This window comes from Lactuca virosa, chromosome 6, assembly GCF_052849685.1.
Source record: "Lactuca virosa cultivar CGN04683 chromosome 6, Lactuca_virosa_CGN04683_v6, whole genome shotgun sequence".
Classification (NCBI taxonomy): domain Eukaryota; kingdom Viridiplantae; phylum Streptophyta; class Magnoliopsida; order Asterales; family Asteraceae; genus Lactuca; species Lactuca virosa.
The window spans coordinates 264,567,444-264,639,532 of record NC_136431.1 but is presented as its reverse complement, the minus strand read 5'-3'; the positions used below and the strand labels follow the sequence as shown (position 1 = coordinate 264,639,532).

General features: G+C 37.1%; 1 protein-coding gene across 1 annotated transcript; it reads right to left on the bottom strand.

Annotated features, from left to right (window-relative positions):
* Positions 1-18,795: 18,795 nt before the first annotated feature.
* On the bottom strand, positions 18,796-29,903 carry LOC145122504 (patatin-like protein 2). The gene is made up of 8 exons (XM_079058100.1): positions 29,861-29,903; positions 26,513-26,616; positions 26,179-26,360; positions 25,887-26,073; positions 25,581-25,745; positions 25,184-25,486; positions 24,898-25,073; positions 18,796-18,907 (listed from the first exon to the last, which is right to left on the bottom strand). Exons 1-8 carry the CDS (start codon positions 29,901-29,903, stop codon positions 18,796-18,798), a joined length of 1,272 nt encoding a protein of 423 aa, XP_078914226.1.
* Positions 29,904-72,089: the final 42,186 nt, after the last annotated feature.

Sequence of the window (72,089 nt, the reverse complement as noted above, 5' to 3'; positions counted from 1 at the left end):
GAAATGATTTTATTTACTCTTGGTGTTCTTGATGTTTGTATGATTCACTAGATCTTTTCAATTCCGCATATGTCATCATAATCAGGGTCACTACACATACTACAATTTGCATTCCTCTCACATACTCACAACCATTCCTGGTACGGCCTCACTCATCCCATAGAATGCTACGGGCCAAGTCGTAGACTTACCATACTTCCATGCCTGTCTACCACCTAGTGAACGCTACGGTTATCCCACGGTCTCACTGCACTTCCACAACTGCCATGAGCCCTACCCATGGTTTCGCCAACCATCTACAAGAATACCTAATCGAAGATCAATATGAGTCGGAACCCCGACTGAGATAACCCAAATCCTCAATCTTTGATTCCCTTATTATGATCAAAACCAACTATTATCTTGCCCTAGATACGAATTTCAAGTTAATCCGTATTTTGAAGTTATTACCCATATTTCAAAGCGGTTCTCCCCTACTTGGAATCAACCCCTCCCTAACGGCTTCAAGACTTTTACTATACATTCACAATCCATAGCGTCCAGAACCTAAGCTTTCTAGCTTGATCACCATCCATATCAATAAACTTCCCATAAAACCCTCTCAACCACCAAACCAAAACTCGAACAAAAGTGCACCCATTACACCCTGAAGTATATTCATAACTCAACAATAGCTCTACCCCTACTAATGATAGCGATCGAGTCGACGAGCCAACCCCACCTTCAATTGATAATCAACCTGAGCAATATGCACTCCTCTTAACTCTATTTCGTTGTCCCAGAAGGGACAACCGGCTATAACGAGATTTTGTCTAAAAGATTCCGATGCAAGGACTGCGTGAACAACCCCGAGAGCAAGAATCTAACGACAACTCACTCTGCACTCGCCTCGGATCAATTCTCAATCTTCTCCACCATAAAAGATCCCAACTGTATCGAACACCAGAAGTCCAACAAACTTGCACTGCAACTTCCTTTGGCCTATCAAATGGAAACCATCAAAATCAATCTGGCTGATGATCCTTCAAGAAAAACGCTTAATCCTCACCCACTCAGGTATTTCTCCTCATTGGCCGATGTATTCCATTTCGAAGCTTAAAACTGGTTCATCCAGATATTCTCTAACACAACTCTCGGTATGCAAAATGGCATATAACAATTCTAAAATAATAACCAACAATCGCAAGGAAATCCCAATCCCTATATACAGATGTTAGAAGCTTTCCTAACATTACAACTTCCAAACCTTTACGAACGATCCTCTTACTCTTATGATTTACGAAGCACCCCGAAAGCCGAAACCTTGACCCGTTAAAAATTACAGATGCTAACATAATAGTTCTAACAAGCTAACTATACGAATGGCTAACTATTCAAGATTAAACCGATGATGAAAATTCATACCTACGATTTATTGCGTTTCAAACTTGACCTCCTGCCGGACGGTGGGTATCTGTGCTTGCACTACCTACGCTACCAATGAAGGATACCAAGTTTGAGATGACCCAGCTGGTGATAGTGGAAACACATCCGATCCTTCTTGCAGTCGCAAACGACATGCACTTTCTCTCCATACTTGTAGCATTTGAACTTATGCCAAGCAAACCTGTGGGTTCCACCACACTTCCGCAGATATCAAAGCCCCGTTGACTTCCGGTACCTAGGTTAGCAGTCTCGAAGTCTTCGTCCGTCGCTGAATGAGCCCCCTTTCTCTTTCCAAGTCGTGTGTCCACATCAAGATCTCCCCCAGTAGTCACCACAACAGTCCCTCTCACAGTCTACAAGGATGCAATACACTCCTCGATCTTGGTAATTAGTCTGCCAATGATCTGATCCATGTTGTCAGGCAACTCTTCTTGCAATATATGTGAAACCTCAGTGGCAATCATCTCCTGTATCAGATCATCAGTCAACCCCGACTTATCCTGGCAACTAAATCCAGATCCTAAACCAGATGCCCTCGTGAACCCCATACTGAAAATGAACCAAAATATATCAGAAAGGCCACAATTCATACCATTTCAACCAAAACAGAGAGACTAAACCCTCGGGGTTTGTGACTTCCTTGCTACACGTACGGGTCCTATGCTTTCAGTAGTACGGACCCATACTACCTTCCACACCTACACATATTTGTCTCAATGGATCATCACAAATTACCTGAAAACAATCCCAGAACTATGATTTGCATACATGATATCATCACTCTCTCGAGAGTGGCTAAACATTCCTTAGCTGGCCTGCTACACACACTCACCCAATATGACACTCCCAAAACCCGCTAAATAGTGCACCATAAGTACTACACACTCCCTAGGCTATCCTAGGATCCCCACCTCACCCTACCATTAGCTGCCGAAAGACCCCCATTGGTGACAGTTAACTACTTCATGAATACAATCACATGCAACATAACGTAAATAATCTTATATTAAAAGATTCAACCTTACAACAGCTGGACTCAAACAAGAGCTGCGCAATAGGAAAAAAATCCTTCACTCTAAGGTTATTTAACCCATAAAAAATGTGACTTAACATATTCAATTAGTAGTTAATTCACACCCGAAAGAGTCCTACATGCAACAAGCAAGCAACAATCGAGCAGAAAAACTCTATAGGCATAAGGCATCATAATTCAACAAATTCTATCATGCAATTCCTGAAGATCCCTGCCCTACAACTAGCATGCAGTTCTGTCATAAGCAAATAATAGTGTGGGTATCTTGGGGTATACTTCCTTGCTCCGACTGATCGTACACATCTCATCCTTCTTTGGTTACCCTTGAAAACCATATTTGAAAAACAATTTTGAAAACAATTTTTAAAATTATTTTGAAAACTTTTACAAATCCTTAGTTTGATTCTGGATTCGCACGAATGCTCATCCAATTCTCTCAAACCAGCGCTCTGATACCAACTTGTAACATCCCAAAACTTAGAGTAAAATTTTCAATTTTTCAAAACCAATCTAAAGACCATAATTATTTACAACTCAATGTTTACAAGAGTAATAATCAAATCAGAGTATCCCAGAAATACAAAATCATAAAAATCAAGAGGATGTGCACGATCACGCCTTTACTTTCCCACGATCGTCTAAAGTACCTGAAACAATAAACTGAAACTGTAAGCCAAAGCTTAGTGAGTTCCCCCAAAATACCACACACAACATATAACATATACAATCATGCATGCTAGGTCCAATCCGTCATCGGACTGGAATACCTTCGGGTCTACAACCATCGGGTTGGATTAACCCGACCCAATCAGTCATCAGACTGGAATGCTAACATATGACAGACCCATTCAGTCATCGGACTGGAATACCCTTGGTTCCATAGCTAACAGACTGGATTACCCATGAGTCCACAACATGAGTCTGGCTTGCCTTCCGGCCTACAGCTCATGTCTCGTTTACTCCCGAGCCCATAACATAAGTCTAGGTAACCTCTCAGGCCCACAGCTTATGTCTGGCTTACTCCCAGGTTTGTTAGCTTACGCACAAGCAACGTCGCCTCAACCCAACCATCCTATGTCGACCTATACATAACATATAACATGTATCCGGTAACAGATAATCGTATAATCAGTCAACATACTAACAGGATAGGAAGTGCTCAATACTAAAAACCCTAATTTCTTAACTCATTAAGACATTATAACCCATTCATGGAATGAAACTAATGACCCATCTTGCATGTTTATGACTTTAGACACTACAAAACGTTTGAAAAGGCAATCCATTTGGTTTGAGCATGCCATACTCAAGAACATCACTGTTTGGGAAAAAAGCACATAATAACATCATACAAGCTAGATCTAACCAAATAAGCATCAAAGTATAAACTTTATACCTTCTGGAGATAGAGGAGGGTGCAAAACATCCAGATCTAAGGTTGTTCCAAGCTTCCAAGATGTTCTCCTTTCCTTCTCCTTCCTCTATGAACAAAAAAAACACACACTAATGGCTCAAGGATGCTAAAAAATGGATTAGGGTTAGCTAGGGCCGAATATGGAGGTGGAGGCTGAAGTAAGAAGAGGTATGAATGAGTTATGGATGTTTAAATAGGGTCCAAACCCTAAAAGGGTTTTCCCCTAACCACGTACGCCCAACATACTCATGAAACCCCCACTTATCATTTAAAATCCATCTATGACGAATTTGGAAGCAATTCTCATACCAAGGGTCAAATTGTAAATACTTGGAATTCGAGAAGTTACACAAATAAGCTAGCCTTGAGAAAAATGAAGTAATTGGTCTTTATTTTGAAGACATCTATATATTAGAGTGTGTTATGAGTTCTTTTTATGAATGAAAATATATGCTATTTGGAACGTGTTCTAAATTCCTTGTATGCATTGAAATATCTGCAATTTTGCAACATGTTGTAAAAGGGTTGTTGCATGCATGGGAACTATTTATGTTAAGATTTTCAAAACTTATATTGTTATAATAACTTTAGACTTATTATAGTATTCTTAATTGTAACATCTTGACATTGAGGTATTTTCATTTGAAACCCTAAGTATGAGAATTTATTTCATTTTAGACCTTAGATGTGAATTAATTGCTAAATTGGACCCAAATGGTATCTTCGTAATTTATGGGAGTTGGGCACGAACGCTGGGCATTCTTTGGGAACGGGCATAGGCTGACAGAGTACAAACCCTAATTTTTAGGGTTTGGACCCTATTTAAGCATCCTTAAGTCCCAAACTTAATTTCTTTCATTAAACTCCAACCCACCTTCGTCCCCAAGCAAACCCTAATCCACTTTTAGACCCTTCTTGAGCATTTTGTGTGTGTTTTGGTGAGAGGAAGAAGAAAATATCATCTTGGAGGAGTGGGACTCTTTGGATCCAGAATAGCAACACCATTTGACATGATTTGGAGGTAAAATGCTTTGAACTTGATGAAGCTATGCTTAGATCTAGTTTAGCCATGAAGTTTGTGTTATTTTGGTCCTATTAGTTTGGTATTTTGAGTATGAACTACTCCAATCCATTTAAGCAATCCAACTGGGAGGTTGTAGGCCAGGGCATTCGAACCGGGAGGTTGTGGGCCAGGGTAATCCAACCGGGAGGTTGTGAACCCAATACGTGATATACAGGGCAATCCGACCGGGAGGTTGTGGGCCAAGGTAATCTAACTGGGAGGTTGTGGACCCAACATGTTGAATTGTATATGTTATGTGTTATGTGGTGGTACTTTGGGGGAACTCACTAAGCTTTGAGCTTATAGTTTTATTTTATTGTTTCAGGTACTTCAGATGATCGCGGGAAAGCAAATGCATGATCGTGCACATCTTCCTATTTTTATGACATTGGATCTTGGGATACTCTGATTTTGAATAATACGTTTGAAACAATGGTTTTGTAAACACTTTATGGATGAAATGGGTTGTTTTTGAAAATTTTAAATTTCTATGATTTTTGGAATGTTACATTATTACAAGGCTACAAATAAAGCTTTTATATAGGTCATGATTTTATCCATTCCATCATTTCTCTTCTTTATCTATTGGTAAAAAGTAAACTAGTAATCCTCTCCTAATTATCAAAATTTAATATATACCAAGTAGTGCATTATGATTTTTCCTCTATGGGTTTCTGTCACACCCTGGCTGGTGGCGGAAATGCTGGGTTTATAATGCCATCGTTGGACACAGTCAACAAACATATAAACATTACAAGACTTAAAATAATATATTACAATCTTCCACAAGTTTGGATACAAAACTACATCATTCAGAATTGAACTAGTTCAGAGAAACGTAAATATAATAACAAAAAGGTCTGAGTATAAAGACCACTACAAAAGCGAGGAAATAGATTTTCCAAAGAATGGATACCATACCTCTACCTTCTAATTCCTTAAGGATACATACGTTTAAAAATACGTCAAAAATTGGTGAGTTCCACAAGTTTAGACACAAGTTTATATAACGATTTTGTGTCATGAAATTTTATATATGTGTATATTGCAATTATTTGCGAAACAATTTACATGTAGATATGTATAATCATTTTTTTGCATACTAATATATGTAATAACTCATTTTATTACATAGTATATTTATATCATATATAACGATTTTCATAAATAATAAAATGTCATGATAGTTACGTAAATATTACTAGATATTTAAATAACATAAATATAACATAAATAAACACAACTTAACTGTAAATAACATAAATTAAACTGTAACATCTGTTTCCTGGTATGGTTCTTCTAGATTTAACTTCATTAAATATAAGTTTTAGGATTTGGTCTTGACCACAACGTGGTGATGGAATGACTACTACATGGCAGCCCGATTCAGAAAAACGCGCATCCTTGAACCGCTACGACGCGATAAGGCTTTGGCCATGACATGGCGGTGGCTGGGACTCAAAACCTTATATTCCAAGATTATTTCCCTATTTAAAGGCACTAACTCCTAAGACTGCCTCATTTGGAAGCCACCATCCTCTGAAATCAATACCCACCCGAGCCTTAGCCTATTTGTGTGTATTTTAAGTGTATGAAGCCATCTTTGTGAAGCTTGAAGGAAGAAGGATTCCATCTTGTTGTTTGTAAACTTGGTTCCGGATTAGATCCAACATCTTCATCTTATTTCAGACCTTGTAGAGGTATAAAGTCTAAACCTTGCTCATTACATCTCTAGATCTTATTCTAGGTCATTTTATGAGCTTTTTGGTTCCAATCTTCTTGTCCTAAGAGTTTGAGTGAACTCTAGAGCATGTCAGTGCATTATTTAGCTTCTAGACTATGGTGTTTGGTTGGAAAGTGGTTTTACATGTCTTAGTTTGGTGTCCATGCATTTGGTGCAACTATTAAGAGCTTAGGATTTAAGATCTTGGCTTATTGGAATGTCTTAATGGATAAAGTTGGAAACTTTATCCATTAAGACCTTAAGGAGATTTAGATATGAGATTTGGAGCTCTTGGGGTAAAGGGATAAGAGCTTAATCCATTAAGTTGTTTCTGTTTAGTTTCCACGACATGGTGGCTGGTCTGGTTGCGGCTGTTTTGTCGTGAAGCTGCCACGATGCGGCCAATAGGTGGCCACGACGTGGAGCTTGTCTGGGGTGATTTTGACTGTTGACTTTGACCATTGACATGGTTGACTTTTGGTCAAATAGCAAGTTTAGAGTATGAACTACTGCTTAACCTTGAATAATTCGATAGGTGGGTTGTAGCACCAGTTTCTTGTCAGTTCGAGTTGTGGTTGATCCGATTCAAGTGTGAGGTGAGTTTTCTCACTACACTATGTAGGGTGCTAGATTAACTTTTTTACTCTTGCATGTACGTTGGTTGGGCCTGTTATGCTGGTCGGGGCCTGTTACGTGGGCGAGGCCCGATATGTTGGGCAGGGCCTGTTAGTTGTATGGGCGGGCCCCGATGTTATGTATGGTATGTAGTATTTTTGGGAGCTCATTAAGTTTTGTGCTTACGGTTTTATGTTAAAAATATTTCAGCTACTTCTGGTTCAAAAGTGAAGGGCCCGACTTCATCGCACTGCATCCCCGAAGATTTATTCCACACTTTCTATTGATTTACTTTGATGTTTGAGAAACCTTTATACATTGATTAACTTTGAATAAACGATTGTATGGTTTTTGGTGGTTCAAAAATGAAATTTTTTACTTATTATTCTTGGGTCATTACATAAATGTGAATAACGTAAAAGTAAGATTTGCATGTAAACTCCCTCGAAAGCTTTAAAAAGTGAAAAAGGGCCGTAGAACTCACCCTTGTTGCGTGTGGTAGGTTCGTTTCGGTTTTCAAAACTTGACTAGGGTTTTTTCTTGTTTTTCATCCGGTAATCTTTTTGAACGAAACAAGGCTTGCGAATTGTTCAACAACACACAAGGGACTTGGAAAACATGTTTTTAGGCTCAACGAAAATTTTGATAGGGTCGCCGGAAGGTACACGTATCGTCGGCCACGGTGGCGCGTGGCTGGCGGTTTGGCCCGTTTTTAGGTTATTTTGCGAAGAAAAGAAGAAGGGAAAGAGGGACTAACTTTACTAGGATCTTTTGAAGGTTCAAGGGGGTGTCGAGGGGAGCTTGGAACAACTAGAAGTGATCACGAAAGGGGGTGGTAGCCAGTTCTTTTCCGGTTTTCTTTTTCCTCGGCAGAAAAGCCTGGGGCTATTTTTGGTTCGGTAAGGCAGCAACAACAAATCAAGACAGGTGGGGGGGGGGCTGTTTGGGGTTGTAATCATCAAAGAAAGAAGGGGGAGAAGGGATGGAAAGGGGTTGCGAAAGGGAGGGTGGCATCCTCTTTGGCTCGTCGGTGCTTGATATCGAGAGAGAGAGAGAGAGAGAGAGAGAGCAAGAGAAAAGAGACAGAGAAAGAAAGATGAACGAGATTAAAGAAAGAAATGGGTGAAAGATTTCTTAAGTGATCTTTGATTGATCTAGTTGTACCATTTTGATCTTTCATGTACTAGTTAGATTTGAAGAAGATATTGCATGTGCATGAATATGATTAGAGAGATAGGAGTGTGAGAGAGATAGAGATCATGAATAAGTGATAGAGTGAATAAGAGAAAGATTGTTATGAACTTGGAATGAATTGTTTGTATAAGAATGAGATTGTTTGAGATTTGATTTGTAAAACAAAAATCTAGACATATATTCATCCATGTGAAAGAAAGTTTGTGAGTGATTTGTGAAGGAAGGAAATAGAAATAAAAAATGAGGGAGAAGAGGGAAGGAAATTGAGTACTTGCATGATCTAGTCTTACAATGCACACAATATGCAAGTGTACTTTCAAAAATCTAGCAACTATTCTTGCATGTGCTTGTATTTTGCTCATTATAATACATAATATACATGTATCTAGGTTTTTATAAAAATGCATATATATATATATATATATATATATATATATATATATATATATATATATATATGGACATTTATTAAAATACAAAACATATATATACTTGGGTATTTATAAAAATACATAACATATATACACATACGTTCATGCACGTTTTCTTATAACGGTGTTATTCTTTGTGTCGTCTGAATTTATTTATAACAAATTTGGTTCCTTAAAAATATTCATACGTGTTTGTTAATTGTGTCGAATGTGATGAGTTCAAAAGCTCAAACGAAATTCAATTCCGCTACACAGAATTTTGTAAAGTTCCACGTTTAAACGGTTTAGATTCGACGATTTCCATGCATTTGATTTCGCTTTATGTTAAAAATATTATGAAAAGGAAATCAAATATTAGGTCTATTCCTGAGTTCAAAATGGATTAATTCGCAAGTAATTAAGGATAATACAACTTCAACTGCTTATAATAATATAAATCGACGTACAACAGGTGATATTTTTACCAATTGTTATGGTTTCAATCCAGTATTTTCATGTGTTCCTTGCTCTATTTTGCTTCTTGTGTTAATCATAATCATAACAAATTATATTAGATCCATTCATCTTTCTAAAACCATGATACCTAAATTGATTTTCTCCAACCACGATAATGCACGCTCTTTGAACCAAATTTCTAGCACTCTTATCATATATCCACCTACCATATTATCGATTTATCCTTGAACCTCCCGTATCCAAATTGATTTCACCCATTAAACCGCTAAATATAAAATGATTGCTATGGTAATCCTACAACAAGTTATTATTGACTTTAATATATGGTTTCCAATATATAACTATGATCCTCCGCTATTAGATCACAATATAAGGATTTCCCTTTGACAATTAAAGATGAGAGCTCTATTGTTTTAAGTTGACTATGATGATACACTTGATTCATATGGAGATAAGATGCAAACTACTTGGATTAAATACATGTCCGACCCTAACGGTAGGTAACTTGGGTGACCGTTCTGTGCCCATGTCTCAAAGGGGACCAAAATTTATGGGCTATACAATATATATATATATATATATATATATATATATATATATATATATATATATATATATATATATATATATATATATATATATGTAAGGGTTATATGGAAAACAAAAAAATCCTTTAAAAACTCTAAAAATCATAAAAATGCATAAAAAAAGTACTTAGACATCACAAATCTTTTTTTTTTTGAATTTATATACCAAAAAACCGCAGGTTTTTTTAGAAATCCGCTGAAAAAAAAAATTTCAAAATTTTTTTCAGCGAAAATACATAAAAAGCTGCGAAAATTCATAATATAAAATAAAAAAAAAAGATTTGTGAGTCTAAGTATTTTTTTAATGCATTTTTATGATTTTTAGGGTTTTTTTTAAGGTTTCTTGTTTACCATAGAACCTAAACCTATATATATATATATATATATATATATATATATATATATATATATATATATATATATATATATATATATATATATATATATATATATATATATAGGCTTATGTTATTATATTCAAAGTAATTATTGTGTTATTGTATGCATAAATGTGGGCCAATCATTTTACTTATTTTAAGAAAGTGATTAATACATATTATTGAATTAAATATAATTGAAAAATACCATCCAATTTAACTAGAAGGGTATTTTAGTCAATTAATATAGATTTAATAAATGAAATTTACATATTTTAAGGGATCATAGATTCTATTAATTTTAAAAATCCGATTTTTACTAATTATAAGGTTTTTAATTCGGACATTCTGACAGAATATGTTTGAGTATGTTCAAAAATAAAAATATTCTAGAACAATAAAATAATAAAAATATTCTTGAACATATTTCTTGATCATGACTTTAAAAATTTCTTGTAGAATAACAAATTCTCAAACCAGCAATTGAATAATTAAAACAAAAATTACATTAGTTATTACAGAATACATGTAACAATTGTTAAGAATTACATTTATTGTTAAAGAATAAAACTAAAAAACTTTCAAATCGGAAAAAAAAACATCAAAATCTAACAAATACACTAACTCATTCTAAAATAATAATGTTGCTAAGAAACACTTTTAATTTTGTTGTCCGTTCTTCAAGCATCAACTTCTTCAAGCATCAACTTCTGTGAAAACAAATCCAATTGTAGTTTAGAATCCAATAACGCATTAGCAAAAGATAAATAAAAAACTATATTCCTTTGGAAAAATATGCGGACTTGTTAACTGCACCAAAACCAATAACCAAAAATTGTAGAACATGTATAATCAATGAGAAAATATCCATATTCCATTCCAACATAATTAAAATTCGTGTTTCCATTCCGATAGAATTTGAATTCGTGATTCCATTCCGATAGAATTGGAATGGTATAAAATACACAAACCGATTTAATGCTTCTAGAACATCAGAAGGGGCGAGATTAAGTTCATCAAGAACTATCCAATGACCATTTCTAGTCTGTTTCAGAAATCAGAACAGAAATCAAAAGCATAATCTATTTGAAAAGAAATAAGAGCGAACGCCACATCAAAAATTAAATCACAGTAATATAATAACAATTTAGCAAACATATGAAATCAGAAATTCAGAATAGCATAGAATCGGAAAATAATCAACATCAAAAAATTATCAAAATCACAACAACATCAAAACTTAAATCACAGCAACATCAAAAAATTCATATCAATTACCGAACATCAGATTTGAGTTCTTTTTGGAGTTGCCAACATATATTGAGAAACAAGAACAAAGATTATGCGATGAATATGGAGATGTTTCTGAACTGAAAGAGGTTGTTGATTTGGAACTGAATTGGAGGCAGGTTCTCAAGGAATTTAAGAGTGAATGGTCCTTTGGGGATAAAACCAATAGGTATATCACCTGAAAGCCAGTTGTTGGAAAGGTATAAAGATGAAAGGTACTTGCAAGAAGCGAGAGTGCTCGGAAGGTTTCCGGCGAACTTATTACCAGAGAAATTAAGCATGACAGAAACAACGACTGAACATCTACAGTTGCCGAGAAGTTATTCGCCGATAAATCAATCGTTTGAAGCGAACAAGAAGAAGAAGAGAAAGAAAGGTTCCCGGAGAAATAAATATCAGTAAGAGTGGAAATCGACATGAGATCAGAGAGGTTGAGTGTACCGGAGAGATACCCACCGATGAGATTGACGGCGGTGACGCGGCTGTCTTTCGAACAATCCACCCCCCGCCATGAACACGCCGACGACGTCGATGTAGACGTCCAATCTGATAAAACACCGTTTGTATCAAAATCAACCGACGATTTTTTGAATGACAATAATCTCTGAACATCGTCTTCTTGACTCATAACCAAAGCAGAACAACTGCAAAAAAATCAAGGGCGTGAGGCCGATTTATGAAGGGGATAAATTTAGGGTTAGAGAAAGTCAATTATATATAAACCTGGAGAAATCAGGTTAAAAGTCAATACCATGATTATAGGGATTATTTTTGGAAGTTATTAATCATATTACTAAATTACCCTTATTTATTTATTTAATTATTTAATTATTTATTTAATTTTGATTGGCCCACATTTATGTATACAATAACACAATAATTACTTTAAATACCTGAACCTAACTCTCTCTCTCTCTCTCTCTATGTATATTTTTTTTGAACAACAAGTCTTGGAACGGTGGAACAATATTATTTGTATATGAACGAAAAACAAGAAAGCAACATGAATTAGGGCACCATCACATGGAAATACAATCGACTCTTCATGAATGACGCCTCGTAAATCTCGACATCATCATATCTGTCATATCGCTTCTCCTTCTTACATACTCAATCTCGACATTGGAATTTTTGTTTCTGACTTCTCTCTTGATCAGTTTATCGATTTTTTATTTCTTATACCGAGTTAGAGTCTGATTTCTTTCGTGTTGAACTGTTGATTTCACCCCCTTATGTGTTGAAATGATGATTTTTGTGACAACCCGAAATTTCTATCTTGTAAAGCCAATCAATTCAATCAAAATTCAGACTTGTTTCTGCTATCTTTTAGCATTGTTAAGGGTCTGTTTGAGTGTTCTAAGCCTAGTACCTTCAAGGATAGTGTGTTAGGATGTGTTAACTAAAGTTCATCGTGTTGCATTCGAGCCGGAAACTCCATCACAAGGAGTTTACGGCCGCAAACTAGAGTTTACGACCGTAAACTCTTGGCAGCCGTGAACCCTTCCCTACATCATATACTTCCTTCATTATTTCTTCATTTATCACATCTTCAAGTCGAGAAAACTCATTCTTTCTCAAGTATCATCAAGAACACTTCCATTTCTCTTCAATATTGTAAGTGATTCTTCCATTGTTTCTTGATATCTTTCTTGATTTTGTTAAACCCTTTGATTTCATCCATGAATTCAACTCTTTTGGGTTAGATATTCAAATCATCATCCTTTTCATCAAGAACACCAAGAACACATACTAGTTTCTTGGGCCGTAAACACCCTAAGGACCTCCAAAGTGTGAGTATCTCTTCTATCATCTAGTTATCTATAAGAAACATTTGATTCCTAGCCATGAAACAAACAATAAGTGCATGATCTTCAAGAGTTTACGGCCGTAAACTCTTCCGTTAGCCGTAAACCCTTCATAAGATCATAGTTTGGCCGTAAACACATCCTTGTGTGGCCGTAAACTCTTCCTTTGGCCGTAAACTCCCTTTCACACAATCACATGTGATTGTAACACTTCATTACAAGTGTTTCCTAGTCCCTAAGATTGTTTCCTTGCATGTTAGTTGTTTTAAACACTAATTACATGCCTATATATGCCATTATATGTCATTTAGGACTCGTTTGTGTCTCGGGAATTCATTCGTGGAACTTTTCATCCTTACACGAATCTTCAATTGAATCACCCACATAAGGTGAGTTCATACCCCTAACGTATCTTTTAATGATTTTAAATGCTTTTATGGGGGGAGGGGGGGGGGAATACAAGTAGAAAACAATATAGTTATAACATCAATCACATGTGATTTATAACTATCAAACAAGAGGATTTCTTATACTTCAAAACTGTATTATAAAAAAAAACCTGTTTCAAATCATTTTATAAACTGACATCAAGTCATCAATAACCATTCAAATGGTTAAAACTCTTTTATATAATAAACTCTTTATCGTTTTACAAAACTCTTTTAAACTTATATATTGTCAAAATCATGTCTATATAGATATAGTTATATAAATAAGATTGAAAGGGCTTAGGACTGATAACTCGCTTTATTTCATGTTCCTTGTTTGGTTGTGGACTTAGGGTATCAGTTGTTTGTCTGAAGGTCGTTTGAATCTTAATTATATATTATGTATATGTATATAGATATAAAAGTACTTACTATCAGTTCAACACCTTTGGGTAGCAAAGGTGTAAAAACATGAACGATCATTCAATTACAGAGCTTACTAGTAAACTATAATAGGTATAGTTTAGGAGAATAATACTTCCTATTACTAGAACAATGAAACTTACAAGAGTCAGTACATACATGAGTCAGTTCAAACATACAAATAACTAGAAAAGAAAGGAACATACAATAACTAGAACATAAAGGAACATACAATAACAATAACAGAAAGGAACATACGATAATAAGAACAGAAAGGAACATACAATAACAAGAAACAGAAAGGAACATACATCCTTTTACAAGAACAAGATAACATTAATGTGAAACTACTTCACAACTTAGCAATATACTTGTTAGGTCGCGTTTTGTAACCAGAGTCTCCTGGAGGGAGAGCAGGAATTGTGTGTATAGATCTATACGGGACTGATAATCCCGCATCCCGACTGTTCGCTACAGTTTGGCCGGCAGGCCAAGGGGTGACAAATGTCACATCAGTTTCGACGCCAGCAGGTCGTCGTGTTAAACATTCGTCAATCAGTATGGTTATAACCACATCACATTTTAACCTTAATTAAACAAATTAGTTTTAAGGTAGTTAGTGCTTCAGTAGTTACTTATTACAACATTACTGTACACTTTCATTTTCCCCTTTTACATTCATATAGTGATCTTCTCACATAAACGGTAATGTAAACTATTTTCTGGTAATAATAGTCATTTACTTGGGAAAACACTCACTTTTACAAAAGAACAAACATACAGAACAGTCGGGTCTTGGTAGAAGACTACTTTCCATTTTAGTAGAAAATATAGGATTTTCTAGGAAGTATACAAACATTTACATCAAAACACTTACAAACAATTTCTTTAAACTTATACAAACATTTGACACTAAAATACTTATGAACTCACCAGCTTAAATGCTGATCTACGCTTTCAAAATAACTTGTATTCTCAGGTCACCAGTAGACAGGTACACTGGACCAGGTTTTGAGAAGACGGAGCATGTTCAAGACTCGTCTTTTATTTTGATATATTTATATTTTTGGTGTCTTACAAATACATTCAGAACACACTTGTATTAACTATATTATTAATGCAATGGATGATGTTGCTTGTTTTACTATTGTGCATTGTTATGATACTGAACATGACGTCCTCCAACGTTTCCGCCGTTCTGGTTTGGGGGTATGACAATTTTATCTTCCTCTTTGTGCTTAACTCTGAAATCTGAAGTGAATAGAAAATAGGGTTATTGTCATTATAGCCCAACAAACTTACGTGTTTTGGTTTAAAAGGTCTCTCATGTCTTTTTCTGCATTCTAAGGGTATGAATTCATGTTTTCAAGTTTTAAAAGATCCCTTTGAGAAAAGTGAAGGGGTCACCCGGTGAACCCCTTCCTAATCAACAGATTTAATATGCCATGTCAGTTTTTTCTCTTCCAAGCACTCTAAAGATCTGATTCTTCAAAAGCTTCATCTCTTTCTATCTATGGTTTTCTTTCAACACAAAAAAAATCATTTCAAAAAAGTCGTCATAGATCTTCACGGATCTGCCTTGAAAGACACTCAAATCTCCAATAAAAATGGAAATAGTCGGTGGTGGTTACGAAGATTGAAATAAGTGGATTCATTCGGCTCTATAAGTACAGAAGTAGAAACCCAGATAAGCAAATTCCGACCAAGCCCCGGTGGTCAACAACCGACCCCGAAGGTCCAACAACCACACACATTCCAATTCGTCAATTTTGACATCCATCTTTGACTTTCTTTCATTCAATCCATTGATCTTCAGCAAGATCCGAACAACATCAGTTCATTTCTTGAATAAATTGGAACTGCAAAGAAACGCCTGGTACTTTAACGCCTCATCATTTAGGATATTTGATTCCAGACCCATATGAATTTCACAATCCACTTCGTTGTCATAATCAAAAGAACATAATTTTGACCAATAATGTTTGACTTTCATTTAAATTAATTATCAACAATACTAAAACTGACTTTTAAATCGTTTCGATCTCACTGGCCCATTTGTAATCACACAAACATATCGAAACAGTAAAATCCAAATCAGAATTAATCCTTTTCAATTCTTCAACAAACATCACAATTTTCATATCCAAAACCTTTTAAGATCAAATCGACATTATTCAACCAAAAATTCATATTGTTCTTTATCAATCAAATAAATCAAGAATTCATGATAAGAACCAATCGAGCAACCAACACCAATCACCAAAGTATGATGAGTTGAAGAAATAAAACCAAACTGATTTTTGATTGAATGATGTCACAATATAGGAACTCGACAAACCTGCTCATGTTGATCTTCTTGTTGTTGCTTCTTAGGGTGTTTCCTTTTCTTCTCATAGCTGATACCCTTCGACTTTTCCTGAAATTCACGAATCTCAATTGAAAACCGCCCCACTTCCGCTACAACTGTTGGGTCTGGTTCTCTCCATGGGCCAGTGACGTCGGCGATTAACCCAATAGCAGTCACCACAATCGCAAATTGGGTGGAGGGAGATAGTGAAATTTGGAGCATGAGATGTGGAGAAAGGAACAAAAGTACCAATTTGCTCCAATTAATAGTGCCCTAATCCTATGTGGCAGCCATGTCATTTAATGAAATAGCGCCCTAATCTTATGTGGCAACCATGTCACTTAATGAAAAAGACTTTTTCTATTAGTCGGGAACAAAAACCGGCTACAATGGGTCAAAATGACTAAATAAACAGGTTAATATCAATTTTATGCCCTTGAATTCAGGAAAAAACACGAGGGACCTTTTAAACCAAAACACGTAAGTTGGTTGGGCTACAGTGACAATAACCCTAGTAGATATTAGATCCTGATTCTTAATTCTGCTTTTTAGTTTCTGTATTTTTTTGTTTTGTTTCTCATCCTCTGTATTTATTTGTTTTTTCTAATTTTTGTTTCTCAAATCTTTTAATTTCTCATTTTATGTTTGTTTTGGAATCATATCTTTGAAGCAATTTCAGACTGAAACATTGAAACTCAAATCTCCAAGTTTCATATTTTTCTTTGAATCAGGTAAATTACGTTTGTAGATATTTGTATCATTATTTGGAAAAAATTTCTGATGTTTGTGATTGAGTTGATTTTTTAGAGTTTCATCTTCAACCTAGCAGATTTCTCAGACTTGATAAGTTATTATGTGAATTAGAACTGTTATTTAACAGATTTTTATATTATTTTCTTTTACAAATTTATGACTTGTTACTGATTTTATTTTGCAGCCTCCTGTGATAATGGGCATCCAAAAAGGCACAAAATTTATACATGTTAGATTGAATTGATGGGGGGCGTTTTTTATCTTCTTGTCCCTGGCCCAAAATATGTTTGGACAGACCTTAATTAAATATGAAATGAAGAAGGTTCTCAAAGCTTTAGCATAAATCCAGATCTATCCACACAACAACATCCTTTAAGACAGTATCCTATACAAAGCTACTATTTAGATCCCAAAGACACTATCCTTTGACGAGGAGGATATGCATTTGATTGGTTTATGCTTGTTTTTAAGTTACTATTTAAATCTCAAAGACACTATCCTATGTGTCGTGATACTTTTGCACTTAATGAAGTTGGTTAAATCTTGTACTTTAAGGAAATAAGAAAAACACACACACATATTATATATATATATATATATATATATATATATATATATATATATATATATATATATATATATATATATATATATATATATAAGAGAGAGAGAAAGAGATAGAGAGAGAGAGAGTGATAGAGAGGGAGGGAGGGAGAGAGAGAGAGAAAGCTAAGTTAAAATGTGGATGACATCTATTTTGCGGACTTGATTGGATAGTGCTACTTTATGTCTAATATAAAAAGTTGTTTGATATTGTGAATACGTTCAACCCCACATAAATATCGTAATTATCATGCATTCTTACTAATTTTTATTCATTTTTGTTCTCACACATCGTTTTTCAATCATTCTCATTCTCATTCTTACAGAATACGATTATCAAGAACACATTTTGACATAATGAGAATCATAAAAAAAGTTCATAATACCCTTATAAATGATTTAATTAGAGAAAATGCGTGATAATGATAATAGTTATTTGATGTTGAACACGTTCACATTACCAAATAACAAATTCTCTTAGTCATTCTCACAAAATAGCATTGTCCACATATTTGCACAATAGATGTTCATCCATATATGAACCTAACTCTCTCTCTTTCTCTCCTTGTGTGTGTGTATATACATATTTGCGCACATATATATATATATATATATATATATATATATATATATATATATATATATATATATATATATAAGAATACAGGTAATATAACATAATTAATTAATAACAAATGTTTATTATACAAAAACTAAATTTATAATTAGTCATAAACTATGCAATAATTTTTAGTGTCTGTTAATGAATAATATAACATTATATATTGTGTTTGACTATTCATGGACATCATTACAAATGGTATTAGTTTAGTGAATTGGTGAACCAAGATCAGGGCAATAAATACGATTTGATGTTGCATTAGAGATGGCCTTGGTTGACTCTCGCAACTTCTTTTCCTCATAAAGCAATTTTGCAAATCTACAAGCATATGAGAATTGCATTAGGGAGGTTTGTAGTTGAAAACTAAGGGTGTCAAATATATACCATAGAAAACCAATCAACCAAACTAACTTGTTATAAAATATTTTGTAGTCAACTTGTTTGGTTGGTAGTATCGTACCAAATGAGTAATTTTGATACGGTAATGGTTTTGAATTTTGAATAAAAGGTAGTACCATAGCAACCAATTCATTATATATATATATATATATATATATATATATATATATATATATATATATATATATATATATATATATATATATAGTTTAGGTTCTAAGGAAAAAACCCTAAAAACCACAAAAATAAAAATACTTAGAGATCTCAAAACTTTTTTTTAGTTTATATTCTTAAAAATCGCAGGTTTTATTATAAATTCGCTGAAAAGTTTTTCGAAAAAAAAAACAAAAAAAAAATCGATTTTTTAATTTTTTTTTTTCAACGAATTTATAATAAAACCTGCGATTTTTAAGAATATAATGTGATCTCTAAGTATTTTTTATGCATTTTTATGATTTTTAGGGTTTTTTTGTTTTCCATATAACCATTTTCCAAATGAGTTTTGGGTTAAAGTTTAAGGGCTTGGCCGATTATTCACGATCATTTACGATTACTTAGTAGTCACAACTAGGCATGTAAACTGGATTGAAACCGAAAAAACCAAAAACTGAATAAGAACCTAAGAACTGAAAACCGGACCAAATACTATTATTCGGTTCCAAGTTGTTCGGTTCTGGTTTCGATTCGGTTCTACTAAGAAATATATTGTCTAAGAAGGTGTTTGGAATCAAACCGTACCGAATCGAACCGAAACCGAAAAGACCGAAAACTGAATAAGGCATAAACTAAAAACCAAATACCACTATTCGGTTCCAAACGGTTCGGTTCCGATTCCGGTTCCGATTCTACTTTTTGGTTAACAAACTCATCCCTATTCGCAATCATTTAGGCATTTACCATGCTTAAATAAAAAATTAGAAAGTTAATTAATAAATTTAGAATAATAACAAATAAAATCTTTTGTATAAGACAAAATAACTTATGTTCTTGTTCTCAATGTTGAGATAAATATCTTCAATTATAGTTAATAAATTCAAAAAACTTTCAAACAACTAGTGATGATTAAATTTAAAAACTTGTACATATTATCAAATCAAACGATGCAAATTTTTTAAGCAACTCTAGTTGCATGGTACACTATACGGTTTGAAGGAAGCATATTTGGTAGCATATCATCTTCATCATATTCAAAACTGACAAGGTAAACTAGTAGTAGGCTTTTCGTGATCGACCTAGAGTTTTTGACCAAAATAATGTTATTGAAAAAAATATTTACCAATCTAATATAGTTTCAAAAATATTTACCAAACTAGTGTTTTTTTTATTTTCTTGTATTTTTTGAGTTTTTCATATTGTTTTTATTTTATTTAAATATCAGTTTTTTTTTTCTTTAATTTCAGTTTTTACTGATTTTTTTAAATATCAGTTTTTTATTTTCTTTATTTCATTTTACTTTTTTTTAAATATATGTTTAACATAATATGGGAAAAAAAACACATAATTTCATGCATTATATCGTCAATTAAAAAAAAAGTAAAACAGTTATGGACTTCAGTAAGAAAAAAAGAACACCTTCTTACTTTCTCGCTACAAGAAATATCGGTATTAGCGGCAACCCTTTTAGCGGCGACACCGGCTATTAGCGGCGACATGTAATTGACGCGTTACATGTCGCCGCTAAAGGTGTCGCCGCTAATGATGCTACATTGTCGATCCGCGTCAAATCAACCATGTCCGTTCGATCTGCTTTTCATCCAACGGTGGGAAATGAGGAAAAAGGGCGCTGTGTTTTCCCTCCAGGGGTGTCGCTGCTAAAACCCTAGCGTCGCCGCTAATACTCGTCGCAGATAACCCCCCCACTGCGTCACTTTTCTTTTCGTTCTGCTTCCTTTCACTCCTCCAACGATTACCGACGACTGCACCTCCGACGACGACCTCGTTTGCGCCACAGGACTCGTCTCCGGCAGCCATTACCGCCGGCCACCAGTGGAGCTCCATTATTACCGGCGACCACACTCATTTCCGGCGACAAAAGTTCGATTTAAGGTCCGATTTCTTCCCTATTTTCTATTCAACTTATGTTTTGGAGTTTTCTTTACTGGTTTTAAGTGTTTAATTTAATGTTTTTTGAACCCTTGTCGGAAAATCTACTTCTGCCGAATCTGTTGCCGGAAAACTGGATTTCTTACCGGAAAATCGCTAAATTACACTAGCACAGGTTCCTTTTCATGACTTTTGAAATTATATATTTGATTTGTATGTTATTTGTATGGTTATTATTTGGAATTTGGAATGAATTGTCGCCGGAATTGTGTTTGTGTGTTATTTGTATGTTTTTGTGTGTTATTTGTATGGTTATTATTTGGAATTAGGTTGCTATAATAGAAAAATAAGTATGATGCTATAATGAATATGTGTAGGAAAATGTTTATATGTATTTGTATGTATAGTGTGTGTATTTATGTATGTAATGTGTGAAAAACAAAGTGTGTATATTACAAAGAGTAATTTTCAAATCAAATTTAATATTTATGTGGTATTTTAGTTTTAAAATTATTCATAATCATAAATTGTTTTGTAAAACTATTAAATTAAATTTTCTATTATTAATTTAGATATTAAATATAGTTATAAAAAATATAGTTATTCATAATCATAAATTGTTTTGTAACTAACTTTTATTCATATTGTATTTCTATATTGTACATCTTTTAATTTTACAGGCTACAAATGAGGTTTACGTGGACGATATTCTTTGTTATGATGGCTGATATTATGGGCCTTGGTCACGGAGGTGATGGAGCTGGGGATCCACCATCTCCAGGAGGCTTTGGTCGCGGGCAACATGAACAGGATGGTAAGTTTTATTATGATATATTTATTAGCTATTTTAATTAATTTATTATAAGTTATCGTGACTAATATTTTTAATTGTATTTTTTCAGTCGAGCTTCCAAAGAAAAGAAGGGGCTTGTCAAAGAATATAGAGCTAGGAAAGTGGATAAGGGCAAACAAGGGAAAGACTGTGGATTTGAATTTTGACAGGGAGATCACATATTCCCCTGTCGGGAAGCCTGCCAATTGGTTCACACATGAAATTGGGAGGTATTTGTGGAACAACGTCCCTTTAAACGTATCTGGTTGGGACAATGTTTCCCCCGCGTTAAGGAATGCGACAGTTGTGCATCTAAAGGTAACTTGAATAATATTTTAAGTTTCGTTGTGATTGTTATTTAATTAACTAACTTTTTTGTATTTGTAGAATAAGTTTGATTTGGATAAGGTTAACTTGGATCCGGAGCGTGCACAATTGTTGCGGAGCATTGATTCTAGTCTTGCAAAAGTTTACAGAGGCCGAAAAAGTAAAGCCCATTCTTATTTTAAGGATATCGGGGGGCCTGCAAATATCCCAATGGCACTAAACAACCCCCCCAACGGTATGTCACCAGAAAATTGGGCGAAGGCAGTCGAACATTTTCAATCGCCCGAATTTTTAAGTCGTTCGGCGTCAAACAAAGAAGTCCGTGCAAAACAACTAGTTGTAAACAGAGGGGGGTCGAGCTCGTACAGTAATGCATGCTTCAAAGAAGTAAGTTATGATATATTTAAATGTTTATTTAAAGTATAATTAATCTATTTTTTTTGTTAAATAGGATATCACTCGAATCGAAGTATTCCGCAAGGCTAATTCCAATCGCCAAGGGGTGTTTTATAGTCCTGCAGTCGAGCAACAATACGTAAGTGGTTAATTTGTATTTTCATATAAGTGTTTATATCGTCAAGGGTATTTAGTAATCTATTTTTATGATGTTTATCATTTTTTGAAAATACAGAATGCTTTACTTCAGGAGATCAATCAACAAACCCAAGCTTCTTCTTCAGCAAGCGGTCTAACGCCAAGTGATACAAGAAAATGTTTTGAAAAAATATTGGGTGTTCGACGCGGACATATTAGAGGCATTGGGCGTAAACCCCCTACCGTTGTGTTTATGTACGATCAAGAACAACCGATGACACAAGAACCACCACAATCACAGGTAATTGTTTGTTTAAGTTGAAAAATATAATGCTATAATGCTATAATGATATGTTGGTAGTTTTTGAAAAATATAATACTATTATGATATATTGGTAATATATTTTGATTTCTTTGTAGATGGAAATGCTGCAAACGATACTGAAGGACCCGACATGTTCTGCGACATTAGAAGAGTGGTTTCGTTCATTGCCACCACCAAATAATGAACGAAATGATGAGAGTGATGGCGAGGAGTAGGAATTTTAGGATTTTATGAAATGTTTGTTTAGAATAATACTTTAATTAGGTTGTATAGACTAATATTTTTGATTGTGGATTAATATTTTATCATTGTTATATTGTTTTTGGTTGTGTATGGGTTAAATATAACTGATTTTATAAAATTGTAGATTTATATTTCATAAAATTGTAACAAAAAAAAATAAAATTAAAAGAGTCTTTTGCAGCGACGCTTTTAGCAGCGACATATAAGTATTAGCAGCGACACGTTTTTAGCAGCGACATATAAGTATTAGTAGCGACGCGTTTTTAGCAGCGACCGTTAAGTATTAGCGGCGACAAGAAGGGCATTAGCGACGAAGCATTAGCGACGACGTATTTGCGGCGACGTGTCGCCGCTAATACTTTTAGCGGCGACAACCTACTCTTTTGCGGCGACGGCTGTCGCCGCTAATACCAGTATTTCTTATAGTGTCTCTTTTGTAAATATAAATCAAAATAATAAATAGAACAAATCATCTTTGTGTACATGAAAATCATCCTCCTTAGTCCTTACTTAAATTACCTACGAGGTAGGTACAGTGAAGAAAAGGGAAAAACATTTTTAAATAGTTTTACTTGTGTATGTTTTTTTTAATACTTATATGAATATTATGTCTAATATGGATTTGTTTATTTTTCCTATTTCAAAAGAAATTGGAAAGGGTAGTTTAGTAATATATTATATTATTTTGATTTTCAGATTTTTGATCAGTTTTTAATACTAAACTGATTTAGTCTTAACCAAAATATAAAGTTCAACATATATGTAAATTTTATAATTTTAGAACGATATATATATATATATATATATATATATATATATATATATATATATATATATATATATATATATATATATATATATATATATATATATATATATATATATATAATTTTAAAATTTATAAAGATATTAATATAATATTGAAAGTTTGTAAAATATAAATGAAATTCACCCAAAATCATAAATCGACTAACATAACTTATTAAAAGGTCATCTTATCATTTTTAATATACGCTTAATAAAGATGTTTTGATATTATTTAAAAATGAAACATTGTGTCACTATTAAAAAAGATTTCTAGTGGAACGAGAAAAATCTATTTTTGATGATATTTTTTATATATATATATATATATATATATATATATTTTTTGCGACGTGTGCCAGTAATCAATTATACTAGCACAATTCATTAAAGTATCTTATTTTTGATTGATGATAATGCATGAAATTATGTGTTTTTTATATTATGTTAAACAAATATTAAAAAATAAAAAACTGATATTTTTAAAAAATAAAAGATAGTAAAAAACTAATATTTAAATTCAATAAAAACAACAAGAAAAATTGAAAAATATAAAAAAAAAATGAAAAAAAACACTAAATTTGGTAAATATTTTTAAAATGGTAAATATTGTTTTCAATAATACTATTTTGGTCAAAAACTCTTTGACCCCCTACGCGAGGAGATTTGGTATAGGTTTAATATATCTCGTTTAGATGGTGCGGTTTTATGTATGCATGTATGAAATAATAATAATAATAATAATAATAGAAAAAAGGATAGTTTTTTAATTGACGTTTTATGCCTAATTAAATTACTCACCGTTTGAGAGCTTTGGCATTCGTATCCCCATTTCCCATTGGCTCAGACAGTCCTGTCTTTAGATTTACTCTTGAAGTTGGCTTGTTCAATAAGTTTTCAGCAATTTCCACGAGTTTCACCATGTTCTCTTTGGTCGCAACATCCACTGACGCCTCATTGCCATCTAATGTATCTTCCTGATGTATTTAAGCATATATGTATGAAGTTAATTATATATATAGAATACTTTTAAAGTAATTAGTTATATTAATGAATAGAACTCGAAAAGTTAATTAAGCTTAATTACTTGGATTCGAAAGTAATTTTCTTGGGAATGAACAGCTTGAAAGAACACAGAAAGATGACCATCAACCATATCTCCACTTGCTTGAGTGAACACGTCAATAATTGGGGTGGAACCACTATGAACCAACCAACCTAATACACCCCAATGGGATGCCATCTTTGCGTTGTATTGGTTCGTTATCTTTGTTGCACCCGTTCCTATCGAGATCAAAAGGAAGCGACCATAATCCGTAGGTTTAACAGGGAAGAAATCAGGATGCTTGCTGAACACTTGTTTCGTGACTTGGCTTATTGCAACCAGTGCCTAGAAACAAAATTCCAAATAGTAAGTTTTTTAACATAAAATATCTCATTTATCTGTTACTAGTATTAGACAAATTATGTAATTATATATGTACCGGATTATTAGCAGCGACACCACCATCAACAAGATTAAATTCTTCACTGTTTCGTCCATCTTCATTGTCGTTCTTAAAGTAATATGGAGGAAAATAGGTCGGAGCTGCGGATGTTGAAATGCATATATCTGATAACTGAGCATTGTAGTATGGATTAACTTTCGCCTGTTAACATAACAAAATTGGTTAGCCAAGCCTCGAAAAAGAGTTAATTTGCTGTGGATCATATGACTGCTAGCAAATGGTCGATCTTTGAGTTTTGTTGCTAGAACATGTTAAAATGGTTTTTAATAGGTAGATCGAAACCTCATAAGTTGAGAAAATGAGGGGTTGCAGACGTTGGATGTCAAATGTAGGAATGACTATATTGGTTAAGGTTTCGTTCAAACGAGTGTTTCCCAACTTCTCCTTTATGAGCTTCCGAATATAATTCCCATCGTACTTTGGTCCAATAAGCATTTTCGCACTCTTCATGATGGATCCCCATGCACCCCTATATTAATAGAAATCAATATTAAAAACTCAATTTGGTCATATATGTTGCACCAAAGTTATGGAAATTAAGAGAAGATAAATATGAGTCAAAGGGTTTACAGACCTTTGTTGAGGAAATATTTTAGGGCCATGTTCCATATAGAAAGGTACGATATCTTTGGCTGCATAGAGAGGTCGGTTTGTTTGGTTTGGAGCTGTTAACATGGCTGACACAAGACCACCTGTGCTAGTTCCTGCAACTACATCGAAGTAATCTGCAAGTCTTGCATCTTTTCCATCCAACTCCTACACAATAATAACATAATCCATTAGCCATGCATGCATATGTGAGTGTAATTTAGTACCTGAACTCTAGAAATATTAAACGAAAGAAACGAACTATGATTAAGATCGATCACATGTTTCATTTTTCAGTTTCCAGTAACCTCTATATTTACCTGTAGCTGTGATTCGAGGAAAGCAAGTATAGTGGCTGGAATGATCCCTCTTATACCACCTCCATCGATGCTAAGAATAGTTATAAGTTTTCCATTATTGGGTGATGCGTTTCTCAATCCCTTCTCCATTGATGTAACAAAATGAGCTTGGTTTTGTGTAATAAAAGGTATCTGACGTAAGAAACTTATAAAAAGTATGTGATTTCACTTGAACAATAAAAAGAGTGCGTTTTGAATGGTGTATTAATTCGTAGCAATTTATAGACGTCTAATTTGGATATTGAAGAGTCTGTGCTCATGCCACGTAAAGATTTGCATGGTAGTGTTTAGTTGTGTGAAAAGTCGTATTTTATCGTTTAGCATAACAGTTCAAAGTATTTGGCCCTTACTGACGTAAAAGCCAAGAAAGACGCCAAGCACGTTTGGGTTTGGTTTATTTTAATAGTTTTAGTTAACTAGCATGATTACAACTTCTATTTAATTAATGTAGAAATATTTTTCGGAACGCTTATTTTAAATGTAGATGTTGAGCTGAAATCATAGAAAAAGTTTGAGCTTATGTAACATAAAGGCTAAACGTGTTTTCATGCGTGAGAAGTTGTCCTTTATTTTATTTTTTATTTTTTAACACAATAACTAATTCCACGTTTATAGCCAAACATTGGCCGAGTCCTTTAAAAACATTAGTGGTACATCGGCCATGTTTGGTCTATCTCGTGCATATAATTCTTATCTTGGTTAGTAGTTGCTATTTAAAATTAATTAATCTTTTTGATTTTGGTTGGCAAGATATATATAATATTTTGTTTGAGTTAAATATTAAGGGGCAATTTGCACATTCTTTGGTGTAGAAATTTGTGATAAAAAATAAAAAATTGATATGCTTATCCATACCAATCAACAAGAATGTCTTTTCTTCTTTCTTCTTAAGTTGGTCAATAAACACAAAGAGAGGGAAGGGAAAGTACTGTCGGTCATGGAATGTCGATCAAAGGAAGGGATATGAGTCTAATTTATTCAGGATATAATTTATCTTTATGAGTGACCCCATATTGTCATATATAAATGACAATATAATTAATTATTTGTTCATTACCCACAAAATCCATCAGAATTACAGTTGTATTAGGGACAATATCAATCACCTATACATACATCGGTAAATTTGTAGCATCTTGTCATTTTACGTCCACTTGTTCAGATATTATTGAACTTAGGACATGAAGGAATTAATTCTCATATGTGATGGCATGCTGTGAGCGATAAATAAATAATGACGAGTCTAAGTAGATGTGTTGGAACCCAATATGCAAAGCATATTGAGTGAATCTATGATACCAAGCCTGAGGGGCCTGTTTGAAGTCGTATGTAGATCACTGCATACGATAGACTTGATCTGTAAAATGAGGGTTTAAAAAACTAAGAGTTTGTTTTATATAAAGGGTCACTTCAAGATACCGTCGGAGAAATGAATTATTCATATCCAACTGGTGGATGGGCTAGTACCGAGATATTAGTAAGTATGAGGGTATTATGAATGGTAGCCACTTTATCAACAAATCTTAAGGTCTGGTGGATGGGCTAGTACCGAGATATTAGTAAGTATGAGGGTATTATGAATGGTAGCCACTTTATCAACAAATCTGAAGGTCTGGTCACAGTTGATATACCATGACATGCCTTATATATGGCAAGAGATTTATCTAAATGATGTTTGGGGGGGGGGGGGAATAACCACATAGATCGAACCATATTGACCCTAATGGTGTAGGAACAAAAATCCAAGTTTTGTTCGAGATAATGCATGATATTACTTATTTGTGGTTGTTCTTTAGTTTGGGTGTTGTAATGCATGTAGGTGAGACTGTGGACATGAGATATAGTAAATTGTCAATATCGCTCAATATGTTTGATAATCCCGCTTCAAGCATAGGAATTCATGGAGTGAGTAGGCCAAGGTGGATGAAAATGAGGTGGGGGTTCGATTTGAGCAGTATCCAAGGCAGGGAAGGGAGGTGGAATGGTGGGCGGTGAACGAGAATCAAGAACGTCATGTAACATAAGGGATGGCTCAGAGAGATCTTCTAAGAAGGTGTATGGGACGGGAGAAGTCAGTGTGACTGAGCCAAATAGGAAAATAAATACATCAAATACAACATGTTGATAGATAACAATGCGATAGGAGGATACATCTTGGCAACGATATTCCCAATGATGAGAATGGTATCCTAAAAGACACAGTGGATGGTGTCTAGTTTTAATTTTTGAGAGATAGTGATACGACAAAAGAAAAAACATCAAAAAGTTTAAAGATGGTTGTGTATTGGGTGTTTTTGAAATAGGAAAAAATTAGGGGTTTCATTTTGGATGCAGATTGATGGTAAGATAATAAGGAGACGTGTCGCCATATGAAGGGATTCCACCCAATATGTATGAGGAATGTGCATGAGAGTAGAATGAAAGAGTGTGCACCATATTGTTGAAGGTATGAAACATGCGTTTGGATTTCCTGTTTTGTTGGGAGGTGTAAGGACATGAGAAACAAAATTGAGTTCCATTGGTGGAATATAGTTTATGAAAATTTTTATTATTATATGTACCTTCGTGGTCGCATTGGAAAGATCTCATGGTTGTTTGAAATTGTGTTTTGACATATTGAAACTAATTCAATTAATTTGGCAAAGACATCATATTTTTGTCTTAATGGAAAGCCCAAAGATAACATGTGTGGTGATCCAAAAAAAACTACATAATATCAAAAACCACTAACACTAACATTTGGTCCATATATCATAGTGAATTATTCTAAACATATGTGAAACATACAACCTGAAATAACAAACGGAAGCTTTGTGTGCTTTTCGAAATGACATGATTGACAAAATTTATGAAATACCATTAGTACAAGAAATAAATGTATTTAAAACTATAGACTTCAAAACTTGGTCACGAAGATAGCCTAATCTTTGGTCTCATGCGGAAGGACTCGAGGAGACAAACTCTTGCAGAGTGGAAGGAGTGACTAGATAAAAATGGCCATTACAGTCGCATCAAAGTAGTGGTCAGTGTGTCCAGTAATCCGTGAAAATAAACCCCAAATCATCAAATTCAATATAGCATTTATCGTGTTTAATGAATTGATAAACATATATAATGTTTTTAATAATAGAGGGTGTGATAAGGAGAATATTGAGGTATAGGGGATGATATAGATTTATGCATGGAAAAGATGTGTGTCCGGTCATGACTACATGCATGAAAGAACCATTACCAACTAGGACCAAATGAGTATCTAGTTTATTAAGATCAATATTTAGTATACCTGCATTTACATGTACATCATTGGTTGCCCCAATGTCCATGAACCATTTGTTTGTACTTGAGACGTCATTTAAAGACTTAGTGTTGAAGAATTCACGGAAAGCTGGTGAGTTGCCCTTTTTTGGACCAAGACCATGGGTTTACTATTGTGTTTGAGTCAGAATAATCAGAACCGACCATATGAGTCGACGAAGTGTTGTTGTCTAAAAGTTCGTGGTAGGTGGAGTAGGTTTGGCCCATTATGTTGATGTCAAGAAGGGTGTCATTCAGCCCATCAACTTGTTGTTACCACTATAACGACTGTTGTGGGTGAGGTTGTTGTCGACTATTTAATGGTAGGACAAAAATCCATCCATAGGGCTGGTTCATGGTGGCTGACGGTTGGAGCTACTAGTGACGTTGCTACTATTGTTGGAAATAGTTGTTTCCATGTCTGTTTCCTCGGTTTTAAGAGTTACTTCCATGTGATTCACAAGTGTTTCTGGCATGTAAAATGATAGGCAGTGAGGATTTTTCGATGTGATTTGTGTTGTTAATGAGCGAGGATCAGACACCCATTGTTCTTCCATAATGAGCATTGATCGAGTCTTTACAAATATGGGAAGCGAGGAGTGGTACCATATGATGTTGGCTAACGAATTAAACTTGGATTATAAGTTATTTATCGAGTAAACCAAGTGTTTGTCAGGAATTGCATATTTCAGGCTAAGATTGGCAAGCAAATCCACTAAAACTTTGATTTTGGTGTAGTAGGAAGAGACTAAGAGGTCACCTACCCATGACGATGCCGGAGGTCGCTTGTAACGCCCCAATTTTCACAACAAAAATTTCAATTTTAATCTCATATAAAAGGAACCATTTGTTAAGTAATATTATAAAAACCATTTGTTTTAAAAGTCTATATTCCAAATCAGAGTATGATCATAAGCGCGAAATCACAAATAATAGAATTTGTTGATGTGTGTACAGTCACGCCTTCGCCTTCCCACGAACTGATAAAGTACCAGAAAAAAATTAATCTACAACTGTAAGCCAAAACTTGGCGAGTTCCCCAAAATATCCAACATAACAATACACATACAATGCATGCACACACGAGCCTACAGTCTGATTGGACCACCTCGCAAGGCCTACATTACACCTAGACCACTCTCCTTGGGCCTACAGTTTGTCTAGACCACCTCGCGCGACCTACAGTACACCTGGACCGCTCGGGTCTCTTGGCCTACAACACAAGCTGGATCGTCTCAACCCAACCAAAATATGTCGACATATGTAAATAGACAAACAATAACCATCAAACACAGATAATCATAACATATCTACCAGACAAACAGATCACTACAACATAACAACATCCTACACACAAGGATACATACTACAATACAAAGTATAGTGAGAAATCTCACCTAAGACAACAAACACAGAATAAAACCACATAAGTATATAAGATTGGTTTCCAGCTCTTAGGACACATACAATCACATAAATAATCCTTACAGATATTACATATTGATACTTTATAATATACTTCTTATTCACTTGTATTATCGTAGTAGCAATTGATTTTGTGGGTCATTAAACCTCACTCAACCCCCAAACCCATTAAAGATTGATTTTAATTCTTATAATACATTTCCTTAGCTTTTCATAATGTAGGACACATTCTCTAGTTAGTTTTCTATTAAACTCCAAAGATTGCACATGTTGATTATAAGATTCGTCCCCTTTTTCTGAAGCAATAAGGGAAAATGGTCATCAGCACTGAGAAACATTCCATTGAAAAATTATATGACAAAGTAGACCCTTTCAAATAAACTTAGCCCTTGGGGTCATGAAATTTAGATTTTTCTAAATTTAGTTACGCATTTTATAAAATGACTAATGAAAACAACATTTTTCTAGACTAACCTGTAAGAAATGCCAATTCCATCTAACTTAGGAATGGAATCAGACCAAACCCAATTTATCATAGAAACTAAACATCATTATTAATATTTAGGGAAAGCCTCATTAAAATGGAGCTACCTAGATTTAGTTATGATTTTTACAAAAAGACCAAAGTGACTTGTAAAATTTTTAGACCAACGTCTATTCCAAGTGAAAACTGTACAATTGAGCCTAGAATCAGGTTAATTCATTAATATGGGTGAAATTAGACATTCATACCTTTCCAGTGATATATTTCTTGCATAATTTGGATCACCCAATGATTTTATATGATTTTTCAAATTCAGAAACAATTTCAGGATTTTACAAAATAATTGAGTTTAAGCATACATTCCACTTAACTAATTAAGTCCTTAATAGTTTAGTCTAAAAACAACCAAAATAGTTAAAAGTGATCATAAACCAACTATTTTCGATAACAAATAGTAAATGACTCAATCGATTAATAGCTTGGGTAAATTGACTAAAAAACATTACTATTCTTCATATTAAGCTCATAAGAAGAGGTTTAAGGGTTTAATCTTCAACTAAACCCCATTAAGCACCTAATGACCTAAAACTTGGCTGGAAAAAAGGTTCACGTCAGCTCCCATGGATTGGTGGTGATATGGTGGTCCAATGGTGGTCATTAATTGCAAAAAACTTCACACCAAGCTCACTTTCATCAAAGGAAGAAGGTCAAGAACTTAAAATGAAATAATTACAATGTTGAACACTCTAACCATAGATTTGATGCACAAAGGAACCTCGCCACCACTTAGGTGCTACAACTATATTCCTGCAGCCACCACCACTGGCAACTGTGATGGTTGTGGTGGTTCTTGGTGATGGTGTTGAATAAGCAAGGGGAAGAAATAAGGTAAGAGTTAAAGAAGTAATAGCTACCAACCATGGATGCCAAGCATCACCACCACTGTCTTCCTCCTCCTACGTCTTCTCCGACAAGCTCAGGCGATGGATTCTGATGACAAACGCAACTCCGACAATGGCTGCTTCGGGCTCTTTTTTCTCTCCCTCTCTCTTGGTCTCTCTCTCTCTAGCCTCAAAAACTCACACAAACTAACCTATGGTTTTCTTGCTACTAGTGGTTTAAAAGGAAGAAAACGAGAGGAGCCGTCTTCCCTTCCGTATTCTGTCACAAAAGAAAAGACGACACAAACTTGTAATATTTGGCAACCTTGGTCCCTGAGGATTGCCATTCTTTCCAAACATACCCTTAACCGAAATTACTATACTAATCAGGTTTCTAAAAATTGCACTTTAACCCCTAGACTATAAAAATCTTATTTATTTAGTTAATTATTATTAAAACCATATTATTATTATTATTATTATTTATTTATTTATTTATTTATTTATTCAATTTTTGATTTTTCTTAAAAAATATTTGTCTAAGCTTATTTAAATCAATGATGAAATCATTTAAGCCTCCTAAATTCTTTTTATTAATAATTAAATTGCAAACAAATTCTTATTTTCGTTCATTTAATAATTCCTAAAAGCCATCCCAATATTAAGTAATTAAATGAAAAAGTGGGTGTTACATTGCTATCAATCTACATTCTTTTTGTGTATTTGTTATTGCGAAATAAGGTCACTAGGGTGGGTTCAAACTTGGAGAGAGGTGGTGTCCTTCTTGAGTGTTAGAAATATGCTTCTATTTCTATTCGCGATTTAGGATCAAAGCACTAGGAAATTCCGAGATCGTGATTTACACTTTCAATCGAAGTATTTGGGTGGTACTCCCAAATCCTCAATTGGATAATACTCAAAAGTTTGAGAACAAGAAAGAGAATGAGAAGTTTTGTTTTTTCCGTTGAGTTCTTCAACGTAAAGTACCATTCGTATATCTAAGTTTAACCAAAAATTGCTTAAATATGTCAATTGGTTGAAAACCGGCATAAGGCAATGACGAGCGGTCGTTGTCGCGTCAAAAATAAACCTTATTTCCACTAATCTAGCGAGTGGTAAGTAAGGGTCGGATCCAGAGGAGCTTATGGTTAATAGTTTAGTTACTATTTTGATTTAACGATAAAGAAATAATGATTAATTTGAGATTTATAAATATGATGACAAACAAAAAATATATGATTTTAATTCAATTAAAAAAAATGATCGCTTCCGGTTTCAGAATTAATAATTATATGAATTAGAAATGAGTGTTATTAATTTTTCATAGTCGATTCAATTAAAGTCTAAGTCCAAAATAGAAAATAAGTGTAACCGCACCCTCCGTCCTACACACCGCTATTGGATGATTTGGCACGGTGGGGAGATCACTTAAAATTATTTTAAACTTGGAATAATTAATTGATAAATGAATAAAATAAGTGTAACGATTTTATAATGTTAAAAACATAAACAAAATCCACAAATAATATTCAACAAATTCAAATGTTCACACCCAAAAATAATACAATAAGTAAGAATTAAAACCTACTCCCGGTTGCGATCACGAGAGGATTTAGCCGCACATTGTAGACTTATACAAACTCATATTTGTATTCTTGAATTCTTGATGTCTTGATTTTGAATCTTGAAAAGTCTTGAATCTTTGATGGCTTGAATTCTTTGGAAAAAGAAAAGAATTTGGAAGACTAAAATTCTTCCAAAAAAATATAGAAATTTCCTAAAGAAAGTGGTGGTATGAAAATAGGTTGGTATAAGAGGTATATGAAGTATGTAAGAGTGTATGAGTGTGTAAGAGAGTGTGTAAGAATGTAAGAGGTGTGTTGAAATGGTGATTTTGAGGTGGTATTTATAGTGAATTTTTGGAAAATTAAATACCAAAAAGAATGAAATAAAGCTAGGAATATTAAGCTTTTAGATTGGATCTAAGATCCAATCTAAATCTCATGAAAAAGAATTCAAAAGAATTAAAAAGATGGAATTATTTGGTTTTGTTGGAAAGAATTTGGGTTTAAAATAGGAAAAGTGGTGAAAAAGTGGTTAAAATTGGTTGGAAAGTGTTTAAAAGATAGGAAAACCCGTAGGTTCAGCACATGGCACAAGTACTTGGAGCTGGCATCAAAACGGCGTCGTTTAGGGCCATTTTTCGCGGGTCCAGATCGGGTCCGAGTTGGGTCGAGACGCGGATCTTCTGTGAGTAGAAACGGGGCGGCAACGGGGCGGGTCGGATCCGGATCAAATCGGATATGGATCGGACGACGTCATCGATGACGTCACGTGCGGATTAAAAGCGCGGATCCAACCCGGGTCGGAGCCGGGTTTCACTGTGAGTGCATCTGGATTGCGGGGCGGTCTCCGGATCGGGCTCGGATCTTCGGATCTGGGTCGCGAGCTTTTGGGCTTCCGGGTTTGGGCTCCGGGTTTGGGCTCATTCCGAATTTTTCCTTTTATATATATATATATATATATATATATATATATATATATATATATATATATATATATATATATATATATATATATATATTTTGTGAATTAAATTAAATTAAATTAATTTAATTAATATAAATTTTTTTTTAGAAATTAAATAATTAATTCCCAATAATCTATTTTAATTAAACCTCATTAATTAATTTAAATTCTTTTTATTTTTATTTAAAAAAAAACATGATTTTTATATATTATTTTTATTTTGATTTTATTAAAAATACATTTAATTAAATTAAATTATTTAGAAAATAATAAAATTATTATTTCCTAAATAAATCATTTTAATTAAATTATAATTATTTTAAAAATATAATTTTTCATTTTTTTTTTATTTTGTTTTCTCGTCTTTCCAAACCCGAACATCTTCAATTCTTTTGTTTTCAATCTTGATTTCTCTTCGTGTAATTCCTTGAACTTCTTTTTGCATCTTTTTGTACCATTTTCATCATATTTACCACCTACAAACTTAATTCAAATACATGTCAAAGTAGCACCATTCTTAGATAAAATCGGTTATTTTACATAAATTATAGTATATTAAGCGTGATGTAAAATATACCGATCAAACCTCCCCAACTTATCTCTTTCTCGTCCCGAGAAAGATCCAAATGTAATTGATTAGCGTGCTAGAAAACTTCTTTGATGTTTTTGAAAACTAAAGATATGAATTATAAACTAGTTTTCACATGGAACCATAACAGAATTAAATAGCACCAATCAATACCACCTGATCAAGATATAGCAACAAATGAGGTCACATTTCTTTCTTTGAAGTGGAGACGTGTTTCAAGGTCGATTTAAAGATATCGCTTTACCATAGGCTTGATCTACCTCTACTTAGTGACTACTTAAATAGCAATCAAAAGGACTTTCATGTTGTAATGTTCGGCTAAGGGTAGGGTAGGGATGTTTTTGGATTGGTGACTTGGGTCTTTTAGACTTTAAGAGCACAACAAAGATAATTATTATAACTCGATAAATACAATACAACTATATACAAACATTAATAACATCTACAACTTATCTAAAATGACTCAAAACGTTTAGATAAGACAAAAATCTTTTTGGATTATGTTCAATTTAAAAATCATGACATTATTTGAATATGTCATTTCAAATTAAATTTTTATTATTAACAAAAACACAAAAGTTATTCAAAGTAAAATGCTTGGTTCTGGCTCTCTCTTTTTTTTTTTTTTTTTTTTTTTTTTAAACAGCAAAACCCCAAAGTGTATATATATGGACTCAACTTGAAACAAAAATTGCAAACGTTTACAAACATATAAAATATTTCTAACTAACCTTCACTAACGCTATACTTTTATTTTTATTTTTATTTTTATTTTTATTTTTTTATTTATTTTTATTTTTATTTTTTATTTTTTTTGAACACAACAGATATATATCAAAATATGGAAGCTCAAACTTTAGATTTGTTTCTAAACTTTGATTTTCTAAAAATAACAAATAACACATAAAAAATCTCACATCATACAACTTTAAACTTAGGCTTAGATTTTCTAAAAATGTCGAAAATTTGTGTAAAATGTTTCGAACAACGTTAATTTCTTGATATCTAACCTTAAGTTTATAAAACTATAAATACTTACACAAAAAAAGAGAACATTCAAATAAAGGGGTAACTGTCTTCTTTTTCAATTTATATATATATTAAACCAATTTTTTAGAACCAAGCAAGAGAAATTTTCTGAAATTTCACAATTTATTTGACTCGCTAAAATATGAACAATATATATAACAAATACATACACGGAAATGATAAAACTTTGCTTATAAAGTCGAAAGACATGGTAGGAAAGTGTTTGGGATATGGCTTAAATCTGCTTAAGAAACGAACAGGCTAAGGCTCAAAGTGGTTAACAACAGGGATTTTAAATACAAATGGGTAGTCTTAAGGGTTAATTGGCTAAAAATAAAAATAAATGAATTGCCTTTATCATTTTGATATTCAGTATTCTTAAAATAGAGTTAAAACAAGTTCTAGAAAGCTGATCTACTGCATGAAATGTATCAGTCTGTTACGGTCCACTTTCTCACTATTATGCATCCTATTGTTTGTTTCTATATCCATACAAGTAATACTAATTGGTGCTTCAAAATGTTTTTTTTTTTTTTTTTTTTTTTTTTTTTTTTTTTTATGTTTCTTGCTATAATTTGGTAAAAGCACACTAACATACTAACACAATTACATTCTTTCCTTTTTGGGATAATTTCTTATTTATATTAAAAAAAATCACACAAAACAAACAAAAAATCGAGATCACCTGATAGTTCTTGGTAGAGGAGGCTTTTATATCTTCAAAAATAGGAGAAAAATGTTGAATTTTTTTTTCTTGTTGGGCTCCATCAAAACCAAAAATTGCAGCATATTTGGTTTGTCGCCTTTTTCTCATTTAAGTATACCTCCCCAACTTTAAACTTTGCATCGTCGTCGATGTAAAACACAAAAGAAAACCATAAAACAATAAAATGAAATAAACCACAAACACACCAAATAAAATAAATCCATCAATTTCGCTGAGGATCGCGATTGCACTTGGCATGTGCAACAAGCCTTTTAAACCCCTAGGTTACCCTAATGGACGAGTGAAGTCTCGTGAGGGTTTGCAGTGAACATACCCACAAAGTTCTCGGGTTGCCTCCCGAAGTAGCGCTAAGTTTAACGTCTTCAGCCAGACGTGTTACCTCGAAGCAAAAACTAGATGACGTAAGTGGGTTGTTCTTGTAAAAAGTCAACCCGTTCTACTTGTACCTCATGTCGTGTGGCGGATGAAATATAGGGCTTGAGACGATGCCCGTTTACTTTGAATGACTCACCGCCTTTTTCATTTTTGATCTCAATCGCTCCGTGAGGTGTGACATCAACTACTTCATATGGTCCTGACCATTTGCTTTTCAATTTCCCGGGAAAAAGCTTTAACCGTGAATTAAATAGCCACACTTTTTGTCCTTTTTCAAAAGTTTTGATCTTTAATTTTGCATAGTGGAATGCTTTCATCTTGGACTTATATGTGACAGCATTATTGTATGCCTCATCCCGGAGTTCTTCCAGTTCACTCAATTGTAGTTTTCGTTCCTTTCCTGCTTGATCATACTCCAAATTTACTTCTTTGATGGCCCACAATGCTCGATGTGCTAACTCAACCGGTAAGTGACATCCTTTTCCATAAACAAGTCTATAAGGGGTTGTGCCAATCGGTGTTTTGAAAGCAGTCCGATAGGCCCAAAGCGCATCGTCTAGTCGAAGTGACCAGTCTTTGCGGTCAGGTCTAACGGTTTTTTGTAAAATTTCTTTGATCTGTCGATTAGACACTTCCACTTGACCACTTGTTTGAGGGTGGTAAGGTGTGGCAATTCTATGATTCACACCATATTGTTTGAGTAGTTTGCCAAATTTAAAGTTTTTAAAATGTGACCCCCCATCACTGATGATCACACGAGGGATACCATGTCTCACAAAAATATTTTTCTTGACAAACTTACAAACAACATGGTGATCATTTGTTTTGGTGGCCTCGGCTTCAATCCACTTTGAGACATAATCGACAGCCACCAAAATATAAATATTGCCGAAAGAAGTTGGAAAAGGACCCATAAAGTCAATTCCCCACACATCAAATATTTCAACAACCAAGATGGGGTTTAATGGCATTTGGTCTCTTTTTGAGATCCCCCCAACTTGTTGGCATTTCAAACAGGATTTAACAAACACATGCGCATCACGAAAAATTGTTGGCCAGAAGAAACCCGTGTCTAGAACTCTGTGACCCGTCTTTTGAGCACTGAAATGTCCTCCACATGCGTATGAGTGACAATGAGCCAATAAATCTTGAATTTCATGGTCAGGGACACATCTCCGAATTATTTGATCTGGTCCAATCTTGAATAAGTCTGGATTGTCCCAAATAAACCGTTTTGCTTGTGCCATGAAATGTTTCATCTTTTGCTTTGTCCAATACTCTGGTATTTTTCCTGTAGCCAAATAATTCACAATATTAGCAAACCAAGGTAATCCATTGATGTTCAATAATTGTTCATCGGGAAAGGTATCCCGAATTTCATCCTTGAAAGTGCTTGATACATCAATGGGGAGTCTGGACAAGTGATCAGCTACTACATTATCACTTCCTTTCTTATCCTGAATTTCTAAGTCAAATTCTTGTAGTAGCAATATCCATCTAATAAGCCTCGGTTTTGCATCTTTCTTTTGCATGAGATGACGCAAAGCACTATGGTCCGTAAAAACAACAACTTTTGACCCCCAAACATATGAGCGAAATTTGTCTAAAGCAAAGACAACTGCTAACAACTCTTTTTCCGTTGTTGTGTAATTCAATTGTATATCGGAAAAAGTTTTGCTAGCATAAGAGATTACAACGGGCTTTTTATTCACCCGTTGCCCCAATACAGCACCAACCGCATAATCACTTGCGTCACACATGATTTCAAAAGGTTGTGACCAATCAGGTGATCGCAATATTGGTGCTTGGGAAAGTTGTCCCTTTAGATTTTGAAAGGATTTCATACACGATTCATCAAAAGAAAATGGTGCGTCTTTAGAGAGCAAATTACATAAAGGTTTTGAAATCGCACTAAAATTTTTGATGAATCGTCTATAAAAACCTGCATGTCCAAGAAAAGATCTCACGCCTTTGACATTTGTGGGAGGTGGTAGTAAGGAAATGAGTTGTACTTTGGCATGGTCAACTTCAAATCCTCTTTCAGAAACAACATGCCCAAGTACAACTCCTTCTTTAACCATGAAATGACTTTTCTCCCAACTTAAAACCAAGTTTGTCTCCGTGCAACGTTTCAAAACTTTTACCAATTGTTGGAGACATGTGTCAAATGTTGATCCAAAAATAGAGAAATCATCCATAAAAATTTCCAAGGACTCCCCGACCATGTCTGAAAAAATACTAGTCATTAATCTTTGAAAAGTGGCAGGGGCATTACATAATCCGAATGGCATTCGTCGGAATGCGAAAGTACCATAGCGACATGTAAAAGTAGTCTTGGCTTGGTCTTCAGGATGTATAGGTATTTGATTGTATCCAGAATACCCATCCAGAAAACAATAAAACTTTTGACCTGATAATTTCTCTATTATTTGGTCAATGAAAGGTAAAGGAAAATGGTCTTTTAAAGTGGCAGTATTTAATTTGCGATAATCAATACAAACCCGCCACCCGGTTACCGGCCGAGTGGTTATCTTTTCACCACTTGAAGTTTCTACGATCGTGACGCCAACTTTCTTTGGAACGGTTTGCGTTGGGCTAACCCATACACTGTCAGAGATTGGGTAGATGATTCCGGCATCTAACCACTTTAACACTTCTTTCTTCACGACTTCCCTCATATTAGGGTTCGATCTTCTTTGCGTCTCTCTTGATGGTTTTGTCGACGGTTCGGTAATGATTCTATGCATGCAAACTGCTGGGCTTATTCCCTTAAGATCGGCAATTGTCCATCCAACTGCGGCTTTGTATGTGTTAAGCACCTTCAGTAATGCTTGTTCTTGTTCCTCTATCAAATCTGATGCAATGATCACCGGAAGCGTTTGATTTTCTCCCAAAAAGGCATATTTCAAATGCTTCGGTAACAACTTCAATTCCAATGCTGGTGGTTCTTCCAATGATGGCTTTATCTTTAAATCAATTGAATCTGGGAGATCATCAAAATTATTTGACCAAGTTGACGTGCGACCATGGATAGCATTCAGAAACTCTTTTTGATCTTCAATTGATTGAGATCTGTCACTGTCACAAAAAACATCCTCCAAATCATTGGTTATGTCCAGGAGCATATTTGCGGTATGCTCGTGAACACAATCCCCGATGGTGTCTATCATAAAGCAATCATTATGATCTGGAGAGTTAGCGTTCGGTCCAAAGGCTTGTAGTCTCAACTTGCGGTTGCCAAAAGTCACGTCAATTGCACCATCTCGACAACTAATTTGAGCATTTATAGTTGCTAAAAAGGGACGACCGAGAATGACATTTTGTTGTTTGTCCTTGAAGTGTTTTTCAGAGTCCATAACTATGAAGTCAACTGGGTAATAAAAATCTTCCACCTTGACTATGACATCAGGCAACATCCCCCGTGGTAATTTAAGTGACAAATCGGCCATGGACACAGTAATGTTAGTTGGTTGCAATGGGCCAAGGTCATATTTATCATATAAACTACCAGGAAGGACATTGATACTTGCTCCAAGATCAAGAAGTGCCTTTTTGATTTTTATGTTTCCAATTTCAATTGTAATTAAAGGTGCTCCAGGATCTTTTAATTTGGGTGGAAGTATTCCTGTCAAAGCGGCACTAACATGTGCTGTACCGTTTGATTTTGTTGGAATTCGGTGACGTCTCTTTTGAGTACATAAATCTTTGAGGAATTTAGCATAAGCCGGAATTTGCTTAATGGCATCGATAAGTGGGATGTTAATTTTGACTTGTCGAAAAGTTTCCCAAATATCATCATTTTTTTTAAAAACTTGTTTTTCTGGGTTTTTCAAAGCTGTTGGGTAAGGGGTGGTATTTGTCTCCACATGTCCTTCCCCAACTTTAGACAGTTCCGACTCATGCAATTTTCCTTTCAATTTATGTTCTGGTTCAATTGGTGTTTTAAGAGTCTTTTCACTTTCATTATCAGAAGATACATAATCCTCCACTAAAACCTCATCAGGATTTTTTAACGAGTTTGGTGTAGGCTTATGCACTTGATTATCATATGATTTACCACTACGTAGAATAGTTACCTCATTTAGATGTGCGTTGTTGTTGGTGTTGGTGGTGGTGGTGTTGCTAGTTGAAGCTCTTGAGTGTTGAGGATTTACTTGCGTGGTGCCCGGAAGGTTGCCAGGTGGTCGCCGATTTATTTGCTCTGCTATTTGTCCCAATTGCTTCTCAAGTATTGAAATTGATTTGGAGTTAATTTCATTTTGCTTGAGACTTTCCTTCATCATGTTCATCAATTGTTCCATTTGCTTATCATGGTATGGTTCACTTGTCTTTCCATGATTTGCTTGAGAAGAAACTGGCCCATGATGTTGATTTTGACTGGATTGGCCCGAATTGTTGTTGCTGACCTTGTTGCCTTGCCAGGGGTTGAAGTTGTTGTTGTTGTTCCGCCAATTTGAACTTGAATTGTTGTTGTTCCTCCATCGGTCATTGTTGCTTTGGTTGTTGAATTGATTGTGTTGTTGTTGTGGTCTATAGAAATTTCGCCTTTCTTCATTCAAGTCAGCCTGATCACCGGAAGAATAAAAGACTTCTTCAACTTTATCATTGTTTTGAGCGAACATGTTCCCTTTTCTGCAGTCTTTAGTCTTGTGTGGTCCTTCACATAAACTGCAAACAGTTTGAACATTAGATTGAGGGTTTTGTTTAAGTTGACTGATTTCAGTTGTCAGTTTCCGCATTTGGGAAAGGACTTCAGTCAGCACTTCATCGGTTTGATGTACACTCTCAAATTTAAGTTGTTTGTTTTTGTTGCCACGATATTGGACCGAATGAGCGGGACTGCCATTCATTGCCATTTCATCTATGAGTTCATAAGTTTCTTCTGGTGTTTTGTTCCTTATGGAACCTCCGGCAGCTGCATGGAGTGATTGTTGTGTATGAATGTCCAAACTATTGAAGAATGTTTGGACCTGCCTCCACATAGGTAGCTCATGATGTGGGCATCTTTGGAGTAGCTCTCGGTATCTTTCCCATGCTTCGTATAGCGATTCGCCATCTTCAGCTTGAAATGAAAGGATTTCATTGATCATCATGTTTGTCTTTGATGGTGGAAAGTACTTGGTTAGGAATTTGTCAGCCAAGTCTTCCCAAGTGGTGATGGATTCAGCGGGTAATGTTGAGAACCACCTCTTGGCACGGCCTCGTAGAGAGAAAGGAAAGAGGCGTAGTCGGATTGCATCTTCAGTTACTCCATCCATCTTGAACATGTCACAAATGTCCAAGAAACTAGTGATGTGTGTATTGGGGTCACTATCGGGTGAGCCATCGAATTGCGCACTATTTTGCACCATTTGGATCACATGCATCTTGATCTCAAAAGTTGTAGCTCCTACTTCAGGTCGTTTAATGCATGATTTGGTCCCGTCAAGTGAGGGTTGTGCAAAATCTCCCATGGTTTTTCGGTCTGTCATCTTGTCGTCGGTTTTGTTGGCTTCTTCAAAAATTAAGGCGCGGTGAGTAACATGATTTCTTCTTGCCGCTCTTTCGATTTCTGAGTTAAAAAGCAATGGAGAGGATCGTCTCGAATAACGAGTATGCATGCACAACAAAAAAAAATACAAACGCATAAAAGGAATTTAACAATTATAAATAAAGACTATAAGAATCAAATAAATTTTTTTTATATGTATTTTTTATATTTTTTTTATATATTTTCGAAGTTATAAAAAAAATCAAATAAACAAAAAAGAAAAAAAAATTATATTTTTTTTTATATATTTTTTCGAAATTATACTTAAAAAAAAATTGTGATTTTTTTTTTATTTTATATATATATTAGAAAATTATACTAAAATATATATATATATATATATATATATATATATATATATATATATATATATATATATATATATATATATATATATCAAATAAACAACTAGAAAGAAAATGTGAAATTTTTTTTATCAAAAATTTTGTTTTTAATTTTTTAAAATTTTTTTTTTAAATTTAAAATAAAAATCAAAATAAATAACTAAATAGTAAGCGCAATAGCTCCCCGGCAACGGCGCCAAAATTTGACGAGCGGTCGTTGTCGCGTCAAAAATAAACCTTATTTCCACTAATCTAGCGAGTGGTAAGGAGGAGCTTATGGTTAATAGTTTAGTTACTATTTTGATTTAACGATAAAGAAATAATGATTAATTTGAGATTTATAAATATGATGACAAACAAAAAATATATGATTTTAATTCAATTAAAAAAGATGATCGCTTCCGGTTTCAGAATTAATAATTATATGAATTAGAAATGAGTGTTATTAATTTTTCATAGTCGATTCAATTAAAGTCTAAGTCCAAAATAGAAAGTAAGTGTAACCGCACCCTCCGTCCTACACACCGCTATTGGATGATTTGGCACGGTGGGGAGATCACTTAAAATTATTTTAAACTTGGAATAATTAATTGATAAATGAATAAAATAAGTGTAACGATTTTATAATGTTAAAAACATAAACAAAATCCACAAATAATATTCAACAAATTCAAATGTTCACACCCAAAAATAATACAATAAGTAAGAATTAAAACCTACTCCCGGTTGCGATCACGAGAGGATTTAGCCGCACATTGTAGACTTATACAAACTCATATTTGTATTCTTGAATTCTTGATGTCTTGATTTTGAATCTTGAAAAGTCTTGAATCTTTGATGGCTTGAATTCTTTGGAAAAAGAAAAGAATTTGGAAGACTAAAATTCTTCCAAAAAAATATAGAAATTTCCTAAAGAAAGTGGTGGTATGACAATAGGTTGGTATAAGAGGTATATGAAGTATGTAAGAGTGTATGAGTGTGTAAGAATGTAAGAGGTGTGTTGAAATGGTGATTTTGAGGTGGTATTTATAGTGAATTTTTGGAAAATTAAATACCAAAAAGAATGAAATAAAGCTAGGAATATTAAGCTTTTAGATTGGATCTAAGATCCAATCTAAATCTCATGAAAAAGAATTCAAAAGAATTAAAAAGATGGAATTATTTGGTTTTGTTGGGAAGAATTTGGGTTTAAAATAGGAAAAGTGGTGAAAAAGTGGTTAAAATTGGTTGGAAAGTGTTTAAAAGATAGGAAAACCCGTAGGTTCAGCACATGGCACAAGTACTTGGAGCTGGCATCAAAACGGCGTCGTTTAGGGCCATTTTTCGCGGGTCCAGATCGGGTCCGAGTTGGGTCGAGACGCGGATCTTCTGTGAGTAGAAACGGGGCGGCAACGGGGCGGGTCGGATCCGGATCAAATCGGATATGGATCGGACGACGTCATCGATGACGTCACGTGCGGATTAAAAGCGCGGATCCAACCCGGGTCGGAGCCGGGTTTCACTGTGAGTGCATCTGGATTGCGGGGCGGTCTCCGGATCGGGCTCGGATCTTCGGATCTGGGTCGCGAGCTTTTGGGCTTCTGGGTTTGGGCTCCGGGTTTGGGCTCATTCCGAATTTTTCCTTTTATATATATATATATATATATATATATATATATATATATATATATATATATATATATATATATATATATATATTTGTGAATTAAATTAAATTAAATTAATTTAATTAATATAAATTTTTTTTTAGAAATTAAATAATTAATTCCCAATAATCTATTTTAATTAAACCTCATTAATTAATTTAAATTCTTTTTATTTTTATTTAAAAAAAACATGATTTTTATATATTATTTTTATTTTGATTTTATTAAAAATACATTTAATTAAATTAAATTATTTAGAAAATAATAAAATTATTATTTCCTAAATAAATCATTTTAATTAAATTATAATTATTTTAAAAATACAATTTTTCATTTTTTTTATTTTGTTTTCTCGTCTTTCCAAACCCGAACATCTTCAATTCTTTTGTTTTCAATCTTGATTTCTCTTCGTGTAATTCATTGAACTTCTTTTTGCATCTTTTTGTACCATTTTCATCATATTTACCACCTACAAACATAATTCAAATACATGTCAAAGTAGCACCATTCTTAGATAAAATCGGTTATTTTACATAAATTATAGTATATTAAGCGTGATGTAAAATATACCGATCAGGCAACTGCAATGTTCGAAAACCTAACACAAAACGGGCTTTTAACCGCTGGACAGTTGGTTTAACTGATGAATATCCACCAACAGTCAAACCTAACACAAAACAATCATTTTAACCATTGGATATAACACTGACCAGCACGTGTTCTGACGCAAGTTTGTTGCGATTCATGGTTGCAAAAACAAGTTCGTTGCGATTGTTCCAATGAGTCGATGTGATGCGATCCTATATGGATCATACCGATGTGAACCATCAATGATCGTTCTGATGTGAAATGAACAGTACCATCCAACTCAATGTTAAAGTTCCAAAATGTTGTGTTACAACTAGTTGCGATTGATCACAATTGAATAGTGTGACATCCCCAAATTTCCAGGCCAGAAAAGACCGATTTAGTTTATGCTTTTAAAATAAAATCAGAGTAATCCTTTTTAAAAGATGTTGCGGAATTTGTCCCCAAAACAAAACATGATAGAAATTTATCAAAACATTTCTTAAAGAAATATATATTTTCATTATATATCAAAACCTCGGGATGTCATGTTCCGATACAGACCAAAAGCATAAACAATATATTATAAGCCTTACAACAGTTATTTACAACTACTTGCCTATAATCCAAAAATCTCTCATCATCATCCAACTATGCTCTGGGTCCACTACCTATAATATATAAAAAGCTGAGTGGGTCAGGCTTGGGAGCCTGGTGAGCATATAGGGTTTTCAACCCTCAAATAATTAATAAATTTATGAAATTCATCAACCAAAGATAAATTTATTAATTTCATCAACCAACAATAACCCTGATTACCCATTCTCGTTATCCTCACTTTACGTCCTTAAACACCTATCATAAGGGACATAGTCTAACGATTTTCATCGGGGTGACAACACTGCTTTAGGGATTCCTCAGCAATTTATGTCAAATAAGGCAACCATGAGGGGGATGGAGTACACCAATGAACATATAGTTCACCAACACCTACAGGTTGCGAACCTGCTAGCGTTCCACTGGACTGTCTAGAAAGGTCCGTGGTCGTCATCTATACTTCGCTAGATGACTACAACAACAACAATAACAACTACAACATCGAGGCCTCTCATCTTTTTAACACACATCAACTATTTCATCTACCCATGTTTTACCCAAAATATTTGTAGATAAAAATACATATACAATTTAAAACTTGTATAAAACATTTATTCAACACCTATCTCAAATAAACAAACAATATAATTACACATAGCACGTATTTTATAGAAAATACTTCATATCTATGTGTAAGATGAAAGTGACTACACACTCACTTGTTAAGACGATGATTGGACAGTACTTCGGCTCTAAAAATAATATTCTTTGATGAAATCGGGATGTTTTCTCGAAAACCGGGCTTCACGTGGGCAGAGTTTCGGCTCGAAAACTCTTTTTCTTGGGATCTTCGGGGCTCTGGAACTTGCTTCGGGTGCTAGGATGATACACTCGGCTTCGGGGGTATTTCTTGCAATTTAGGAGAGAGTATAAGGGTGAGAGATGTAAAGAAAGTAAACAAAAATCGGGCAGCCTTGAGTTCTATTTATAGTGGTCCGAAGCTGCTGACTACGCTGAGTGTAAGTCCTCGGTACGCTGGGCGTACTGCGAGACAGTCCACTACGCGGGGCGTACCCCTCGTACGCGGGGCGTATGGGTGGATCATCTCGGACGCATCGGAGCTACATTCACGTGTCGAACATGCAATGGAGTAGGCCATGTGGCCCAACTCAGACCTTGAACACGAGTACGTTGGGCGTACTTCCTTACGCTGGGCGTACTCCGAATTTCCAAACTTCTAAAATTCGTAACTTTCGCATACGAACTCCGTTTTTGACGTTCTTTATATCCACGCATATGTGAGACTATGCTCTACAACTTTCATTTAGACTCCGTCGGCTAATTTTGGTGAGACTATGCTCTACAACTTTCATTTAGACTCCGTCGGCTAATTTTGACTTTATTTTTAAAGTTATATTTTTAACAGGCCGGGACATGAAATGTCCGCTAAAAATTCATAACTTCTTCATCCGACGTCCGTTTTCGTCTGTCTTTTTACCGTTGCAGTAATATCGATGAGATATTCGATTCTTGTTTAGATTGTTTCGGCTAAAAATCACTCGATCTAAATTTCGAGTTTTGGGCTGCATACTCCTAAGTCGAAACTTAGAAAAATCATAACTTCCTCATGCGAAGTCAGATTTGGGCGTTCTTTTTATGCACGCTCTCGGTTTAGCGAACTCTACAACTTTCGTTTAGATCACTAAGGCTAAAAATCGTTCTATCGTAAATTCACTATTTACGTCACGCGATGTCGTACCGGTTCTGTCGCGAAACTTCGACAGGTCATAACTTCTTTGTTATAACTCGGATTTCGACATTCTTTATATATCCGGAATCCTTGTCACGACCACTACAACTTCCTTCATAGATATTGGGTTTATCTAATATTTTATTTTAATGCTTATTTTTATCTTTAATTTATCAAATCATAACAATTAAGCATAAAACACATAATACTCAAATAATACATTTTTATTATTTCAAAACGGGTTACAAAGGTTAACCTAGACTATTACATCATCATTAATGCATAGCCTAGAAACACGGGTGTTACAAATAGTAACATACTATCGTTGTGAAAGTGCATTCGCATCCAGTATTCCGAAATCTCATTCACATCTGATCACATTCACATCTCATTTGATCTGATCACATTCACATCACTTCAAATTACGAACTCAGTATTGGTCCGAGACCAACTTCATTCCAAAATGTAACATTCGAGTTTTGGTATGTTTCCTTCTTAGCCCTTAATCCATTATTTTTACATTTTGGTCCTTGGCTAGTATGCGGGGCGTACTCTATGAGTACGCTTAGCGTACTAGCTCTTTGCTGGTCACGGGCTTCACCCACGTACGTTGGGCGTACGTGGGAGTACGTTGGGTGTATGCATGGTATGTGGTATTTTTGGGAACTCACTAAGCTTTGTGCTTACGGTTTTCAGTTTATGTTTTCAGGTACTTATGGTTCGAAGGGGAAGAGCTCGGGGTGATTGCAGTGCACACACCACCTCATTCTGTATTTTATGTTACTCTGATGTTTTGTGACGTTGTTGATACACTTGTTCCACCATGATTTTTATGATGATGTTTTGGAAAATAGTTTTATTAATTTAAAAACGAAAACCTTTAGTCTTAATTTTTGGGACGTTTCAAGTTGGTATCAGAGCCTTAGTTTGAGGGATTCGGACATACTCTCGGGTGTGTCTGAACTCAAACTGAGTGTTTGGTAGAATTTTGCAAAAAGAAATGTTTTATAAAAAAGGTTTCTAATTAAAGGAAAAGGGTGTGTTGCATGCAATCGACTGAGCTCAAGTAAGTTTTCCCAAAATACCCATACATGTTTTATGATATGCCTTGATTTATGAATCTGTGAATCACATGCTAGTTAAGGCTAAGGATCTGCTCAGGATTTGCATGATAGAATTCTAGAGGAGATGTCTTTATATGCCTACTGTATGAGCTTGTATACGTGCATGCTAATACTGATAAGTTGGTGATAGGATGGCTTGATTAGGTTATGCTTGATTCCGATTACTCAATGCTCGAATGCTGCTTACTTTGTGCTTTTTAGGAGTTCTCATTAACTTCAGCTAACTAGTAAGCGAATATGCTAAGTTACATATTACGGAAACTAAATAGTTTTAGAAGGTTAGGTTTAACTCTATTTCGCAGCTCTTGTTTGAGTCCAACCGTTGTAGCGTGAGACCTATCATTTGAAGGATTATCTGGTGTCAGTGGTATGTAACTATATTCGTGAGCTAGTTAAATGGTGCTACTAGGAATTCCTTCTGCAGCTGATGGCGGAGAGTAGTGTCGTGATTGCCCTAGGAAAACCTAGGAAGAGATTTAGTGCTGGGAGCTTTATTTTGTGGAGGATTGTATGTGTGGATAAGGAGTGACTTGGGGCCTTGGGGGATTCAAAGCGATCCTTGAGGAAAATACGGATAGATGTGGAAGGTAGTATGGGCCCGTACTACTGGAAGCAGAGGATCCGTACTCGAGTCAAGGAGAACTACGATGAAACTAGAGGAAATTTGTAGAGTATGGTGACTCTTCGAGGTAGACTAGTTGGTGGTTCTGGTGCAGGTGAGGGTTCAGGCTCGGGTTCTGGAGCTGGACAGTTGGATGATCAGACGCGGGAGTTCATTTCTTCTGAGATTACCCACAGCATACTTGAGCAGACTCTTGTGATCTTCGGTACGATCAAGGAGGGCATCATGGAGGTGTTGGAGGAGCGCTTGGGCTCTTTCCATTCTGAGATGGTGGATTTGATTGGGGCATGCTTGTTGACTTTCAGGGAGTTTCGGGTATGTGGGGATCCAGAGTACTTCGAGACTGGTCGGAGGAGGTTAGGCGCTCCTTTGGTGATGAGGCGGTGGATTCGATGACATGGGATGATTTTGTGACTAGATTTAGAGCTGAGTGTGCACCAGTGATTTAGGTGCAGCAGTTGGCGAGGGAGTTCTAGGACCTTCGCCAGACTACTGAGACGGTGGCTGAGATCACCGCGATGTTCTGTGAGAGGGAACTATTGGTTCCGCAGTATGTGGAGGATGAGGTGATGAAGAAGGCAAGATACCATGAGATGTTGCGGAGTGATATCCGACAGTTTGTGAGCCGATCTAGTTGTAAGGCACTATAGGATATGATTGCGAGAGCCAGAGAGAGGGAGATTGATCTTCAGATGGAGAGGAAGAGGAAGTCGAATCAGGCTTAGGTTTTAGGGGAATCGAGCAAGAGGCCCAAGGTATTTGATTCGAGATTGAGAGGCCAGCAGGGTCGAAGCTGTTGTGGCAAGTGTGGCAAGATGCACGATGGGGCATGCATGGTGGGTGGTTCTGGCTGCTTCAAGTGTGGCCAGACGGGTCATATTATCATGGATTGTACTGCCACTACCACCACCACCACCACCTAATATCTTATCTGATTTGCTTCAATTAGAATCAGAAGGGACACAAGAAGGCCCATTGTCCGACTTTGGCAATAGCGGGACCAGTGGTAGCACCCGCTACAGCGACATTAAGGATCACTGATGGGCGCCAGGGCAAGGAGGATGCACCTGTGGTGAAGAGCATGGGCTTTTCAGCTAACAATCAAGTTGGCTCGTGCAGCACCTGATGTGGTGACAAGTATGTATCTTATTCTCATCTCTTTATTTATGTTGTATTGCCTTCTTATACTTGTGTGTTTTATTTTAGGATCGTTCCTCGTGAACGATATCTCTGCATTGATATTGTTTTATTCGGGGGTACCCAATCTTTTGTCTCGCTTGTGCTTAGCAAGAGGTTTGTTGGAGATTTGGGGGAGATGGATTGTAATTTAGACATTGAGATTGCAGATGATCGATATGTCAGGGTATTGAGGGTTCATCGGGGTTGTGTTCTTTAGATGTTCAACCAACAGTATTCGATTGATTTGGTTCCCATTCCTTTTCACGGGAACAAGGTTATCGTAGGGATGGACTGGTTTAGCCCCAATAGGGCGGTGATCGATTGTGAGCCGCATTTAGTGCGTATTCAGACCCCATGTGGAGGAGATATGGTGGTTCAGGGAGAGAGAGATATTAGCGTGGGCCAATTCTATGTTCAGCGGCTAGGGCCAACAGTTATCTTCATCATGATTGTTTTGGATTTGTCGCCTATGTTATGGATACCCGGGATAAGGGTAAGGCGACCGTGGATTATGTGCCGATTGTACGGGAGTACCCAAATGTATTTCTAGAGGATTACCCTAGAGTGCCTCCGGAGAGGTAGGTGGAGTTTAGGATTGACCTAGTTCCTGGTGCGGCTCCGATAGCTAAGGCACTGTATCGGTTAACTCCTTCATAGATGTAGGAGATGTCTACACAGCTGCAGGAGCTGTTAGACAAGGGGTTCATTCGACCGAGCAGTTCGCCATGGGGAGCACCGATCCTGTTTGTGAATAAGAATGATGGGGCTCATCGAATGTGTATTGATTAGCGGGAGTTGAATAAGCTTACTGTGAAGAACCGTTATCCACTCCTAAGGATTGATGATTTGTTTGACCAGCTTCAGGGTGCATCTTGGTTTTCCAAGATTGATCTGCGTTCGGGTTACCATCAGATGAGGGTCAGAGAGGAGGATGTGTAGAAGACGACCTTCCGGACTCGTTATGGTCATTATGAGTTTGTGGTGATGCCCTTCAGGGTCATCAATGCTCCTGCCTCATTCATGGACCTCATGAACCGCGTATGCAGGCCGATGCTGGATCGGTCTATGATTGTATTCATGGATGATATCCTGGTCTACTCCAAGACCCATGAGCTGCATGAGGAGCACTTGAGGGAGGTTTTAGAGACTTTGAAGAGGGAGAGAATTTATGCAAAGTTCTACAAGTGTGAGTTCTGGATGCGCAAGGTGCAGTTTCTTGGGCACCTTGTCAACCAAGACGATATTCTTCTCGATCCGGCCAAGGTCGAGGTCGTGATGAGATGGGAGGTTCTGAGGTCTCCGTCTGAGATTTGTTGTTTCCTTGGTTTAGCAAGTTATTAATAGAGATTCATTCAGTATTTCTCCAAGATAGCGGTTCCTCTGACTAGATTGACGAATAAGACCGTCACTTTTCGCTGGGGGCCTGAGCCGCATGCAACTTTTGAGACCCTGAGGTAGAGATTGTGTGAGGCGCCGATTTTGACCATGTCGGAGGGTGTTGAGGACTTCGTGGTTTATTGTGATGCTTCGATCATGGGTTTGGGTGCAGTTCTGACGCAGAGGGGTCACGTGATCGCTTACGCTTCAAGGCAGCTGAAGCCTCATGATGCGAATTATTCGACACATGATTTAGAGTTGGGGGTTGTGGTTTTCGCCCTCAAGGTTTGGCGACATTACCTCTATGGGGTCCAATATACTATTTACACTGATCATAAGAGCCTGAGGTATCTGATGGATCATCTGAATCTAAACATGAGGCAACGCCGTTGGTTGGATGTGGTGAAGGATTACGATTGTGAGATCCTTTACCATCCAGGGAATGCCAATGTGGTGTTCGATGCTCTTAGCCGCAATATGGTCGAGAGGCACAGGTTGAGGCTATGAAGGAAGAGTACCAAAAGAGTGATCGCATAGTGGGTCAGGTGGCTTCCTTTGATTATGATAGTCGAGGGTTATTGACTCTTCATCGAAGAGTATGGGTTCCGTATTGGGGTGGTGTGTGTCAGGTTCTGATGGAGGAGGCGCACAAATAGAGGTTATCCATTCATCGCGAGGCGATAAAGATGTATAAAGAGCTTCGTCATGATTATTGGTGGCCCTATATGAAGCGGGATGTAGCTTGGTACATGGAGAGGTTCTTGACTTGCAGGAAAGTCAAGGCCGAGCATCATGGACCTCACGGTAAGACGCATCCGTTGGATATTCCTGTTTGGAAATGGGAGGAGATTACCATGGATTTTATTACGAAGTTGCCTCGGACTGCGTGTGGAGTGGATTCGATTTGGGTCATCATGGATCGATTGACCAAGAGTGCACATTTTATCCCGATTCAGGAGAGTATCTCTGTGAAGAAGTTGGCTGAGGTATACATCAGGGAGGTCGTAGCACAGTACGGGGTGCCGGTTTTGGTGGTTTCAGACAGGGACGTCTGGTTCACTTTCAAATTTTGGAAGAGGTTCCACGATGAGTTAGGTACTCATCTCTAGTTCAATACGGCTTTCCACCCGCAGACTGAGAATCAGAGAGATAATACTATTCAAAACTTGGAGGATATGCTTCGGGTGTGTGTTTTGGATTTCGATGGGAGTTAGGATACGTATCTCCCTTTGGTGGAGTTTTCGTATGACAACAGTTATCACGCCAGCATTGATCGACCTCCTTTTGAGATGCTCTATGGGAGGAAATGCAGGACCCCGACATGTTGGGGTGAGGTCCGTTAGCGAGTCATAGGGAGTACTGAGGTGGTACTCAAGACTACCGATCAGATCTAGAGTTCCAGGTTGGAGACATGGTTCTCCTGAAGGTGTCACCTTGGAAAGGTGTCATCCAATTCAGGAAGAAGGGAAAATTGGGCCCTTGGTACATCAGCCCCTTCAGGGTTTTGGCCCGGGTGGGCTGGGTTGCTTATCGCTTGGATCTTCCCGAGGAGTTTAGCCATACCCATAACATTTCCACGTCTCTTAGTTGCAGAACTGTTTAGTGGATGATTCTGCGGTCGTTCCATTGGAGGATATTTAGGTGGATGATTGCTTGAATTATATCGAGAGACCGGTGGCGATTCTTGACCAGAAGACGAAATCCTTGAGGAACAAGGTCGTTGAGTTGGTCAAAGTTCAGTGGCAGCATTGCAAGGGTTCAGAATGAACGTTGGAGCCGGATGACGAGATAAAGGAGCACTACCCAGAGTTATTTGGTGCAGCGGACTTCGAGGACAAAGTCTGATTCAAGTGGGGGAGAATTGTAACATTCAAGTTTTGGTATGTTTACTTCTTAGCCATTAATGAAAAATTGTTAACATTTCTAGTACGCGGGGCGTACTATATGAGTACGCTTAACATACTAGCTCTTTGCTGGTCGTGGGCTTCACCTACGTACGTTGGGCATACGTGGGAGTACGTTAGGCGTACACATGGTTTGGGAAAACCCTAATTTTTAGTGTTTGCACCCTATTTAAATACCTTAATCATCTTCTTGGAAATTTAGTAACCAACCTCCATCCCCCTATACCCTGAAAACAAAACCCTAAGTGCATTTGGTGAGATTTGAGCTTCAAAGTGAGTTTGTTGGTGTTTTGTGGTGAAGAAGAATAAGAAGAAGAACACTTGGAGGAATAGCTTGAGCTTGTAGATCCAGAGTTAACTTCACATTTGCAAGCCTTTTGAGGTAAAAAGCTCTCACCTTGATGGTCATTTGTGCTAGATCTACTTTATGGTGTTATTTATGCATTTTTGAGTCTTGCGAGTTAAAGTTGAGCTTTTGATCTACTCCAGATGCGATGGATGTTAGATTTTAGCTCTATGGATTCATAAAAATGAAAACTTTGTGTAACACCGTAAATTTTCAAACAATTTTTCATTTTAAAATCACATAATTCTCATAACACATTTCACAAAAATCCCATTTATTTAATTTACAAAACGCAACTCTATAATTGTTTGATTAATAATCCAGGATCCTCAAAACATAACTCTTTCTCTGGTGTGTACAATCACACTGGCGCCCTCCTGCGATCCTGAGAATAACCTAAAACACATATCACATAACACGGTAAGCACGGAGCTTAGTGAGTTCCCCAAAATACCACATATATCTCATTAGCCTCGCATGGCTATACTCAGATAAGACCCTCCGGTCCCACAGCTCGGGTGGACCCTCCGACCCTAACTCAGCAAGCTCATAATAATACACATCATAAATCACATAAACATAATGCAGGATATCACAATACTCAATATAATCACATAAGACCCTCCGATCACACAAAGGTTACTACACTAGGTAAGTATAGTGAGAAGACTCGCCTCGGATGATGAACAGCTCCTATAGATGCTGCTGCGGCACACCGGCCTTGAACACTGGACCAAAATCCACAATTACCCACTTAAGATCTAAGTCCAAACCCTCACTCTTTAGGTCTAAAGGTAGTCCACTAACTAGCCCATCAATAACCTAAAACTCATTGGGCCCACCAAGCCCCAATAATGAATGGGCTCTCCCGAGGCCCAACTCTCAAGTCCAAGTGACAAGCCCAACTCAAGGGCCCAAGGGACATAAATGTACTCCTCTGGTCCAAAACTCCAGTGCAACAAGCCCAAACTCCAGTCCCAACACTTAAGGCCCAAAATGAGACTTAGCCCAAAAGTCCACATTGAGGTTTCGCGGGGCGTATCTCCCTTGGTACGCTCAGCGTACGCACGAATCCAAATTGGCCATCGGGGACATTTGGTCAGTACGCGGGGCGTACTGGAATTACGCTCAGCATACATCCAGGTTTGCTCTTCCTACTTCTTTGGTCTTAACCCGTTAAGACCTTAACTCAAATCTCAGATCTGGACTCCCTAATGGCTCTTACTCCATAAAGCTTATGACTTTAAGCCTTTGCATGGTTGATAAAGTCACAAACACCCAAAACTCTCACTCTCTTATCTCAAAATGCTCATATCTCATGCACGGGTTGATTAAAACATCCAAGTCTCCATTTTTATGACTCTACACCACTAAAGACACTCAAAGAAGCTGATAATAATCTCTGGAGCTCAATATCTCATAAAGTCTCCAACTTTGGGACTAAAACCCTAAAATACACTAAAATGATGCACAAATCAAAAGAGTGAGAAAGCTTTGAGCTTTATACCTCAACATGAAGCTTCCAACTTAGATAAGCTCAGATCCAAAGCCTGGAATCCCACTCCTTCTTCTTCAAGGCTCCTTCTTCACTCCAAAGAAACACAAGATCACTCAATAGCTCACAAATGGTCACACAAGCTCAATGGATGATTATTTAGGGTTTGAGAGGGTTTATTGTCTGAGGATGGTGGCTAGGAATGAGGCCATCTTATTCTTAATATAGGGACACCTCCTCATTTAGGGTTTTCATTATGTGCCTAGTACACCCAGCGTACTAGGTGACTCTGCTTCAAATTCACGCACATGAGTACGCTAAGCGTACACACACGTACGCCCAACGTACTCAGCTGCCGCCTTTCTCAAATAAGGGACCTATCTTGTGAAAACTTCAAACTACCATAGTTTCCTCGATATAACTCCATTTCCAATGAACCTCATATCCACAGAAAGGTGACGAGAAGCCCTACGCTTCTAGCAACTCATCGCAGCCCTGAGGCTTCCTCATGCCTAGGTTGCAGCCCACGAACCCTAAATCACGGACGATCCGAAAACAGGATGTTACAATTCTCCCCCACTTGAATTAGATTTCGCCCTCGAAATCGCTCCTTATCAACACATAGATCGAATCCAATAACCCAAGAAGCACCACCGAAAGGACCTTATATGATACAACAATATCTTCCAAAGACACCTGAACCCAACAGGAACTCCCAACCCCGAAGAAGGACAGAACCTTCTGCCGCTACGGTACACGATCTGTCTCTCTAGAACTTGAAAACTCTAGTGGTCTGTCCCCCTGCCAGACCACCCTCACAAAATATCATCATGTTAATTAATCATCAAATAACAGACTCTAAGAACACTCTACCAATTCTGATTCTCTAATCGATCCCGGTCGTAACTCAAAAGGAACAGAAAAGTCATATCCCACTAAGGACCCACCGCCTGAACAACTATCAGAACTCTTCGAAAGTAATGATCCTCAAAAATCTGTCCTCATACACAAGAGAGCGGTCAAGCCAGCTTAGAACGATCCTCTAACACCCTTAATCATAAGCCTCAGTTCCTCTCAAATGTTCCTTCTGACACTAACACCAGGCCAACTCCTGACCCAACAGTTGGACCTCTAAGGGCTACTCATTGCCCATCCAAGAATCAAATTTATAATTCCTTTTCGCAATAGCTATCTCAGCCCATCATGTGACCCGCGAAGTCATGAAGTTCGCATTACCTCAAGCGAACTCTACATTCCCCTTCAAAAGTCGCCTCACCTCCGACCCCTGTCGTCTACTACTCACTAGTTCCAAGCATCTCGTGGTCCTTCCCAAACCAATGAACTGGCCAACTCAAGTCTAAAACACCAGACGAAAACACATCCCTCTCAGAATGAGTTCCGCCCGAAATCCCAACCTGCTCGTCCTCCATACAGATAGAGCCAAACTCACCCATCAGAGTCTGGTTCGACACAGAATTGGAACCACTCGTTCTAATCTAGCTCTCAACTCATGACCCATGTTCCATGATTATACGTATGCATTACACCTCGATCCATCCAATTCGCGACAGTCCCTCTCTAACTCAAAACACAACGGGTTCCGACCACTGCCGAGACCCCAGTCTCGCCCCTTGGTTCAGCCCCCAGGCCCTCATAGACTCCTCAGGTAAGGCTACCTAGGCCTAAGAGCCCCTCTGCGTCACACCCTGACTAGTAAGGATGCGGCTCCTCGCAGTTATACAACACTTTCTCTCATTGACTAACACGTGCCACAGCTCCCCGTAGTCCTATGGCACTCTCTCATTGCCTCACGAATGCTATGCCCCCCGCAGTCTTGCGATATTCTCTCTTTCTCTCTCGCTAGCTCACAAATGTTTCGGCTCCCTGCAGTTTCACAATACTCTCTCTGACTCACGTATGCTACGGCTCTCCGCAGTCACTCGATACTCTCTTCCTGACTCACGTATGCTACGACTCTCCGCAGTCACATGATACCCTTTCTCTGACTCACGTATGCTACGACTCTCCGCAGTCACACGATACCCTTTCTCTGACTCACGTATGCTACGGCTCTCTGTAGCCATACGATACTCTCTCCCACTGACTCATGGATGCTATGGCTCCCCGTAGTCTTACAACACTCTCTGACTCACTGACTCGCCATGGGCTCACTCCATGGTTTTCCCCTGATAATCCCAAGTGATTATCACCACCCGGATCCACTCGCTCTCTTATCACCTCATAATCTCATCATTAAGTCATCACTACACTGAGTTCACTAACTCATGCTCCACAACCCAACATAGATAGGTGCACACACCCACCCAACTTATGCACCACCACTCCTGATGTAAATTATCGTAGGCAAGGCACTTTTCTCAACACAGGTACACCCTTAGATAGTCCCGCTCCGGCAAAAATTAACTGATGGGTTCCCACTGGAACAATAGTCACTCGGTACTCCACTTTCTATCTCACAACTCGAGTCTCAACATGACCAAAAATTAGGACATCATATTCGACTACCTCGGTACAGCATCACAGCATCTCACGATGTCTTGCCTTAACCATTGATCTTCCACTCACGCAAATCATAACCTTGAAATACTCTAATATAACAAATTGAAACACGGAGGAATCGTCAATGACTGAAAACACGTTGACGAAAATCCGAAGCTCCATCCCCTACTAATCACAACTCATACGAAACTACTCATACTGACTTTGAAATTGGTTGCCAAATCAACTGCTGCCCCTCCTGAAGTATAGATCACAATCTATACTTAAACCCGCAAATCTCAACTATTGCACCCTGACTTCAGCGACCCAACTGCCTCGAACTCAACAATTGCAAACCCGAAAAATCCCTGGCCACAGTAAATTCTCTGACCAACGGCCACCTTCGTGTGTCCGCACCGCAGATCTCCATAACCAATGCTCTAACCGCCCTTGAACAGATCGTTGATCCTCTCAATGGAACACCCAGCTCTCCCCCACTCAGGGTTTGAACCTATCACCAATTGGCATACCAACAGTCTACTCCATAGGTTGTTCCACCAGATACATCACTTTTGACTCTTGGAATCGTACAACGTAACACTCGATGATCTTTCCGATGGAAACCAAACAACTCCAAATATCCCGTAACTCAGAAAAAAATCTCAGAATCCTCCTGACGTGACTGTCTCTAGTCATCTCGAAGCCTCAGACCGACACCCCGCCGGATACCCCAACTGTTCCGAATGAGTCCTGACTCTCAATCTGGAAATAATGCACTATCACGCACCTCGTCTCTGATTCCTCGACCAGCATCCCATCGCGGGAATCATCATAAAAGCAAGAGACCTCACTCTCACAGTCGATACACAACGTAGACAACGAGGGCCACCGCCCCAGTATACTCCTCTTGATCACTTGAAACTGCTGCTAAAAGTATGCATGACTCGACTAAGGCATCTCCTTGTCCTCATCTCAGTCTCCACTAATAACTCTCTCGTGGTATAAGAAATACCTCGCAGCAAACATACTGCCCAAATACTCTGGTGAAAAGGTTGCAACTCTATGCTACCCCACGGGGTTTACCTCCAAACTCTGAAACCGGAAGCTCGTTATCTCTTTTGCTTCTCCCAGGAAACGGGGACAACGCAACTCTTGTCACAGAAGGTGACGTCTCATCTATCGGCCGATTGCTCAACTCAGACCGCGATCCTCCAATAAGCATCATCTCTACTCATCCCTGAGTCTTACGACTCCAACTGGCATCTCACCAATAAAATCTCTCGGAAACTAACTCGATTTCCCTCTCAAGGTATGCTCCATTGAAACTCGTTCGACATGGCCCTCTGGCCCCACACTCTATCATATATGTCCTCAGTCTAATCAATCACAACAAGATAACTGGTAAACTATGAAGCACTAACCGCCACGAATCATGATACTCGAACCATGTTATCACCTTTCAATCTGCTACTTAGAACCTCTGGAATTCTCCCTGTTTCGAGTACGGGTCCTCTGCTTTCAGTAGTATGGGCCCATACTACCTGCCACATCTACCCATACTTTCCACACGGGTCGTCCCAGATTTTCTAAGTAGCTGCTCAACCTTCTCGATCACCAATCCCGATATACCTGGTCGCTACCCAACGAATACTCTCCTCTATCAGCGTACTCTTCTGACTAAAGTCACTCCCTAGGCTCTTCCTAGGTTCTCACACTTCTCTGCCATCAGCTGCTGAAGAACTCCTTATGATGCCAGCCATCTACCTGTTGAATATCGTCATATTCACTTAGTACCTGACTCCCATCATGAAGAGTTCCACAAAGCACAAAGCAAGCAGCATTCGGGCATCGAATAATCTCCACCAACACGTAAAACCACTCTAGGTTACAACTCCACTTGCTCTATTCGCACTCAAAAGGTATCACCAAACTCAAGCAACCCTACCCCTCGCGGGTATCTAACTACTCCCTCAGTAGGTTCCTACAATGCTCATCTAGGTATCTCTCCTATATTACTCCTCTACTCAAAGTTCTCTCTAAAATATTCCAGCTGGATACTCTTACTCCGCACATACTCAAAGCACATCACAGATAGCAACAATTCCTAGGCTAAGGCATCACAAATCAGGCAACTCTATCCCTAAAATATGAAATACCTAGCCTATCTTCTAGCATGCATCACTAATATCTCAATAATAACTCATAAAACAAATAAGTAAGGGTATTTTGGGACATCACCGTTCGGGCTCTGGCTGATTTTACACACTGCTCCTTCTTGTTTTTCTCTTAGAAACTCTTGCTCGTTTTAGAAAAAATCATTTCTTTTGAAATTTTTTCTCAAATCCTTAGTTTGAGTCCAGACATACCCAAAGGTGCATCCGAATCCCTCAAACCTAGGCTCTGATACCAACTTGTAACACTGTAAATTTTCAAACAAAAATTTCATTTTAAAATCACATAATTCTCATAACACATTTCACAAAAATTCCCATTTATTTAATTTACAAAACGCAACTCCATAATTTTTTGATTAATAATCCAGGATCCTCAAAACATAACTCTTTCTCTGGTGTGTACAAACAAACCGGCGCCCTCCCGCGATCCTGAGAAGAACCTGAAACACATATCACATAACACGGTAAGCACAAAGCTTAGTGAGTTCCCCAAAATACCACACATATCTCATTAGCCTCTCATGGCTATACTTACATAAGACCCTCCGGTCAATGTGTCTCAGTGGGACCCTCCGGTCCCACAGCTCAGGTGGACCCTCCGGCCCTAACTCAGCAAGCTCAGAATAATACACAACATAAATCACATAGACATAATGCAGGATATCATAATACTCAATATACATACATAAGACCCTCCGGTCACACAAAGGTTACTACACTAGGTAAGTACAGTGAGAAGACTCACCTTGGACGATGAAGAGCTCCTATAGATGCTGCTGCTGCACACCGGCCTCTAACACTGGACCAAAATCCACAATTACCCAATTAAGATCTAAGTCCAAACCCTCACTCTTTAGGTCTAAAGGTAGTCCACTAACTAGCCCATCAATAACCTAAAACTCATTGGGCCCACCAAGGCCCAATAATGAATGGGCTCTCCCGAGGCCCGACTCTCAAGTCCAAGTGACAAGCCCAACTCAAGGGCCCAAGGCACATACATATATTCATCTGGTCCAAAACTGCAGTGCAACAAGCCCAAACTCCAGGGCCAACACTTAAGGACCAAAATGAGACTTAGCCCAAAAGTCCACAATGAGGTTACATGGGGCGTACCTCCCTTGGTACGCTCAGCGTACGCATGAATCCAGATTGTCCATCGGGGACATTTGGTCAGTACGCGGGGCGTACATGAATTACACTCAGTGTACGTACAGGTTTTCTCTTCCTACTCCTTTGGTCTTAACCCGTTAAGACCTTAACTCAAATCTCAGATCTGGACTCCCTAATGGCTCTTACTCCATAAAGCTTGTGACTTTAAGCCTTTGCATGGCTGATAAAGTCGCAAACACCCAAAACTCTCACTCTCTTAGTTCATAAGTATTTAGTTCTGGTGAAATATGTTTCTTTGTTCCTTTGAAAAGTGTTTCCCAAGAAAATCCTATATTTTCTTATGAAAGATGTGTGATTATCCATTAGTTATTTGTTAAACAGTCCGTTTATGAAAGGTTGAGTTATCCCGGGAAAATCCTATATTTTCCCTAAAAGTTGATAGTTGGTTATCTGTTCTTGTCTGAAGTGTACAAGTATCTACCATACTTGTATCGTTAGACGTAGCTTTCTTGAAAAACCTTGTTTGTTCCCTGTGAGGTGTATTAGCCTTATTACATAAATAAAACTACTAAATAATTGGTGAACTAAATCCTAAGGGTGTTATTAATACCCTCTAGTAATCAAATCGGTTATTACTTTGAGGTTAGTTCACTTGATTCATTATTACAAAGTAAATTTCTGTTATCTGGGTTGTGGGTGTCATAACCGTACTTAAACTTGATATGGCACGTAACGGGGCCAGTATCCTTTTATGACTTTGTCACCACAGGCATGTATGCCTAACTGTAGCTAGCAGTTTAGGTGCGGGATAGTCAGTCCCGTATAGATCTATACACAACAGTCACACTCTCCTTACAAGAGATTCTGGTTACAAGTGCTAGTTCTACACTCTCGAATTCGGTGGGAGTGTTACCAAGGACATGTCCCCAACTTTAGACTAATAATTTACAAGTAATAATACTAAAAATCCTATTTAAAATCTGTATGATATACATTTTACGAAATGTTTCACGAGTTCATTGCTTTAGATTGAAAACTGTTTCTACGAGTTGATTTCTTAATCGTTTGGTAAAACTGTTTTCTGTGTTTAAAAGCATGCTGAAAATATAATTATCTTATACAAAATAATATACTTTGAGCACAAGTTTCCTTGTACTTTTGCTTGTATTCCCCCCTGAAAACATGAAAAACTCGGAAAAAGCGTAGGGGTATGAACTCACTGTTTAACGTAGGATTTGAGTGTACGATCGGGATGAGTGCTGAGTGTCAATTGATGTTTCGTACTCAAGTGGACCCTATTAACATATGATTACACATACACGTATTAGATGAGGACATAACACTATTTGTTATGGAAGGAAACCACCTTAGGGACTAGGAAACACTTGAAACTAAGTGTTAGAATCACACGTGATTGAAAATGGGGAGTTTGCGGCCGTAATCAGGAGTTTACGGTCCATGAGTTTACGGCCGTAAACACTTGGTGAGAGGTGTGATTTTTGGTGTTCCAGGGTCCTTTCTAGCCTCTTGGAAATGTTCTAAGCCTTATGCACGGCTCAAAGTAGGGTTTAAAGGCCAATAATCGACTAAAAATGAAGTTTACGGCCATTGAAGGGAGTACGGCCGTAAACCCATTTCGTGTTCATGATGTGGGTCGATTTTTAGGTGATAATCAATGATTTCTAGTAGATATCAAGCATAGGGGGGTAGTTACTTACTGTAAGAGGCTTGAAATGAGGTTTTTAGCCACCAAGAACTAGTGTGTGTTCTTGGTGTTCTTGGTGAGAGAGAAAATCTAGAAAAGGATGAAATTTATGAGATGAAACATGGATTCATCACTAGAAAAGGGATTGAAACACAATAGAAGTGAAGAATCACTTACATTTTGAAGATCCTTGAGCAAATCTCGAAAATTGTAGAGAGAGAGAATAGAGAGAAAGCTTATGAGATGTGTAAAGTGTGAAATGAAGGCCACTCATCCCTTATATAGGGGTGAGTTTTCGGCCAAGGGGTGGGGTGGGGGTGTACGGCTGTAAACTCGAGTTTGCGGCCGTACACTCCTTTCGAAGGGGGTGTTTGGCCCGGATGCTATGCTTTGACTTAGAAAACCTTGTTTTTGAACCAAAATTTGATTGTACTGAGTTTCAAAATATTTAATTAGGCCCGAGATAATGCTGACAAGAGCAGAAATAAATTCCGAATTGATTTATTTTAACAGTTTGGACGAAAGAAATTTCGGGTTGTCAGTGAGCTTGTTCAGTTCTCGATAATCTATAAACATCCGAAAGGATCCATCCTTCTTTTTCACGAACAAGATCGGGGCTCCCCAGGGTGAGGAACTCGGTCTGATGAATCCTTTGTTGAACAGCTCATTGAGCTGACTGGATAATTCCTGCATTTCTGCTGGCGCTAGGCGGTATGGGGATTTAGCTACGGGGGTAGCTCCGGGGATTAAGTCGATACGAAACTCGACTTGGTGCTCGGGAGGAATTCCCGGAAGCTCTTCGGGAAAGACATCAGGAAAGTTGCAGACTTCGGGGATGCTCTCGAGGTCTTTAACTTCCTGCTTCTCATTTATGATGTGGGCTAGGAATGCATAACACTCATTTCGTAGAAGTTTTTGAGCTTTGATGCACGAGATGATGCAGAGGTTCGAGCTGAGTTTATCGCCATAAATCATGAGGGTTTCACCAGAAGGAAGATTGAGACGGATAGCTTTTTCGTAACAAAGGATATCAGCACGATTGGGGCTCAACCAATCCATGCCGATGATGACATCGAAGCTTTTTATGGAAACTGGCATAAGATCGATCGGAAAGGAATGATCGTTTAGGGTAAGGGTACAGCCTACGAATATGGCGTTAGTACTCTCTTTCTCACCGTTAGCCATCTCGACGGTAAATGTTTTGGTTAGCGTTTGGGGTTTATGTTTGAGAAGATGTTTGAATGCATGGCTAACAAAACTTCTCTCCGCACCAGAATCGAAAAGAATGTATGCATAAGAGTTGTTGAGAAGGAACGTACCCGTAACAACGGTAGGGTCAACAACTGCCTCCTCTTGCCCCATCGCTAATACTCTCCCTGTGTTTCCAGTTGTGGTTGCCTTGGGGCAGTTTCTCTTATAGTGTCCGACCTCGCCACAGCCATAACATGCTTGACCGACACCTGCTCCAGATGCCTGATTGGTTGGTTGGACTGGTGCCTTACAAGCTCGAGTTGTGTGCCCCTTTTTGCCACAGCTGGTGCAAAGCATTTCACGGCATGGGCCGGGATTATGATGGTAACTGCACTTGTCGCACCGAGGAAGGGAACCAACATATCTACTGGTAGGTACTTGAGTTGCAGAAGCAGCGGCAGGAGTAGTAGCAGCGTGGACTGCCACAGTTTGTTGTTTCTTGGAGGGCTCCCGAGAGGGTTGGCCCTTGCGCTTGTTCCAAAATCTCTTCTTCCCACTACCCTCCTTCTGTGGTTCAGAAATAGCTGTCAACTCATCAAGATCGACTCCATGATCGATCAGAGTCTGCGTTAGACACTTGGCGCTATCAAATGTAGCTAGCCGAGCAGCCAAGACATTTCCCTTGGTTGGTTGTGTCAGTCACCAAATGTATCTCTCAATCTTTTTGCTTTCCGGGGCGACCATACCCGGGCAAAGAAGTGCTAGGTCTTCAAACCTAGAAGTGTAAGCAGCAATGTCGGATTCATCTTTAGGTTCCAGAGTTCGTGCTCCAGTTTCTGCATTTCGCCTCGTGGGCAGTACTCAGCTAGCATGAGCTCATTCAAGCTCTCCCAACCCATAGCATTTGCTATTGGCAGGGTTAAAGATTTGCCCCGACCATTCCACCAGGTCAATGCTCTGTTGGTGAAAGTGCAAGCGGCGAATTTCACCTTGTTGGCTTCAGAACATGAACAAATTTCGAAAATGGACTCGATCTTCTCGAACCATCGAGTCAGGGCAATAACACCTCCATTGCCGTCGAAAGATGTGGGTTTTGCGTTCATGAAATCTTTATAGGAGCACTCCTTCTGGTGTCCCTGACTACCTTCATGAATTTGGGGATGAGTACTACCTCCCGGCCCGCCAGATCCACCAGCATTTATCTGTGACATCGCGACAGCCACAACAGCAGTAACAGCTGCCTGAAACATAGCGGGATCGAACTGAGGAGGTGGAGGAGCTGGATCTATGGGAGGATTGTTGTTCTTTCTGTTGGGTCTTTTCTTTGGAGGCATCTTGTACTATATCAGGAAGGAGAAAATGATAAGCCCTTCAGACTTTTGAATCAAGAGATATGAAACAAGGTATATCTCTATATGATAGATAAAGTTTTCTACCAAGCGATAATCAAGAAAGGATCACTAACGCAAGTAAAACTATCGCTAAGAAAGACTGAGTAGTAACACTTGGAACGAGTTTCTACAACGTATTTTACTCTGGGTAAAATACTCCTATAGTATTTTAAGTTGTCTGTTTTGTTCTATCGACGTTTTGTTGTATGGATACTTGGTAAGTTTTAGGCCTGCTGCAACACCACAGTCACTCCCAAGAACATGTTGGTAATGTCTCGAATGAATATAGTTGATCAGGCTATATTGACCCTAGACATGATTACATAACTGACCAGGTTTAACCGCAGTGTTCAACATCCAAACTCTTTTGTTTTGTTCTACTCATGATACTGTTTCTGGTATGTAGGTATACTTGTATACTTTTCGTAAAAATACTTATATTTTAAAAACATACTTTTAGTTCAGAGCACTTCAGCCCCTTAGTGTTTATAGTTGTATGCCATGTAAGGTTCGGTATACTTAGTTCACTATAAACAATAGTTCTGATACCAATCTGTCACACCCCCGAACCGTCAGAAATAACGGCAGAAACGTTCGGAGGCGGGTGACGTCATGCGTAGTATCACAACAGATGTATCATAGTAAGCAAAGTAAACACAACCATTACATTACAATATGATTATTTACATTTGTTTGAAAACATAGTTTGTACATAAGAGTATATAACAAAAGTAAAAGACGTGACTCCAAATGCTCCGTCTTCTCCAAAAGTTGATAAAAGTACCTGTCTATTACTGCCCTGAGAATACAACCAGTTTGAAAGAGTATCAGCATAAAGCTGGTGAGTTCATAAGTATTTAGTTCTGGTGAAATATGTTTCTTTGTTCCTTTGAAAAGTGTTTCCCAAGAAAATCCTATATTTTCTTATGAAAGATGTGTGATTATCCATTAGTTATTTGTTAAACAGTCCGTTTATGAAAGGCTGAGTTATCCCGGGAAAATCCTATATTTTCCCTAAAATTTGATAGTTGGTTATATGTTCTTGTCTGAAGTGTACAAGTATCTACCATACTTGTATCGTTAGACGTAGCTTTCTTGAAAAACCTTGTTTGTTCCCTGTGAGGTATATTAGCCTTATTACATAAATAAAACTAATAAATAAGTGGTGAACTAAATCCTAAGGGTGTTATTAATACCCTCTAGTAATCAAATCGGTTATTACTTTGAGGTTAGTTCACTTGATTCATTATTACAAAGTAAATTTATGTTATCTGGGTTGTGGGTGTCATAACCGTACTTAAACTTAATATGGCACGTAACGGGGTCAGTATCCTTTTATGACTTTGTCACCATAGGCATGTATGCCTAACTGTAGCTAGCAGTTTAGGTGCGGGATAGTCAGTCCCGTATAGATCTATACACAACAGTCACGCTCTCCTTACAAGAGATTCTGGTTACAAGTGCTAGTTCTACACTCTCGAATTCGTTGGGAGTGTTACCAAGGACGTGTCCCCAACTTTAGACTAACACTTTACAAGTAATAATACTAAAAATCCTGTTCAAAATCTGTATGATATACATTTTACGAAATGTTTCATGAGTTCATTGCTTTAATTTGAAAACTGTTTCTACGAGTTGATTTCTTAATCGTTTGGTAAAACTGTTTTCTGTGTTTAAAAGCATGCTGAAAATATAATTATCTTATACAAACTAATATACTTTGAGCACAAGTTTCCTTGTACTTTTGCTTGTATTCCCCCCCCTGAAAACATAAAAAACTCATAAAAACCGTAGGGGTATGAACTCACTGTTTAACATAGGATTTGAGTGTACGATCGGGATGAGTGCTGAGTGTCAATTGATGTTTCGTACTCAAGTGGACCCTATTAACATATGATTACACATACACGTATTAGATGAGGACATAACACTATTTGTTATGGAAGGAAACCACCTTAGGGACTAGGAAACACTTGAAACTAAGTGTTAGAATCACACGTGATTGAAAATGGGGAGTTTGCGGCCGTAATCAGGAGTTTACGGTCCATGAGTTTACGGCCGTAAACAGTTGGTGAGAGGTGTGATTTTTGGTGTTACAGGGTCCTTTCTAGCCTCTTGGAAATGTTCTAAGCCTTATGTACGGCTCAAAGTAGGGTTTAAAGGCCAATAATCGACTAAAAATGGAGTTTACGACCATTGAAGGGAGTACGGCCGTAAACCCATTTCGTGTTCATGATTTGGGTCGATTTTTAGGTGATAATCAATGATTTCTAGTAGATATCAAGCATAGGGGGGTAGTTACTTACTGTAAGAGGCTTGGAATGAGGTTTTTAGCCACCAAGAACTAGTGTGTTTTCTTGGTGTTCTTGGTGAGAGAGAAAATATAGAAAAAGATGAAATTTATGAGATGAAACATGGATTCATCACTAGAAAAGGGATTGAAACACAATAGAAGTGAAGAATCACTTACATTTTGAAGATCCTTGAGCAAATCTCGAAAATTATAGAGAGAGAGTAGAGAGAGAAAGCTTATGAGATGTGTAAAGTGTGAAATGAAGGCTACCCATCCCTTATATAGGGGTGAGTTTTCGGCCAAGGGGTGGGGTGGGGGTGTACGGCCGTAAACTCGAGTTTGCGACCGTACACTCCTTTCGAAGGGGGTGTTTGGCCCGGATGCTATGCTTTGACTTAGAAAACCTCGTTTTTGAACCAAAAATTGATTGTACTGAGTTTCAAAATATTTAATTAGGCCCGAGATAATGCTGACAAGAGCAGAAATAAATTCCGAATTGATTTATTTTAACAGTTTGGACGAAAGAAATTTCGGGTTGTCACATTTTCATTCTGTGCCTAGTACGCCCATCGTACTAGGTGACTCCGCTTCAAATTCACGCACATGAGTACGCTAAGCGTACTCAGCTACCACCTTTCTCAAATAAGGGACCTATCTTGTCAAAACTTCAAACTTCAATAGTTTCCTCGATAGAACTCCGTTTCCAATGAACCTCATATCCACGGAAAGGTGACGAGAAGCCCTACGCTTCTAGCAACTCGTCGCAGCCCCGAGGCTTCCTCATGCCCGGGTTGCAGCCCACGAACCCTAAATCACGGACGATTCGAAACAGGATGTTACACTTTGTGAAATATATTGGTCCATGCAAGTGTTAAGACCTTTATTAAGCTTCTCTTTGAGTGTTGGGTCCAATTAAGCCATGCATGGGTGTAAAGTTGCCAACTGTACGTATTAAATCACCCTTAGGGACCAGATCTAAGAGTTTGGCAAACGGTCTTAACTGTTTAAGTGCTTAATGAAGTGATTTGAGAGCCTGATACGTACGCTGGGTGTACGAGCTGAGTACGCCCCGCATACTCAGCAGAGGGACGCATGGGCTTGGCGTTCGTTGTTTTGGGCCATGATTTTGACTTATAAGATTTGGGCCTAGTTTAGGCCATTAGACTTCTGATTTGGGCTTTGATTAGCATTTTGGGCTTCCTTGGGTTTAGGTCCATGATGGGTTTTGGGCCCAATTTGGAAGATTGGGCCATATTGGGCTTTGGGTTGCCATTGAGGATTTGGGCCTTTTGAGTAGTTGGGTTGGGCCTTGGTTTTAGGCCAAGTAAGATAAAGGGTAAAATGGTCTTTTAGCCTGGTTATGGGCTAAGTGGCTTAGATTCTTGGTTATGGGCCGAGATCCAATTATTAATTGGATACTATTTTGATTTTGTCAGCACGGGGATTTTTTTGGACCAGCAGACCGAGATTCATTTGAGTGTTTCAACAGCTATATGTGAGTTTCCTCTCTGTGTTTAGCGGGTCGAAGGCACCAATGATGGCTCATGGTTTATTATGTTTAGGATGCTAAATGTATGCGTGACTCTTGCATATGTTACATGTTGATATGTTTACCGGGCGGGGCCAAATGACCATTAGGTATGCTATTTATCTTTGTGATTATTGCATGTGTTATGTGTTTATATGCTTATATGTTTATATGTATATCGGGTGTGGCCCGATGCCGGGTAGGTCCCGATAACTGACAAATCTGTATACCGAGCGGGGCTCAATGCCGAGCGGGGTCCATTATATGTTTATTATGTATGGTATGTGGTATTTTGGGAAACTCACTAAGCTTTGTGCTTACGGTTTTCAGTTTATGTTTTCAGGTACTTGTGGTTCGAAGGGGAACAACCCAGGATGATTGCAGTGCACACACCACCTCATTCTGCATTTTATGTTACGCTGATGTTTTTTGACATTGTTGATACACTTTTTCCACCATGATTTCTATGATGACGTTTTGGATAATAGTTTTATTAATTTAAAAACGAAAATTTTTAGTCTTAATTTGTGGGACGTTTCACAAAACATAACAACAACAAATTGATGCATAAATAAAACCTCGTGACGATTGAATTTCACATTAGTATATTATTCTGTCCAAGTGAATACATGAAGAAAATATACACAACAGTTTACATTCTCATAATTTCTAACTTGACACTATATTTTACTAGCTTATGTCCCATCCTTCAATAAGCATATCAAAGTCAAGTCCCAACTTCTTAAAGCAGCTAAACTTTATGCTTATATAGGTAGTTCTTTTTTTTCTTACACATGCAAATGCAATTTTACAAAGAACTATTAAGAAATAAATTTTCAAATTCCTTTACTTGCACTACTGAACACGTACATTGGGATGCTGACAATAATGTGTTCCAATATTTAAATATTAAGCTTTCCATATTGAATTCAACATCTAATATTTGACATGTCTTTTAATCTCTTGTAATGAATGTGTGCTAGTGTAGCATGCCATAAATAATATTTATCAAAAGTATTGCTAGAACTAGAAGAAGCCATGTAAACAGAACTATCATAACTAGGATAAATTATATTAAGCCTAATCATTCCGTTACATACATAACCGAAACCCATAAAATAACCATGTCTTGACAATATATATTTGTCACTTTCTAGTACTTGTTTGTAACCACACTTATTCAACACAATTTCAGAAAAAAGATTTTTTCGAATCCCTAAAACATATAAAACATTGTTCAGACACAAACATTTTCCAGAAGTAAAGTAAAGCAAAACAGATCCTAAACCCTTGATTGTTTCAGTAGCAACATTTCCCATTTTCACCACATATCCATCTTCTATTTTATGACATTCCTTAAACCAACGAATATCTTTACATATATGGCTTGTTGCTACCGAATCAAACCACCATGCAACACCATCATCCTTATTTCTTTTCTGGATCCTTGGATCAACTTGGTCCAGCACCATCCTTATTCACTTTATGAAGACGACAATCTATCTTGAAGCGACCCAGTTTGTTGCAATTCCAGCAAACCAGTTTTGCTTTCTTGTTGGAAGACTTATCTTCCTTTCCTCTTAACTTCCTTTTTCCTTTAGACTTCTTGGAATTCTTTGAAATTTCTCCTTTAACCATGTTCACAGAAGAGGAACCAACTTGATTCGTGTCTTTCAGATTGTTATCAAGTTCTTGAGTCCTTAATAACTCTTCAATCTGTAAATGAATTACAAGTTGAGTCAAAGTCAATTCCTCTTTGTTATGTTTCAGATTGAATTTAAAATCTTTCCATGAAGGGGCAGTTTGTCAATAATCATAGCCACAGAAATGGCT

What these genes read in the sequence shown, in the direction of transcription:
- LOC145122504 (XM_079058100.1), bottom strand. Translation starts at nt 29,903, where the DNA reads ATGACGTCTCAAGTACAAACAAATGGTTCATGGACATTGGGGC. An exon ending in GTGTCGCTGCTAATAATCCG is followed by an intron (nt 25,487 to 25,580) that starts GTACATATATAA and finishes TTTTGTTTCTAG; the next exon opens with GCACTGGTTGCAATAAGCCA. An exon ending in AATGCCAAAGCTCTCAAACG is followed by an intron (nt 18,908 to 24,897) that starts GTGAGTAATTTA and finishes ATATGCTTGTAG; the next exon opens with ATTTGCAAAATTGCTTTATG.